Raw genomic sequence first — 72089 nt, 5'->3', positions numbered from 1 at the left:
GCAACTCAAGTGGTGCAGTTAGTGTGCCAGTCAGAGTGGCCGTGCGGTTCTGGGCGCTAGAGTCTGGAGCCGAGCGACCACTACGGTCGCAGGTTCGAATCCTGCCTTGGGCGTGGATGTGTGTGATGTTCTTAGGTTAGTCAGGTTTAATTAGTTCTAAGTTCCAGGCGACTGATGACCTCAGAAGTTAAGACGCATAGTGCTCGGAGCCATTTGAACCATTTTTTGGTGCAGTTAGTGTCAGGTGTCCTTACGGCAGAGGTGACAGCGCACGAGCGAACAACCTTTGGCTTGGGTTCGATCCCATTACGGTTCCGCAGCCCATTTTGTACCAGTGTGTTGTTAGCCCTGAGGAAACGAGAATGGAGTACACGTTCAGCGCCAATGTCTCTGGCGAGCCGCTTGAATCTGCGCGTGCGATAATCCGACTGATTACTTTACTGCTAATGAACGCCGAAAAGACGCAACGAAAAATGTTCAAATGTGTATGAAATCTTATGGGACTTTACGCCTGAGCTCATCAGTCCCTAAGCTTACACACAACTTGACCTAAATTATCCTAAAGACAAACACACACACCCATTCCCGAGGGAGGACTCGAACCTCCCCCGGGACCAGGCGCACAGTCCATGACTGCAGCGCCTGAGACCGCTCGGCTAATACTGCGCGGTAAAAGACGCAACGTTTCTAATTTTGTTCCTTACCAGTCCTTTCTCAGCACAGCCAAGCCAGCAACTCCCTTACAAGTATTGCAGCCGGTTTGTGACCAATTTGTATATAAAACTCTCTTCGTTCCTGGTGATCGTATTTTAATGATGTCCGTGAGCCCCACCTGGGGAAGTCCAACGAGTCAGCCGCTGTGGCCGAGTGGTTCTAGGCGTTTCAGTCAGCACCCACGCTGCTGCTACGGTCGCAGGTTCGAATCCTGCCTCGGGCATGGATGTGTGTTATGTCCTTAGGCTAGTTAGGTTTAAATAGTTACAAGTCTAGGGGACTGATGACCTCAGATTTTAAGCCCCATAGTGCTTACAATTAGAGCCATTTGAACCATTTGAAGTCCGAAGGCCACGTGACAAGTCTTTTCAGTTGACACCACACTCGACAGCTTGGGTAGCGATAGTTATGAGGACAACACAACAGCCATCCTCCGAGCGGAGAAAGTCCCCTACCCGGCCGGGAATCGAACCTTGAGCCGTTGCCTGACAGTCAGACGCTCTGACCTCTCAGCTAAGGAAGAGGCGTACTCTGTTCGCTCCTGTAACATCCTGACATTATTTTACTGGTTCTGTCATAGACACTCTTTGCTATTTATCTGAACACCAACTTGCACAAGTCCACCTTATCGATACCAACATTCAGTGACAGATAAAGTTTTACTGTTACTGCACTACCTCGCGCTTCTACATGGATCACGAGTATAAGCATTTATATACATATATTCATTCCACGCAACAAAATATACATATAGAATTATAAATGATAATAATAATAATAAACTGAAAATAATAGTACATATTATTTTACCGATCAGAATAGAGTCACAAAATGTTAAGACTGGATTTCTGTAACCTGAAGCAGCAATACAGAAACTGTAATCGAACTTCAAAACTTCTCATATTTATCTGTGTGTAACTAGCAATGTATGTATAGGAACTGTGTGTCACTCAACTGCGGGTAAAACTACAGTGTCTGTGTAATCTACTAAATTAAACTCCCTGGTACTGTTTGCGCATATTTAAAGAGATTTCATTTTAAGTTTAATTTACTTTAATTATGTAATTTCCTTCTGTGTAACTGCATTTCAGTTTGTAATTGGCTCTGAGCACTATGGGACTCAACTGCTGAGGTCATTAGTCCCCTAGAACTTAGAACTAGTTAAACCTAACTAACCTAAGGACATCACAAACATCCATGCCCGAGGCAGGATTCGAACCTGCGACCGTAGCGGTCTTGCGGTTCCAGACTGCAGCGCCTTTACCCGCACGGCCACTTCGGCCGGCTCAGTTTGTAATTAATTTGCTGAACTGCACTGATCTAGCAATGACTTGCATTATTGGTAGTTACCGTGAATATTTTATTCTTACTGTTTCAAAAGTTGTCAGAGATGTATGTCTGCGGTACAGCAGATTGCAGATAACTGCCGGTGTAGTAGGAACATGGAGGAATAAGAAGGGAAGTTTTCATAAGGTCACAAACTTGAAGGGGACGTCCGCCTTTTTGTGAAATTAGTTGCCCCAAACATTAGGTTCTGGTGCAAGTCTTTTGATAACGGCAGCTTGCGTCATTTACAGGTGTACTAATCATTACCATTACAGTCCACATTGAAGTGACAAAAGTCAAGTGATAGCGAAATGCACATATACAAATGGCGAACATATCATGTACACTAGTTATAAAACGGCGATGCATTAGTAGAGGTGTCAATTGCACTCGGGTGATTCATTTGAAAAGGTTTGCAATTTGGTTACGGCTACTCGACGGGACTTAACAGATTCTGAACATGGAATGGTAGTTGGTGATAGACTCATGGAAAATTCCTTTCCGGAAATGGTTGGAGAATTCCACATTCCGATATCCACAGTGTCATGTTTTTGTAGAGAATGCCAAAGTTCAAGAATTACCTCTTACCATAGACAATGCAGTTGATGACGGTCTTCACTCAACCATCGAGAACAGCGCTGTTTGCGTACGTTTTAGTCAGAGCTCACAGCAAAGTAAAACTTCGCGAAATAACCACAGAAATGAATGTGTACCCGTTAGGACAGTGAGGGGAAATTAGTTATTAACGGGCTGCTGTAGCAGTCGGCCTAAGCGAATGCCCTTGCTACCAGCACAACATAGCCTGCTGCGCCTCACCTCGGTGACCATATCGGTTGGAACCGAGGCGGCTGGGGAACTGTGGCCTTGACAGATGAGTCCCGATTACTGTTGGTGGGAGATGATAGTAACATTCGAATGTGACTCAGACCCCACGACGAGGGCTGCCAAGTTAGCGGAATTTCTGCTAAATTTGACGGATTTTACGCACTGTCAGTGGGTGAAATCTTGCACTTAGCGGTCAACGGATTTTTTAACAGATTTGTGGATTGATGTCTGCAACAATAGTTTTCTGTTTAATTCAGTTTTTTCTATTTTACAGTTTGAAACTATATTTAGCGTAAAATCGCTGCAGCTAACTCTCCATAATCAGATCTCCATATAGTGTTCCCCCTGCCTCAAGACAATAGGACATTCCTTTCCAGTCATATTTCTTTGCTTTTAGCATTGCAGTTACAAGTTACCGTGGACCGAAGTCGGTACAGTGCATAGTGTTCACCTGGTAATGTTTATGGTGCAGTTAATCGCGTTATAATCAGTGATTTTCTTTCCTTTTTTATTAGTTTTCTCATCAAAATGTCCAAGCAAAAGGACAAAATACACGCAAAAGCGTACAAAAGAGTGGGTTAGCAACAAACTATTGAAAGACTGGCTACTTGAGATCCCCGCCGAGCCTTCTAGTGTGGGATGTCGATTTTGCCAGTACAATTTAAATTCACGTCTGTCGGATTTATTGAATCGTTCAAAAAGCAGAAGGCTTGTAAAAGCTGCGGCACCCTCTTCGTCACATGGGCAGTTGAAACTAGATACACATGTAGTTAGTCAGTCCAATGAAGCCCCTGATGCAGAAGCTGCATTATGTTTATTTGTGGCTAACCATTCCGCAATAAGATCTGCGCATTACCTCGGCAGCCTTTCAAAAAGATGTTTTATATGTGCTGACCATGTCTATGCGCTTGCATAGAAGCAAGTGTCGTGGTCTGATTAAACACATTCTTTACCCACATTTCAAGGCCCGTCTGAAAAAGGACACAGGAGACAGGTATTTCAGCGTACTTTTGAATGAATCTACAGACAGCAGTGCCAGTAAATTATTAGATGCGTGTGTGATATACTTTGCTGAAGCCAAGGACCCATTGTTTCCAAATTCTTGGAAATTTGAAACTGAACCAGTGAACATCAGTTTTTGTTACTGTACTGTCTAACAAGCCCATTTACTTAGCCAGGGATACTATTGGTTCATCTCACTCTCAAGAATTCTCTTGGAGAAATTAAGGATACTTTTTGCAACACTTTTACGTTTTGGGGCACGCGCGTTGCAGTTCAGAAGGAAGGGAATAAGAAAATGCTCACATCTTTTCCGAATGGTATTCTCAACGTTCAGATGAAATTTTGTTGGAAGTATTCAAATCCTGCAGTAAGACTTCGACTTAATGACCTAAGAATATTCTTGGCGACTCATATTTGCGAACATCTGCTGTTAAAAGATTGCCTCTATACCCTGGTACAGCTCCCAAAGACTGGTATTTAGATCGTAAATGTCGTTAATTCTCCCTGTGGTAGGCTGAGAAGGGAGTTTGCTTAATTTTATCAGCAGGGATTACTTTTATTCATTTTTATATAAGCCTGCTGTGGGGAAGGATCTTATGCACACTTTTTCTCTCTCGGCAGCGTAACCTTCCCTGAACATTCTGCCCGCTTTAGAACTGATATTTAGGCCCATCAAAGTTCAGAATACAATCTTATTGATTGAATTTGAAGTTGCAACGGATAACGCAATTGTAATTTTGGGGATGGTCAGAGAAAACTACTTCCTGCACGAATCTAGTCTTGTGCCAAAAATTTTAGTAAAGGGGAACGTGATTGATATGATTCTCTTTTCTTAGCTGTGGTTTAAATGAGCAAGCCGAAAACGGAAATTACTTCGAAAAACAAAGTTAATTTTATTTTAACCAACATTAGACAAATTTACAAAGTTACATCTTACCAATTTTTTGGATACACTTCACTAATTCTGCTTTGAATTTTCATTTAACTATGGACAAAGATTATTTAACTACGTTTGAATTACAAGCCGTGTTGCCTTTTTATTTGCATCGTCCTGTGGGGGGAAGGAAAATCTTGTAGAGCACGTGGTCACTACACTACTATGCTGATACATACAAATGCACAAAGTTTTCACCGAAATGCAAATATCGTAACTATTTCTCTATGCAGATTTTCTATGTACAGTGGCTGGCATCGAGCAGGTCTCGTGTCTGGTATCTCCAGCGCGAAGTGCTTGAATACGAAATGATTCATCTTAGAAAAGCTACACTCGTCACTAAATTTTCAATAAGTTGTTAAACATTGACACACGCTAGCATAAATGTTCAGCAATCGCAAAAACTGGCTACAACTCCCTCTGTTAGCTTTCTCGGCGGTTGCAGTTTGAAACTATGCACCACGTGGCGGGTCGTAACGGAAATCTTGACCGGAGAAGATTATTATTATATCGGATAAATTGAACGAAAATCAATTAATGGTTCTTAATTAATCAATCGCGAAAAAGTCTCTGATAAATAAATTGTTAACATTAAACATATTTAAACATTCAAATACCTTTGTCCTGATTCCGACGCAGCGTACTGAAGGAACGTCTGGTGGTGGTGGGGGAGGCCCGTGATCAACCTCTGGTAAGAAAACGGTTTTTTTAGAATTTCGCACCCCTGGTCGAGTCATCCTGTTCCTGCTCTTTGCCTTCCACTGACTGTGTTAAAGTTGGTAGAAGATTCTGAGACCCACTACATCTCTGGTTTGTCTGCTACCACACTCAAAACATTCACACCTGACCACGTACTTTAAGGAGAGGTGGGGAAATGTAAATAGGGAGGACGTGCATGTTGTAATGAGAAAAAAAAAAACTTTGATCCATAATTCTTTCTACATGCATGTAATTTGGGGCTGAGATTATTTCACTGTTCATTAATTATGTAAAGTAATTGAATTTACGCTGATAAAGTCTATCAGATGATAGCAACATAACACTGATTTTAACTCTGTAACGAAACCTATTGTGACGTTACAAGTTGTCCTTGCGAGCGCAATGATTAGTAAAACAATGTCGTTTAGGAGCCGTGGTTGGTCTGCAGAATTTGACTGAAATTCCTTATTTACCAGCCGATATTATTCCAAATAAGGTTTCAGAAAAGTAAGAAAAATTTTGTTTACGTCATCACGGTACATATTATGGACGACTGGGGCAGTATAGCACTTCTCATGAAGCGCAGATATCTCAAAGTGGGTTTTCAGCTCAAGCTACTGAGACAAAGCACGAGAAATCACCTCTAAAATATTCGTATATTGCACTTCTGAACCATTTTCAATGGATTAGCTCTGTCATTTATTGCACTGAATAACTTTCTATAAGCAATTTGACGAGACGAAGACATGGAAAACCAAGAATACGTTTCTGACAGTAAAAATTCTTAATTCTGGGCAAAGTTTCAGTTGCGGCAGAAGATACCGCCAGCTGCACGGAATGACAGGCACAAGGAATTAAGACAAGATGTGGAACTTCACTTTTCTGAGGGATCGCGGTGCTAATACAGATGTCAATCAATACCAGTTACTGATCGCTTGCGCCTATTTCGATCGCACGTTAGGTTTTATTCTTCCTACACGTCGGTCAGGACGGTTGAAGACGGTGTAGTGAAACGCCGAAACTGGTGGCAAACATCAAATATAATTGGAGATGTAGACAGTTGGAAGTGTTTTTGATTTGATATTTCGTACCAAACAGCTGAAGTCACTCAGCCATTCTGTATAAATACGGACTTACAGATAGCGAAGTATGCTCTGAGGAATTTCGGGAAGAGTTGATGGCTGAGGCGAGAGAAGATTAGGAAACTAACTAAACATGGCAAAACATGTTGTCAACAGTTTCGAGAAAAGGACATAGACCTGCGATAAGTTTCCTACCAGTACAACCCGATGATGCTTTATGGGTGAATGCCAAATCGAGGAAAGATTGGGCCACCTACAAAACGTAGCAAAATATGTTCTCGGCATTTCCGGGAAGAAGATATACACCCAAAATCAGTTTCCTGTTAGTTTAGCTCGCAAAACCGGTTTATGTATAGGTTGTGACGAGAAAAGATTGGAAAACGAAAAACCATAGGAAAATGTGTTCTCACAATTTTCGCGAAGAGCATATGGACCGAAAATCAGTTTCGTCAGACAGTACTAAGGGAATGCTGGATTACGGAAGCAACCATTTCTCATCACCTACTTTTCAACTTTCTCGAGAAGAAATGCGTCGTATTACAGGATCACGCATCCATTTAAGACGTTAAAAACGCCTGAAAGAGCCTTCCTGTCGTGTTATTCAAGATAGCGTAACATTTTTTACTTAAAGCTAATGTTGCGTGCATAAGACCGAAATTAAAAACAAGAAGCAATTGTAAACAGTAATCCGCTAATGTTTTGTGGCATCTAAGACAGCGGCAACTTGCAGGCCAAGTCTACAGCGCCATCTCCCCTCTATGAGTAGGAAGCTGGGCGACGTTTCTGTGGTGTCTATAGGGAGCATGATGTTATGATTTTCTTAAAGTTTGTTCATACTGTTAACTTTCGCCTACGCTAAATGTTTATTGTTTAGGTACTTGCGAAGTATACGTAAAGGGTGTTTCTATGCTTTCTAAGAAGTATTTATTTTCACAATCTTTCCTGATCAGGTAAAGTTTCCATAAAATCCTTCTGGGTGTGAACCGTGTTGCAGAGTAAAATAATGAATTACCATTTTGGCTAGTGTTCCACGCAAGGGCATGATGAAGGTCGTTTACAAAGTGACTGAAATATTCTTCATAGTTCTAATTTGTGACTTGGTCTACATAGGAGAAGGTTATGGTAATTCTGTTCTGTTTAACCTCTCACAATTCACATGAGCTCCTATAAACCACATATTCTAAAGAACGGGCCCACAAAACTCCGATGAAGGTATACAGGGTGGTCGACACAGCATGAAAATCTTGTAAGGGTGTTTCAGGGGAGGTTGAGCTGAGAAATAATTGTTAAGAAAAAAATTCGATAGTTACGGCGTTCCCAAGTTTCTGACATTGAACTCAGGTCGTCGCATGCTCAAATTCACGCAGCCTGCCAGAGGCGATGTCGCCAAACTTGTTATTTATTTGGTTTCCTCTAACCAAGCAAGCATAACTTTTGCTCACCCATCTTAAATATATCACTTCCAAAAGAATATCATTTTAAATGTTGTAAAGTATTCCAACAAGATGTAAACCAAGGACTCGAAGATGTCTGTGTGTTACAGATTTGGGCCCATGCAAGTGCTAGAATTTGGGTGGGAAACGGTCTAACTCCATTACATCATTGCTCAATGACTGGGAAACGACGCAAGATCCAAGGTTTTTTTTTTTTTTTTTTTTTTTTTTTTTTTTTTTTTTTTTTTTAACAACCGCTTCTCTGTTCAACCCATCATACAAGTTTTCAGACTATTTCTGACCACACTGTGTGAGCATCGACATGTAGGGAGGGGGTTAGTGTGGCTTTTGAATAAAAACTTTTTGATAGCCCAACATCATAAGGGTTTAAGTTTCCTTTCTCTCTCGACTTTTCGACCTTTAACTTGTTGGGATTGGTCTATCAGTTCGGATAGTGATCCCACAACGGCGAGCTTCTGCTTTCTTTAGTCAAATCGTGAAGTGAATGGGTGTCTGGACAGTTCGTCAGCAAAAAATTTGTTGCAGTTTAGTCTTAGAGGCTGACCACGCACATTTTGATTCAAAGAAATAAATGTTCAACAGCTCTTAAAGCTAGAATAACTAATTAAATGAACACAACATTAGGTTTGCATTATAACCTAATACCGGCACTATAATTTGTTATTAATAGCTAAAGCTGATGTACAGTTATAATTAAATTCAACAAAATTCCACTTCTCCTGGGATGTTGAAAGTATTTTCACTAATATTCATGGAAACACGTAAGTCCAAATGTGTGACACTGCATGAGCGAAATAACACAGATCACTCTGCAGAAGCATTCGTTGCGAAGATGTTTTAGTTTCGAAAACAGACAGAAAAGCAGCACAGGCGCCTTCTCGATCCACGAATCAGAAACACGCTTCTTAGCCGCTAAGCACGATCTCTTCAGTTAGTGCCCTTCTGCTGTGACAATGAATGACCGTTCAACACCCTATCACGCTCGACTGCATCACAATTTAAGCAACGTAGAGTGACAAGTTATCTGCAGCTTTTTTCAATGATCTCAGAATGGAGTCTTAAACCTCATTTTTGGCGCCACGTTCTCGAGGAGCCGAGTGATATGAAGGATGTCCCATAAATACACCAACATTGCTTAGTATTTGTGCGGCAAGGCAGTTTTAAAGATGGAACCCATATCCGGAAACATAGGTCCTTGGAGAGCATCGACGACAGAACGAACGGTTGTGACAGTTTGTTCCGACTCGTTTTGCTGTCGTATACGGAGGGCATGCAACTACTTAGTCATCTGCGTACTGTGGCTGGACGACCTTGGCGTTACGACATTCCTGCTCATGCGCCACATTCATCCACAAAGTCCTTGTGCGCATCCTACTGCGGATGTTGTGTGGTCCGCCTGTGCAGAACGCTGTTGACAGCGGTGTGACATTTACCAGTACACAACCACGGAAACAACCGACAGGGTGCTTGCATACAGCAATGCGGATTGCGACGGGAGAGCTGGTGCATGCTGAATGTTTTCTAGACGGACGTAACCTACATTGTTCCACGTTCATTGAGAGACGACTCACAGGAGCCGGAAAGTTGCTCTTAGGTATTTTCTGCTTGAGATGTATCCATTTTATGCGCTTGCTATTTCGAACACTATGCGCAGTCTACTGTTTCATAGGTGCCGAAACGTGATGCGGGTCGCCCACGCTCGGCACGAACGCTACAGTTGGAGGAGGACGTGCTGACAATGTTCGCAGAGGACCTAGCAATCAACACTCGGCAGGTGGCACAACCACTGCACACGGTTAAAAGTGCCGTATGGCGCGTCGTCCATGAACACCGGTTCCAGTCACACCATCTGCAGGAAGTCCAGGCATTACGGGAGGAGGACTACCTTCGACGGGTACAGTTTGAGTAGCGATATTTACAACAGCTCATACTACAGGAGAATTCCCGATCTTGATGCTACTCACTGATGAATGCTCTCTCACTAGATACAGCATACTGAACCTGCGCAACGTTCATGTTAGGCTGGACGGAAATCCGCGAATGTATGTGATTCAAAATCACCAACACAGGGGCAGTATTAACATCTGGGGCGGGACAATTTGTGACTGTACCATGGGCCATATCTGCTCCTAAACAGACTAACACGACCAACCTACCTCACATTTATTAGAGATGTTTTGCCAAACCTATTGGGTGTAGAGCCATTAAATATTCGGATGCGCATGTGGCTACAAAACGACGGTGCTCTAGCACACTTCCATGTTGCCATCTGGAATCACTTTGAAGTCGCATATGCCAATCGATGGATTTGTAGGGGTACTCCAGTTCCATGGGCAGTACGGTCGCCAGTTCTGACAGATACCTTTCGATTGTTTTCGGTGGGGTATGAAGAGTATGGTGCACCTCGCAACTGTAACGTCAGTGGAGATCATTACTGCATGAGTCCACGGACCGATTTAAATACTTCAAAGACAACTGCACGTATTGGCTCACGTGCATGAGGCTCAGCACAACCGAAGGAAGCTGGCTTTGGCTTAGGAGGAATGCTTTTGGAAGCCCGTTTGCAATGTAGACAGCACGTTACTCCTTCACGCTGCTGGCCAAAAAACTTGCAACACGTGTAAGAGCGAATAATACGTCAAATTTACGCACTTTACACCCACAATACCGTAGGAAGAACAAATGATTAAGTTTATAGGCTCTTTGGGGTATACAGATCACGCCTTTTAGGCTGCAGAAATACCAACCTGATGACAATAGTAGCACTCATCTGGCTGAGTACTGAGTCCAAATGAAACTGGATTGTCAACACGGATATATTATATCATGTTGATTTACGACAGTTTCCGGCAGTTTGTTGGCAACCCATCACTGTGATTATATTCAGTGTATTTGAGAATTGGAGAACGTGCTAGCTTGGACAACAGTTGTACATTCTCTGCCTCGGGGTTCGTCGGGAAAGCACGGGAAATAGGTATTCTGTTATCTTGTTTTGAAATATGTAGAGCACCGTCACCACTCTTGATACGTGAGAAATAAAATGCCTGTCATCCAAATTTCTGTCTGTGCGAACCTACGTGATCCAATGGTGATCGTGTTGTGTATCCTGTGGCAACACGTGTCATCAAGCTACGTGGTAGGATCGTACAACAATAATGAATGCTGTGTTGCGACATTCGTTCTCTCCGGAGCGTCCACAATGGGATTAGTCCATTGTCTTGCTGTACGTGGAACTGGTACTTGTCCATAAAGACGATATGGAGCCACTCCCTTGTGTAGCGTTGCGGTTGGGCACACTGCTGTTGGAGCCAGCTCCTATTCTGCCGACTCAGGCGAATCCTCAACAATGGTGGCCATGGAGCACTTCCTGACGTCGCACTGTCCGTGTGAATTCAAGTCAGTGTTGAGGTTTTCCGGGCTGCATTTCATGTTCATATGGTGTTCAGCAACAATAATCGATGCTGTCTTGCGACAGCTGTTACATTTAATGCTCTTCTGTCTTCTGTGTATGTGGTGTTAAAGTTTCCTCTTGTCTGTCCTATACAAGTACAAATAATAACATCTCATCTGGTATTTAACAGCTGACATGCCAGGACTACAAATAGTTCTATATATGACGACAAGCAGATGCACAGAACTCAGAAGATCATTAAAGAGTAGCAGCTGTCATTTTACATTTTCTGACCTCCTAACGGACATGAAACACAGCCCAGTAAACATCAACACTGACTTAAAAATTTTTAAATGCAGCAAAAGCCCCCCCCCCTTCCCCAGAAACTAATAATTGAAGAAAACTATCAATATAAAAAGCCGTAATTGAAGGAAACAAGCAATAAATGAATACACACTTCTCTGTAGCATAATGTTCTCTGCCCCCAAGAACTATCAGACAACACCAACCCACAAACATATTAACCCATGAACACACCAGCCCCTCCAACCTTCCCATAAACACACACACACACACACACACACACACACACACACACACAGAGTCTTTAAACAGAATTAGTTAAATGAAAGGCATAACCATAACGTGTCCGCAGCTCGTGGTCTTGCGGTAGCGTTCAAGCTTCCCGCGCACGGCGTCCCGGGTTCAATTCCCGGCGGGGTCAGGGATTTTACCTGCCTGGAGATGACTGGGTGTTGATCTGTCGTTTTCATCATTCGTCCCCATTACGGTCGGAGGAAGGCAATGGCAAACGACCTCCGCAAGGACCTTGCCTTGTACGGCGCTTCTCGTAGTATGTTACATCATCATCATCAATCATAACATTCCCAGTCGTAAACTTTTGAGGCAAATAAGAGTTCTATTGTATATATAGCTGCTCTACATCAAGTTTATATGCCTGCAGATGACAAACTTTGAAAGAAAATATTTGCAATAAGTAATATAAAAGTCAGGAAATCCACATGTTGTAACAAGGTATATACACAAAACATTGTCTGTTTTTCCAATATATAGGTACTGTCTTAAAAACTCAAATTTATATGGGTACAAGAGGTACAGAAAATTTTACTGCTTTGTGTGAAGATAGTAAAAAACCCACAGATGATGCTGAAACTTAAGCGAAATATATCTGAGAAATAAAAAGCAAAGAAAATTTGCGTTTTGCTCTGGGCTGACCCTCCCAAAAAATAAATATATTACTTAATGTTGGGTATAATTAGTCTTTGTTAAGTAAAGTCATCGTCAGGGTCTATTGAACTGGGTGCCCTAGTTTGCAGATAAGTGCCAAATCAGAAAAATGTATGGATAACACGTAGCAGACATATCTCCAATCATAGAGGAATTAAGCCACAGTATAAAAATCTATACAGTCGTTCCACGTGCAATGAACATGGTCTGAAGATATACTGTGCAATCTACTGGTTGACTGGTGGTCCAAGACGAAAAGCTTACGTAGTAAATCTATGTTGCATATTCCATGATTATGCAAAGATCACAAGCATGTAATATTGATACACATTCTTCTGTCTTTGAAAGAATAGTGTTTTTCTGTGAATAAACCTGTATATAATCTTAAGAAGAACGTTGTTATCTGTGAAAACAAGGCGTAAATAACACGTAATGAAATAAGGCATCATTCCGAAAAAAAGTACCCTACATCATGTAGTGGCTCAAATGTGAAACACCCATCCACTAGTGCACTGATGCACGGGGAATCTCCTCATTTCATATCTTACCATTCATAGTTTTTAACATCCTTCAATAGCACCACGTCTACAATGTTCCTACTCTCTTCGTTTATGCTTTTTCATGATTCACTTCCAGACAATGATGTGTCTGAGACGTATATTTTCAGAAATTTCTTCCTCACATTAAGTCGATGTTTGATTCGAGTACACTTATTATGGGCAGAAATGCTCTCTTTATCGGCGTTACTACTCTTCTTATGTTCCCCTTGCTGCATTCATGATTTATGTTATTTTGCTTCCGAGATATCAGAATTCCTAAGGTTTCTCCATTTCCTAGTCGAAATTCAAGACCTTAAACTAATCGCTTACATAATTCCTTCCACTCTTCATTTCTTTGTTCTTATTCATTTCACCGTCAGTCCATAATTTGCACCTTTCACCTTCCCATTCACCCAGTCCTCCATTTCTTCATCACACTTACTGAGAATATAAATGTCATCATGATATCTCGTCACTGAAGTCGTTTCATTCTGAATTTCAGTCCTACTCGTGAACTTTTATTTTATTACTGTAATTTCTTAGATTAATATTTTTCCACCTTGGGTCTTATACACGTTGCGAAGTGCCCGTCTTTTCGGTTACATCTATTTTTCTGAGAATTTCAAACACATCGCTTCATTTTATTCTCATCAAACGCTTTTTCTAGGTCGAAAAATCCTACGAAGTGTAGTGATTTTTCTTAAGTTTTATTTCCTCTAAAAAGCGTAGAGTCATTGCTGTCTCTCTTTTGCCTTGCGCTTTCTACGGCCCAACTGATCATCATCTAATTAATTTCAATCATCAAGACAGATGCTGTAAGAGAAGCACAGATTCTCATAAAATGGCCGTTAATTCTTTCAGTAAAAATACGTATGACTACAGCACCACACTGTAAATTGTAAAATGTGTATTCCTCAGTAAGATACGATTTGAAACTCGAAAGGTGTCTGCGGGAAGATTGCGTAAAATTTAAGTAGGATTATCCTTTCATCGACGGATCGTTCACCACCCACAATTGTCAATGGAAAATCTGTTACGGAGTTCAAAATTATGTCCAACGCTGTACTTACGTGGGGAATTTTGTGAAACATCTGACTGCCTCAGTGATTCATTTCTGATGTATATACTGTTGACACACTTTGTACATTTTCCTGATACGCCTAAGAACCTAGACGAGACAAAACACCATCCACTGGAACAAACTTCACGGGCGGATCACATGCTGCTGACGAATCTGCATTTTGCTCTTCTTCTTATTGAGACTCTGGATATCCACTCCGGGTCATAGGCTCTTCCAGATATTTCCATGTAAATCTCTGATGCGCGGTGACATTTCTCTCTGCCGTCCTCGGACACCACTGCATCAAGTGTTTTAGTCCATTTGAAGTTGTTCCCGTTCACGTGTCCTGCGAATCACCAGTTCAGTCTCGCTCTCCGCTCGATGACGTCATTTCCTTATCCCTTCTTTCTTTCTCTTGTCTACCAGGTTCGGTCCAAGTATTCAGTATCTATATTTAATTTACACGACTACTCTGCAGTTCAAACTTTAGTACCTAGTAGAAGACACACCAAACAATTTTCACTATATTTCTCGCAAGGGAGAAACAAACACTTAAATCTTCCCGTCTCTGGTTGCTCTTCTTTTATTTTAATGCTCATGTCTCCCTACGCAGGTGGGCGTCAAAAAATATTTTCACATTTGGAAGAAAAATAAGAAGATCAAAATTTTCTGAAAAGATGTCTGTTACGGTCGCAGGTTCGAATCCTGCCTCGGGCATGGATGTGTGTGATGCCCTTAGGTTACTTAGGTTTAATTAGTTCTAAGTTCTAGGCGACTGACGACCTCAGAAGTTAAGTCGCATAGTGGAGGAGGATAGGAGGATATTAGTGTTTAACGTCCCGTCGACAACGAGGTCATTAGAGACGGAGCGCAAGCTCGGGTGAGGGAAGGATGGGGAAGGAAATCGGCCGTGCCCTTTCAAAGGAACCATCCCGGCATTTGCCTGAAGCGATTTCGGGAAATCACGGAAAACCTAAATCAGGATGGCCGGAGACGGGATTGAACCGTCGTCCTCCCGAATGCGAGTCCAGTGTGCTAACCACTGCGCCACCTCGCTGGGTAAGTCGCATAGTGCTCAGAGCCATTTGAACCATTTGTTTGAAAAGATGCCACCGCAACGAGAAACCCCTTCAAGCTAAAGATTGCGTATCCTATCCATCACATTCTCTTGTATTGCGATAATAAAAAACGAGCTCCCCTTCTTTGAATTTCTTCGATGTCCTTCGTCCATTCCATCTGGTAAGGACCTCATACTACACAGTAATACTGTGGCAGAGCACGGACAAGCTTAATGTAGGCAGTCTTTAAGAGACCTGCTGCATCTTCTAAGTATTCTACCAATAGAACGCAGTCTTTGGTTCGCCCTGCCCACTGCACTATCTATGTGATCGTTCCAATTTAAGATGTCCGTAATTGTCATTCCTAGGTGTTTATCTGAAGTGTTAGCCTTTAGATTTTTGTGACTCATCCGGTAATGTAACGAATTCCTTTTAGTACTTACGTGAATGACCTCGCACTTTTCATTATTTAGAGTTAGTTGCCACACTACAGATATCTTGTCTAAATCATTTTATAATTGGTTTTGATGTTCTGTTGTCATTACTAGACGGTAAATGACAGCGTCATATGCAAGCAATCCAAGACAGTGCCTAGGATCGTCTGCATTTATATAGATTAGAAAAAGCAGAGTGCTCCTCTATTGTCATCCGGAGTCGATTTGCGCTGCTTATTGTCAGTACCCTACTTTCAGGCCGGTATTTCGTTGCCAGTGTACAAACCTTCCTCTTTAAGTCTATAGGGGCTGTCGGAGAATGTAGCCAAAGGTTCCGAATGTCATCCAGGTGAGGCCAATTCGCTGCGGGATCTGTGCTGTTTTGTGATCTCTCTTAGTTGGATTTTATGTTCCAGAGAATTGTATTTAGTTACTACTCCTTGGATTTTTAAGTTAAATTTTAAGGTCTACAGTTTGGGAAGCACCTTCGAGTTCTCGCATCATTGTTGACAGTTTATTTGTGTGCATGCTAAATATGAAAAAGTGTTAACTGTCCTCTTTAGCACCCCCACAAAGCAAGGATGGTTAAGACGTTTTCCATTTCTGTTGATACCTAACTCAGGATGAACGCATCCACCAGAGCCTAAATGGCAGAGCCAGGTGCTTGTCCGGTGCATCTTCCCACGTGAACCTTTCAAGCGATCCAGTCTTCCTTTATTTTCACATGTTAAGTGACGTTCTCGTCAATGTTAATGATTATGTTGGTATATTTGTGATCAATGGGCTTCTATTCATCGGCCTCAACAGCTCCCAGGTTTCGATCGTGTCGAACGCCTGTGAAGCGGGATATTAGTCGTGCGATACACTCGTGCACTTATCGATTTGTGTGCGTCCTGCTTGAACATATTCAACGGTCGTGTAGAAACAATTGATGATTCCCACCTTTTCGACTGATTCAAGTGGTTAATAACGAATTTAGTTCGGAGCTTGTTTAAAATTGATAAAAGCATTTTAAGCCTGCACTTCTCGATAATCCCACATGAAGAGGAAAACGACTTCCGTATTTTCCCATGACTATTGAATCTTCCCTTCCTCGAGATATTTGTGTAATAGAATTAGAGGTGCTTCTTACATTTTTCGTCCTCCAGTTTTAAGCATCGCTTTCGTAACCTAATCTTCTCCAGGCACGTTGCAGTTATTGAATTGTTTCACAGCTCTTTCCAATTCATTCGTTTCGATAGGTTCTAGCTCTTCCGACCTCACATTCGTCACATATCTTCATCAGTAATTATGCGGGCTCTGGATTGTTACTGATTGACTGAAGAGCTTCCGATAAAACTGCTCTGCGGTTTTCATAATATCTTTCTCTTTCAGTAACAACGTCTCCTAAGCTATTCCAAATTTTGTGGATGACTCTTCTGCCGTTTTATTGTTTGGAACGAAGAACATCCGTGTTCACAATGTTTTTTGAAAATCTCATCGATCACGATCAGTCTTGTATTTTATTTTCTCTGACCTCTTATGAGTGCCTTCTTGACGTTTTTGTATCAGGGTAAATGGAAATGAGCGTTTGGCGTCATTCGCCGGTAGGCCCCGTACGGGGCAGGTCCGGCTGCCTTGGTGCAGGTCTTATCACATTCGATGCCTCAGTGGGCGGCAAGCGCACCAGATGGGGGTGAAATGTTTATGAAGACAACACAACACCCAGTTCCTGAGCGGAGAAAATCCCCGACCCAGCCAGGAATCGAACCTGGGCCCCTTAGGACGGCAGTCCGTCACGATGGCCATTCAGCTATCGGGGCGAACGGTATTAGGGTGAGTTTCTCCTTTCTTCTGCAGTCGTGTTCCGACGCTGAAGTTAAACTTTTTCAGTTATTGGAGTGTATTGACTTTCCTTACTACTGTTCGAAGACTACTGATAATTTTTGTCCCAAGTTCGTTCGTTCAGTTCCACTGCTCCTAACTTTTTTACTGTTGGTATCTTGTCTACGCATTCGTTGAACGCCTTTGGTTGGTCTTTCAGCTCATTTATTGTGGATCGGGTCGTTCTCTCGAAAGTACGTTTTCTCTCGAGTCCAGTTTAATATAGATCCCAGCTATAAATAGCTATCTGTGTTGAACTGATTTATGACTGACACGTCTGAGCACGTTCGCTTGTTTGATGTAAGGATGTAATCCATGTAATTCTTCATCGTAGCGTCAGAGCTTCTCCAAGTCCACTTCATATTCAGATTTAAATAGTAAAATGTGGTCACACGGTATAAACGGTCTTTTAAGAAAATGCATGATCATTTGTCCTCTCTGGTTTCTCGTTCTGCATCCATGAGTTCCAATGAAGGCAGCATCTTCTGAGGATCTTGCTCCTACTTCAGCATTAAAATTGAAAAGTATTAAGGACCATGGTTTTTTACGAATTTTTTGCTGTTCTCAGATATGCGTAGAACTTTTCCGGCTCTCCATTAGTTGAGCGCGACATACATGTGTAGACGTAAGTGATTCGCTTTGCTGTAGATCACTTTGAAGTGGTCTCGGTTATAAGGTGTCCTGTTGTGAATTAGCAGACCTACATTGGCAATATACACTCCTGGAAATGGAAAAAAGAACACATTGACACCGGTGTGTCAGACCCACCATACTTGCTCCGGACACTGCGAGAGGGCTGTACAAGCAATGATCACACGCACGGCACAGCGGACACACCAGGAACCGCGGTGTTGGCCGTCGAATGGCGCTAGCTGCGCAGCATTTGTGCACCGCCGCCGTCAGTGTCAGCCAGTTTGCCGTGGCATACGGAGCTCCATCGCAGTCTTTAACACTGGTAGCATGCCGCGACAGCGTGGACGTGAACCGTATGTGCAGTTGACGGACTTTGAGCGAGGGCGTATAGTGGGCATGCGGGAGGCCGGGTGGACGTACCGCCGAATTGCTCAACACGTCGGGCGTGAGGTCTCCACAGTACATCGATGTTGTCGCCAGTGGTCGGCGGAAGGTGCACGTGCCCGTCGACCTGGGACCGGAGCGCAGCGACGCACGGATGCACGCCAAGACCGTAGGATCCTACGCAGTGCCGTAGGGGACCGCACCGCCACTTCCCAGCAAATTAGGGACACTGTTGCTCCTGGGGTATCGGCGAGGACCATTCGCAACCGTCTCCATGAAGCTGGGCTACGGTCCCGCACACCGTTAGGCCGTCTTCCGCTCACGCCCCAACGTCGTGCAGCCCGCCTCCAGTGGTGTCGCGACAGGCGTGAATGGAGGGACGAATGGAGACGTGTCGTCTTCAGCGATGAGAGTCGCTTCTGCCTTGGTGCCAATGATGGTCGTATGCGTGTTTGGCGCCGTGCAGGTGAGCGCCACAATCAGGACTGCATACGACCGAGGCACACAGGGCCAACACCAGGCATCATGGTGTCGGGAGCGATCTCCTACACTGGCCGTACACCACTGGTGATCGTCGAGGGGACACTGAATAGTGCACGGTACATCCAAACCGTCATCGAACCCATCGTTCTACCACTCCTAGACCGGCAAGGGAACTTGCTGTTCCAACAGGACAATGCACGTCCGCATGTATCCCGTGCCACCCAACGTGCTCTAGAAGGTGTAAGTCAACTACCCTGACCAGCACGATCTCCGGATCTGTCCCCCATTGAGCATGTTTGGGACTGGATGAAGCGTCGTCTCACGCGGTCTGCACGTCCAGCACGAACGCTGGTCCAACTGAGGCGCCAGGTGGAAATGGCATGGCAAGCCGTTCCACAGGACTACATCCAGCATCTCTACGATCGTCTCCATGGGAGAATAGCAGCCTGCATTGCTGCGAAAGGTGGATATACACTGTACTAGTGCCGACATTGTGCATGTTCTGTTTCCTGTGTCTATGTGCCTGTGGTTCTGTCAGTGTGATCATGTGATGTATCTGACCCCAGGAATGTGTCAATAAAGTTTCCCCTTCCTGGGACAATGAATTCACGGTGTTCTTATTTCAATTTCCAGGAGTGTAGTATTTACTGTACATCCGTGCTATTCTGAAAAAGGAGCCCAGGCGTAGTGAGTAGCTGCTTTGACTTCTAGACTTTTATCACTTACAGTGAGTACGTCCCACATGATGTTTAACAATTAATCTTCCAGGCAGGCGAGATGTCCTTCAACCCTCATGGTATTAGTATAATATGTTGCAGCTCTTTCCTTTTTATTTATTTTGTTAATCAGTGTGCTCAGTCGCATTTTTGCCCATCACAATATCCATGGGTCAGACTCTATTTGCCCCGTGCATGCTTGCATTAAAGTTCAACATTTTCATTCCGGGAGAGCTTGGGCCATATACTCTCCCGGAGGTCCAATACTGTTTGAGAAGAGGAGGATATATGTGTAGGATCTAATAGAGGTTTGGATGGATAAGGGCTTTAGCGTATGTTCGATCTGGATATGGAGATGAGAAACGATGATACGGAGCAGGGAGGCCACTCCCCGAGGTGATCCTGAGAGGGATCGTCAGAGGGAACTACCTGCTTTCCGATAAATACCTTACTTTAATTAGAAGAGTGTAGCCACCTGAAGATGGACATGATAGGTCAAAGGTTGTTTTTGTACCGTAGGAAAGTTATCCCGTGATTTTTTAATAGATGTTCTACTATCCTGCCGCTTCGTCTTGCCTGGGTTTTCCATATATTCCTTTCCTCGCCGATTTTCCGGACAACTCTCTCATTCCTTACCATATTAGTCCAAATAATTTCGAATATCCTTCTGTAGCAGCACATCTCATATGCTTCGATTCTCTTCTTTTCCGGTTTCCCATAGTCCCTGCGGAAATGCCATACAATGCTGTGTTCCAAACGTACATTCTCAAGAATTTCTTCCTCAAGTTCAGGTCTACGATCGACACTAGAAGTCTTCTCTCGGCCAGGAAAGCGCTAATGGCGTCACAATAAAGCTTTATGGAGTTATTTTTGGTTGGATACCATCTCTACCAACAATTCTTAAGAGGATATTTTTCCATCCGAGTTACGCAGCATGTGACTTACCTTGATTCTGCCTTGTCGACTGGTTACGGGTGTGTACATCAAGTAAGTACAAGTGTCAAAGAGCGTAAATGCCTCAGAATATTCATCCAGAAATTTGAAACTTTTGTGTCAAGAATTGAAGGAAAAGATTATTCCATACGCAATTTAAAGTTACTTCAAATCCAGAGTGGATAATCGTTATCTGCAGCATCGGTTTTCTGAAACCGTTTCTTGCTATCTGATTATACTTCGCTGTCCCATTTAAAACTTTCTTACGACGTACGGGAATCGTCATCTGCCGATGTAACTGTCAGGGTACGCTCTACTGTAAAACGAACGATCAGAAATGTTAAACTGAACTATGTTTCTGTACATATCTCCCTTTTGTCACTCAAATTAAATGTTCCGAGAACTATTCTCTCATCTAAATTTAATAAGCAATTAATAAAACCACGAAAACGACATTGATATAAAAGTGATATTTTCCATTATTGCTCCTGTGGCGGAACATTCAATATTCATAGTTTCTGCTTTTCCATGTTTGCAATTTTGTAACAGCGCGTTGGGAACATGTGTTATTAACATTGTCATTCAAAGCACGAGTGAAAATTGTCTTGGCAGAGACTATCACATTAATAAGTTCCCATCTTGACAGCAAATAAGGAAAGTCTGTGTAAAATAATCGAGATTTTTTCTCGAACTAGCACATGTATTTCTAGGCCGAATATTTCATACTGAAACGCCCCCAATTCTTTAATTTTTATTTTTTTATTTTATTTATTTGTTTTTGTGATTCATTAGATCCACTACATTCGTTTACCTAACCCTACCGTTAGCTAAATAAAACTGATCACCCATAAGTGGCAAGTTTTGTATGCTGTGAGTGTAGGGAATGAGGATTGGGGATGTCTGGTGAAAACTGTTTAGTTTCTCAGGGGGATTGCAGTTAGATGGCTAATTCGATGCCCAGGGACGCTCCTGAATGGAACTGTATAATATACCACAAAGACTAGATAATCGACGTAACACAGGATAATACTTGTAGCCTTCAGGCAGAGTTAAGGCACGCTAAATCCGAATTGTGACTATTAAGAGGTAGGGAGGGGGGAGGGGGAGAGCGAGAGAGAGGTGGAGCACAAATGGATAAATGAAAAATCGTTAAAAATAGATTCCGTTTACCATCAGAATGTGAAAAGGAAGAGCTACCTTCACACAAGGAATGTAGGATGCAACAGAGTAGTGCTAAGAACCTTGCAAATTTCAGGCGAAAATACAATAGGATAGGAAATATTCTGGTATTGGGTGTCATATCTTCACATAGGAATAGGCCAGCAGCTATAGGAAACATAACGTTGAAAAGTTCCAGGATACTCAATACTTCGACAGATAAAAGAAAACATAGGACTAATGAAATGTATAAAAATTGAAGCAAAAATATGATCAGGCACTGATGTTTGGGGAAGATGGAAAAAGCAAACGAAAAACTCAAACTACAGTTACGTTAGATTCTATGGGACTTATTCGGCTCCACGACCTCAACAGAATAAGAATCAGACATAAAAAAGCGCACTGACCATAAGCCATGACACAGTTGTACACATTTACAATTCTGCAGTTACATGCCGTTATAAATAGTCATATAGAACTAAACTAAACTAAACAATTTCCGGACAGGCCTTCGAAGGCCCATGAGTACTGACCAGCCGCCGTGTCATCATCTGCCCACAGACGTCACTGGATCGGCTATGGAGGGGCATGTTGCCAGCACTCCGCTCTCTCGGCAGTATGTCGGGTTACGAGACCGAAATAGTATTGTAGACTGAACGTAATTAGAAAGGCACATATTCCAGTCTAACGTAATCATGTAAAAGCATTAGTCCAACTGGGGCTACTGTTTATAGATCCATACAGCTAACCTTAGTTTACGTCATACTGGATATCTAACGACCCCTATTTATTGCCTGTATGTCAAAGATTGGGTTAAGATAAAATAAATTATACATGAAAACACAGAGTACTTAAATAGTAATTATAATAAAGTACAGTTTTGTCTGGAGGCACATAAATTCAAAAAGTCATTATGACAAGTGGTCTATTACATCTGTTTGAATTACTCATATGTAAAGGATCGGTTTAAAATTAAAAAAAATGTATACATAAAAATATAGTGAATTCAAATAAGAATCAGAATGATTTTTTCTTTATTGGATTCCGATTCCCCCACAGAGACGGGGGGGGGGGGGGGGGGGAGGGGGGGGGCGGGCTGGCAGCAGCACAATACTCCGCTCCACAGCCTACAGAAAAGTTAAAAAACAGACTCAGGATGTATGAGAACAATAAAAGCAGGCGATAAAACGGTGACTGTTAAAAACTGAAACATGGAGAAAAAGATGCGAAGAAAATAAGAAAACTAACTGTCGGTGATGCTGATTAAACCACATAGTAAACAGACAGGCACAATTAAAAAACATGGCGACAATCTGGCTTCTGTTCGCATGAGATAAAAAACACAACTAGCGAGAGGATGGTGGCTGTTCGCAACACTTACAGGGGACGCACAACACTGAACACCCACCGAAAACAGCACTATAGAGGCGACACGACAGCAGATGGGGGGAAGGAGGACCCGGACCGATGAGGGGGTAAAGGGGGGGAGCAGGCCGATGGAGGGAGGGGAAATGTGAATGAATGCCATTTTATCTTGAGGCATATAAACGTAAAAAGAAAAAATTGGAAGTATAAGGTCGAACTAAATCACTTATCGTGATGTACTTCTGAATTTTAAACTTTGTTTTCACAAATCACTGAACCAACGTTAACAAACTGCTGTAAAAATTATGGTTTACCATACTGTACATAACTGTGTAGTCTAAATGTAAAGCATAATCGCCGCTTAACATGCATGGAAAAACCACATGATGAAGTTTTGAGACAGAGGTCTTTGCAGCACAGCGAATGTGAAATACAGTAAAATGTTAAGAAGATGTTTAGAAACAAATTTCAAACAACATTTTTTTTATTTTTACTTATTTATTTTTGGCTACACCGTTTGCACTCGTTTGGTATACCGTCAGAACTTTACTACACAAGAACGGACGCGCTGTCTTGCACGGATGAACAGGTTGGAGTCCCATAATGTTCACTGCAATTTTTCTTGCGATTGTGCGCGTAGGTCTTTCATAACGTTCACGAGTATTCTCTACAGCGTTGTGTTGTCGTTTTAGACGACGTGATTTGTTACTGCCTTCATAGGCATTATATTTGGTGTGCGTCTTTTCCGGCATTGTAGTAGGCTACGCCATTACAAATGGTTCAAATGGCTCTGACCACTATGGGACTTAACATCTGACGTCATCAGTCCCCTAGAACTTAGAACTACTTAAACCTAACTAACCTAAGGACATCACACACATCCATGCCCGAGGCCGGATTCGAACCTGCCATCATAGCGGTCGCGCGGTTCCAGACTGAAGCGCCTAGAACCGCTCGGCCACTCTGGCTGGCTACGCCATTACAGCCAGGGTTTCTTATTGATACCACCCATCACTCGAGGCCACGGCAAGACGACACGTCCGTCGCCCTGTGTGGCGCTGTGGTGCCTATCGAGCAGGGTGCTGCCGGTGGCGCCCAGTGGCTGTCCTTCCCTGTTGAATCAGTCACCTGCTGTATCTCACCTTCACCTGGACGCCTCTCTTCGGATATCTTCGTCCGTTTCCTCTAAACACCCGGAAGGGGCTTCTGAGGCCGTTACCACTGTCCGAACACGATGTTACCGTACATCCTGATGCTCGTCCGCACATGCAAGTCGCAGCAGCGATGGCTCTGGCTCAGATGCCACCCTTCCAGGGGAAGTCGCACCTGCTTCGGCCAATGACGTGGGTCCCACAGCAGATCTCTCTTCTCAGGCTGCGCCATCAGCCCCACCAATGCACCACCAATTTGCCACCCCAACGAGTGCTGCTGCGTCTACTCCGTCAACCCAGCCTGATGGCCCTTCTGAGAACTTCACTATTGTCGGCCCGCGCCGTCACAGAAACTCGAAATACGCTCGTCACGGTGGTGGTGATTCCACGTCTGCCACGCCCTCTCATGGGGAAGCTGCGCCTGATAATGCCATGGACGAGGGTCCATCTCCTGGTCCCGCTTCCCAGGCTCCACTGCCTGCACAACCGAAGAAGGAGAAAATCAGTCCAATTGTGGTGTGCCATCGAAAGAATTACCTAAAGCTGAACGCTGAACTACAACGCCTCATCGGAGGTCAGTTGCGGGCTGTCTTTCAGAAGGACCATGTACACTACCTCCTTGTTAGCAAAGAAGATTACCTTGCTGTCCTTGACTTCGTCAAATCGCGGGAAATACGTTACTACACTCAGCAAGTTTCTGGTGACAGGAAGACAAAAATTGTCATTAAAGACCTAACTGCTGAAGTTACAGAAGTAGATGTCAGGAGCGAACTGCTCCATCTCAACTTCACGGACCCTTTGGTCCATCAAAACAGCAAAAGGGTTCCTGAGACCTGCAGGTTAATCCCATAGCCCACACATGTCGTCTCCCTCTCTAGTAGGGCTGATATTGGAAGGATCTACGAAATCTGGTATTGCACATTGAGTCCTATGATTGCCGCGCCAGGCCCTCCATTTGACATAGTTGCCCGCACTTGTGCCACACTGCTGATTACTGTTCCATTCCATTGCGATTTGTCAAGTGTGCAGTTCCGCATGCATCAGACACATGCATCCTCCCAGCCTCGGAGAAGTACACGTCTGCCAGATGTCAGGGCACCCCCCCCCCCCATCACCTGGCCTCCTGGAAGGGCTGCACTGTGTATCAAACGGCGCTTAAGTCGTCCGCCATCCAAGGAAGAAATCGTAGTCGAATTGGCTGAATCCACCCCTGTGAGACCTCACCCATTTCCCCCTCATCCGGGGCCAAACAGAGGTTCCCCAGACAGGTGATGTTCAACCTCTTCCTGCAATTGGACCACAGAGGCCTTCTTCAGTTCCGTCTCAAACGCCTGCCTTTGCTGATGTGGCTCAGTCTCTTGCTCCTCGACTGTCTCCTGTGGAGGCCACTAACAAACACCAAACAAAAAGGCCAGCTGCAGTATCCTCACAGTCACCTGCTGAAGTGGCTCAACCTGTTAGAGTGGTATCTCCTCCGCCAGCACCAACTCCTGTGCCTGCTCGTCGCAGGGTTTAGGAATCCACCTGGGAAATACCCCCCAGCTGTGGAGGCAGATACATCCTTTCGGAACGACATGCGAGATATTATCCAGGTCGTCGTCTTTTTTCACAAAACCCCACATCAGGGCGATTATTCGTGATATGGCTCTAAAAGTCCGTCGATAGGAGGCTGGGCTCATGAAGGTCATTGCCCTTTTTGAAGGGCTCAGCCAGATCTTATTATAATGGTGGTTTGCTCACCACATAAGCACCATTCTCGTTTTCTGCATCCTTAATGCCAGTGGTATCAGACAGATGAAGACTGAGCTCAACACCTTCATACATGTCTACCATTTGGATATTCTCCTCGTTACTGAAATACACCTTCAGCCAACTGACGAGTTTCACCTACACAGCATGATCTGCTATCAGACTCACTGGCTCATTTGTCGTGGTGGAAGCACAGCTGTGTTCCCCTGTAGGGTGTTGGTGCACAACTAAGAGGCTCTTCAGCCACTGGACTGCATAAAGTCCACAGCTGTCACTGTCTCCACCCACCTTGGGGCCATCACATTTGCTGCAGCTTATTTGAGACCTAACCAACCACTCTTTGAGGCCAATCTCCAAGCTGAGGTCATTTGACAAGCTTATCACTGGGGCTGATCTCAATGCCAAACATCCAGCGTGGCATTCTCATGTCGCCAATCCCAAGGGTCTCCTCCTCCTTTAGCTGGAAGATACCTTGGTACTGTCTGTTTATGGCCCACACAATCCTACACACATACCAGCCCAGTCCAACTGCCAGCTGGATGTTTTGGATGTGGCCATTTTTAAACATGTTGCTGTACAGTTTTATTTTCAAACAATCCATGACCTAACTTCTGACCATGACCCAGTCATCCTACAACTTACTGATGTTGCATTAACCTTATTTGACTATCATACTGTCATGGTTATGGATTGGGCCAAATTTGCAAGGATCCTCAACAACAGCACCCAGCTGGACCTAGACCTGACGACCACCGCCAATCTTGTACGTGCAGTTGACTGCTTCACCACAAAAATATAGCGAGTGGTAAAAGTCTCCACCTTCTATGTTCCTAGGGCTCTAACCCAACTGGATGATTTACCTCCACTTTTGCATGAACTCAAAATCCAAAAGAACCGCTACCACCACAGGTGGAAACAATACCGTAACCCTCGGGAGAAGCATCACATGAAGCATCTCCAGCGGGAGTTCAGTCGCTGCTTAGCGGATTGGAAATTGGAACAGTGGGAGGCGAGGATGCCCACCTTTCTCCTCCAGCATAAATCAGACTTGGCTGTCGTCGGAGCCCTGCGTCGTACCACATTTGCAGATCCACCATCCTGTGAAGATGGCTGCTGGTCTCACATGTGATACCCTCCGAGTAGTGGAAAACCTGGATGATTCCAATGAGGTACAAATCCAACTACATGTCCTAGACCCCACGCCACATGAACTCCAGGATGACCAACCTATCCTGAGGTCTGTAGCTGCATTTCAAAACAGACCACCACTTGTAGCCCTCGCCTTATGTCCACAGTGGAAGTGCTCTGAAACCTCCAAAGGAAACAAGGTAATTCAGCAGCCGGCCTGGATGGGATCATCAACGAATACTGCAAAAGCCCCTAGTCCTTTTCACCAGGATAGTGAATCGTTGTCTTCAGAGTGGCCTTTTCCCTTCACAGTGGAAACAGGCAAAACTTATCGCAATCCCGAAACCTACTAAAGACCCTATGGTACCTACCAACAACATGCACATCAGCCTTTTGAACACCATGGCGAGGATCCTGGAGTGTCTCTTGCTCCACCGCATTTCCCAGCATCTGGCAGCAGCCAGGACGATCCGTCCCAAATACACTCCTGGAAATGGAAAAAAGAACACATTGACACCGGTGTGTCAGACCCACCATACTTGTTCCGGACACTGCGAGAGGCCTGTACAAGCAATGATCACACGCACGGCACAGCGGACACACCAGGAACCGCGGTGTTGGCCGTCGAATGGCGCTAGCTGCGCAGCATTTGTGCACCGCCGCCGTCAGTGTCAGCCAGTTTGCCGTGGCATACGGAGCTCCATCGCAGTCTTTAACACTGGTAGCATGCCGCGACAGCGTGGACGTGAACCGTATGTGCAGTTGACGGACTTTGAGCGAGGGCGTATAGTGGGCATGCGGGAGGCCGGGTGGACGTACCGCCGAATTGCTCAACACGTGGGGCGTGAGGTCTCCACAGTACATCGATGTTGTCGCCAGTGGTCGGCGGAAGGTGCACGTGCCCGTCGACCTGGGACCGGAGCGCAGCGACGCACGGATGCACGCCAAGACCGTAGGATCCTACGCAGTGCCGTAGGGGACCGCACCGCCACTTCCCAGCAAATTAGGGACACTGTTGCTCCTGGGGTATCGGCGAGGACCATTCGCAACCGTCTCCATGAAGCTGGGCTACGGTCCCGCACACCGTTAGGCCGTCTTCCGCTCACGCCCCAACATCGTGCAGCCCGCCTCCAGTGGTGTCGCGACAGGCGTGAATGGAGGGACGAATGGAGACGTGCCGTCTTCAGCGATGAGAGTCGCTTCTGCCTTGGTGCCAATGATGGTCGTATGCGTGTTTGGCGCCGTGCAGGTGTGCGCCACAATCAGGACTGCATACGACCGAGGCACACAGGGCCAACACCTGGCATCATGGTGTGGGGAGCGATCTCCTACACTGGCCGTACACCACTGGTGATCGTCGAGGGGACACTGAATAGTGCACGGTACATCCAAACCGTCATCGAACCCATCGTTCTACCATTCCTAGACCGGCAAGGGAACTTGCTGTTCCAACAGGACAATGCACGTCCGCATGTATCCCGTGCCACCCAACGTGCTCTAGAAGGTGTAAGTCAACTACCCTGGCCAGCAAGATCTCCGGATCTGTCCCCCATTGAGCATGTTTGGGACTGGATGAAGCGTCGTCTCACGCGGTCTGCACGTCCAGCACGAACGCTGGTCCAACTGAGGCGCCAGGTGGAAATGGCATGGCAAGCCGTTCCACAGGACTACATCCAGCATCTCTACGATCGTCTCCATGGGAGAATAGCAGCCTGCATTGCTGCGAAAGGTGGATATACACTGTACTAGTGCCGACATTGTGCATGCTCTGTTGCCTGTGTCTATGTGCCTGTGGTTCTGTCAGTTTGATCATGTGATGTATCTGACCCCAGGAATGTGTCAATAAAGTTTCCCCTTCCTGGGACAATGGATTCACGGTGTTCTTATTTCAATTTCCAGGAGTGTAGTTTGGGTTTAGCTCCCATCTGTCCACAGAACTGCAAGTTCTCCAGATCATAGAGTACATCAGTATGGGTTTTAACTTCAACATGTCGACGGCAGCGGTCTTCTTTGACGTGCAGAATGCTTATGATAAGATTTGGCAGGACAACCTCATGTGTAAGATGCTGACACAAACACCCATCCCTGACATCTACGTTAAGATTATGGATCTTCAACAGATGACCTTCCTCGTTGCTGAGCAGGGAAAGCACTCCAGTGTACGTCACATGTCAATGGGTATCTCTCCCTCAGGGCTCTGTGCTGAACCCTCTTCATTTTAATATCTATGTCAATGACATGCCAGTCCTCCGTCACTGCCATTTGGTGCAATACGCCAATGACACGGCACTTTATACAACCGGCCCCAATCCTGATCAACTCATTGCTCACCTCCAAAGGCAAGTGGACAAAACAGTTACCTGGTTTCACTCCAATAAAAGGGCCCTCAATGCCGCCAATACCATGGCTGTGTATTTCACTAAGCAGCGCCCTATACTCCGAAACAACATCTCAATTGGAGGCTGCTGGGTATCTTGGGGTCTGGTTGGATAAGAAACTTTCCTTCCACCACCACGCAGAATACGTCACCCATAAAGGGTTAAAGTTGACAAACGCCTTGTACCAGCTTTTCTCCAGCCGATAGCAAATTTAGATACCAAGTTCCAACTGTATCACTCGGTTTTCCTACCCTCACTAACGTATGGCTCCTCTGCGTGGGCCACAATTAGTAAGTCCCAGATGCTGGCGATCCATTGCCTACAGAATAAAGTTCTCAGGTGGAGTCTTCACATCCCTCAGCTCACCAGGATTGTCACTGGAGACAAATACAGCCCTTCTCAAGAAGACCATTCTCTGTAAGGCTCCCCAACTGTACAGAAAAGTTGATGTGTTCCGTGAGATAATCCTGGACTCCAAACCATAGGTACTACAATTCCACGGTGCTGGCACCTACACGCCATTCACTCACCAACCTGGAGGACTCGGATGGGGGCTATGACTGACGATAGGCCAATATGACCGCATATTTGTGCCTGCTTAATACAGTCACTAGCAGTTGCCTGTTCACATTGTAATGGTTCTTTATTTACGTGACCATTACGCCACTCCAACCCCAGTTCACGATACCAGTAATATCGTACTACTTTTCTGCGAAGTAACAGACATATTTTTGCGCCAATATTCACATTTCGTTTTATTAATGTATAGGTACTCCGATGTATCGATATATTACTGTGATATGGTTCTTGTGTGTATTCATTTCTGTGAGACTGTCACAATCTTGACCGTGTGGCGTGAATCGGCACAGAGCAGTTTTTGTATCACTTTGCAGAAGTTAAGTTGTTATTTCGCTTTGTGAAAGAACAGTCAAGTGTTGTGTTTGATTAAAGTGGAAATTAAATATATGAGGATTGATACAAAATTGTTTTCTTGATGATGTGACAATTAAGAAGAAGTATATGTGAATTTACAAGAAGTTTATAAAAATGTGAATCGTGCACACCAAGTCAAAAATTATTTCTACTATACCATTGTTCTGATCTGGGATTGTTTGATGATAAAGAATTTCCTGAAAAACGCATTTGTTAGGTCTTCAAATATTGCTAAAGTACAGATCTGGACCTTCTAGCAGTCAAAGTGGAATCACCCTGGAATCAAGAAGATGAGCCATAACAACTTCGACGAAATCTACGTGGGAGTCTATTCATGATAAGTGCCTAAATTAATGACTTTTTTACAGTGACTTCATTATTTCCTTTCTGACGATAACATCCACAGTCAATAACTTTGTTGCTGTCTCATAAAGCGAACATACGCTGTGTGAGTAATATTACTAATCTGATTTCTAACCTTACTTTGCAAGTGGTGGTACTATGAGAACATCCAGCCATTTTTCTCCTTGGCCATAGAGTTGACACATTAGTGCACCACTCCTCTGTCCGTCCAACGACAGACGGTGGCACAGAACTTACAGTTCCACCGCCACACCTTCAAAATGCTAAGCTTGGCTGTTATTCAGTTGTTGCTTTGAGTCCCCACTTACTTGTCCACCAAGACAGTTGGACCTGATCTGAACTGGTGAAGCTGTGTGTTAGTAACTGGCCACCAAAAAAAAAAAAAATCTTGGATGGCTCTAGAACTACGCTCTTCCTGTCAACTATGCGTGTCTAACTACCTCCTTCCTCTCCCACCACCTGACGTATGTTACCATCCATAACGCTGATTCCCGCATCTTCTACCCTTCCACGGTTCTGTCCTCTCCTCTTCCCTCTCCTCATCCCCCTGTACATGGCAGATATGCCCCAACCCCCTCTCTGGTACATCTCCTGCAGTATGCCGATTACACCGCCTTTCTTGCCCTTGCTCCTACCCTTCAACAGTCCCACTACCTTCTCCAAAATCACCTTGACATTTTGGCCGCATGTGTAACCAGTGGCTCCTGCAAATGAATCCATCTAAGATCCAGGCAGTCACCATAGGTCGTACTATTTGCTCCTTCCTGCTCCTTGATTTCTCCCTAGCCATCAGTGCACGTCCTGTCTAACTCTCCTCCGTTCTCACCTACCTCACCTCACGAGGACCGTCACCTGACCTGGAACCCTCATCTCTGCTCTATCCAATCCAAAGCCCGCAATTGCATCCAACTGCTCAAACTCCTCTCGGAACAGGCATAGGGGTTGAACCCCTCTACCATCCTCCAAACCTACAAATCATTTATCCATACCATACTCTGTTATGCCAGTCTCGCCTGGATATCCCTACCCCCCCCCCCCCCCCCCCAGATTCTGTAAGTCCCTCCAGCTCCTCAAGCACCATACACTCTGACTTGCCTTCCATACACACCCCCTGTTCCCCATGTGGATCCTCTATAACCTGATTCCTATCCCCCATCTGCTTCATTTCTTCGAGCATACCCACATCCTCTACATCTCCCGCTGACTTATTCCCCCTCATCATCTGGTTGTTCCTCTCCTCATCAACCCCCACCCTCTGCCACACCTTCTCCTCTTCTCCCTTCATCTCCTTTCCAAAGGTGGCATCCATTGACTACCCCTCCAGATGATGCCCTCTCTCCCTCCATTTATCCCTTCTATCAACTCATATCACCACCTCCTCCTCCCTTCCTCTGTCCTTTTCCCAAGTTCCCTCTTTCCCCCTACTCCTACCCGGTTTCTTTCTCCCCTCTTACCTGCCTACACTCTCTTTGACTACCTTCTCTCAGAAGAGTCCTTTTACATTTCCCTCCTCTGCCTTTCCCCACTCACCCTCGGGTCTGCCCTGCCACCACCTATGAGACCCCTCCTTCTGTCGGCTCCTCCCAACACTTCGTTTTTCCTCTCCACCACTTTTTCCCCCCTCATCTAGCCAGTTCCCCTCGATCTGCCCTTGGCTGTGGTGTGTCATCTTTGTGCCAACTTCTTAGAACAGTGTTTTAATTGATTGTTAATTATTGAGCCTCTTCCCCGAAGTGTTGCGAATAGAAATGATGCTGTCACTGGGTGTGAATTTTTATATCTCTTGGGAACAGATACCAGACTGACGCCGTGGTTTTTTTAATTGTATGTCTAATATTTTACCTGTCTGGTTCTGGTGTATTTTATTAGCATCGCCAAAACTTTGTTTTCTGTTTTAACTTCCACAATTTTCTGGCATTTTACAATTTAAGTCACCGTTTCTATCGCCTGCTTATATTGTTTATCGTCTTCTTATTTTTTAACATTTCTGTAGGCTGAAGAGCGGCGTATTAGCTGCTGCCAGCCTGCCCTCTTTGGGGGAATTGAAACAATATAAGGGAAAAAAAGAAAATATTTTGGATGACAATAATGGGTCGGAATCCCAAGTATTCTGCACATTTCCTAGCGATTGGGTATGTAGAGCTTTTATTACGTTCACGAATATTCTCTACAGCGTTGTGTTGTCGTTTCATAGAACATGGTTTGTTACTGCCTTCTTAGGCGTTATTTTTGGTGTTGTAGATACCACCGTGGCTACGTCGTTACTGCCAGCGTTTCTTAGGGATGACGCCCAGCCAACAAAGCTGCCGCTATTCATCTCGTTCACCGCCCCACATGGCAATGTAGTGCCTATCGAGCAGCATGCTGCCCCCGGCGCTAATATTACCACTTTCCAGCGGGCTAAGCACCGCGCTTGGTGTGCCAACTGACAAAAGTCTCCAGCCACCTCTGGCACTGACATTGATCTAAGTCTGCCTCTCTCGCACACCAGAATGTGGGAACACTCGTCGTCGTCGTCGTCGTCGTCGTCGTCGTCTGACATTTCACCTGATCTCCTGGTGGTTGACCTTTCACCAACCGGCTGCCCTTACCTGTCGAATCAGACACCTGCTGTAACTCATCTTCACTTGCACACACCTCTTTAGGTTGCTCTGTACAGCACCTCTCACCAACTGGATGGACCCTCTGCAGCCCTCACCTCTGTCTGATCATGCCATCACCAGACATCCTACCACTCTCCGCTCATACTCCTCGCAGCAGCGATAGCGCTGGCTCGGATGCCCCATTTCCAGGGGAAGCTGCAACTGCTGCAGCCATGGACGTGGGTCCCACTGGTTATCTCTTCTCTCAGGCTGTGCTGTCAGCCCCATTAAAGTACCACCAACTTGCAGCCCCACTGAGTGCAGCTGCGTCTACTCGTTCTACCCAGCTTGTTGGACCTTCTGATGATTTCACTACTGTCTGCCCACGCCGTCACAGAAGATCCAAATGCGCTCATCACAGTAGCGGTAGTTCCAAATTTGATATTCTCTCTCAAGGGGAAGCTGCACACGATGATGCCATGGATGTGAGTCCCGCTCCTGGTCCCACTTCTCAGGCTCCACCGTCTGGGCCACCAAAGAAGGATAAAATACCTCCAATTGTGGTATACCATCCAAAGAATTACCTATGGCTGATCACTTAACTGCAACGCCACATAGGTAGCCCACTGTGGGACGTCTTCCAGAAGGGCCATGTCCAGAACCTCTTAGCAAAGGAGGATACCTTGCTGTCCTTAACTTTGTCAAGTCACAGGAGCTGCCTTACTACACTCATCAAGTTTCTGGTGACAGGAAGACGAAAATTATCTTTAAAGACTTGACACCTGAAGCTACGGGTGTTTCAACTTAGTGGATTCTTTGCTCCATCAATGCTGCTACAGGAACCCTGAGACCGTTTGTCTCCCTCTCTAGAAGGGATTATATTGAAAGGATCCACCAAACCTGGTATCTTCTAAGCACAAAAGTGCCGTGTCAGGCCCTCCATTTTACCATAGGTGCCAGCACCTATGGCAGCCACACTGCTAATTACTGCCCCATGCCGTTAAGGTGTGTCAAGTCTGCTGGACCGCATGTATCAGAGACTTGCACCCTCCCAGACTCAGAGATGTCCACATGTGCAAGATTTCAGGGCACTTCTTGTGACCCCCACCACTATGCCTCCTCGGAGGGTTGCCATGTGTATGAAAAGGTGTTAAAGTCTTCCCACCCTCCCAGGAAGAAACCTTGGTCGAATCAGCCACCTCCACCTGAAACCTCGCACATTTCCCCCTCGTCTTAGGCGAACCTGATGTTCCTCCAACGGTGGATGTTCAGTCTCCACCTGCTATTGCAGCAAAGGAGCCCCCTTCGGTTCCATCCTATACGCCTGCCTATGCTGATGTGACTCCGTCTTCTGCTCCTTGTGTCTCCTGTGGTGGCTGCTGACGGACACCAAACGAAAAGAACAGCTGCAGCATCCTCACAACCTATTGGGGTAGTACCTATTCCGCAAGCACCATCTCCCATGCTTGCTCATCACAGCACCCCACAAAGAAAGTACCCCCAGCTGTGGAAGCCAGCACATCCTTTCGGGGCAACATGCAAGAAATTCTACAGGATGTCTGCTTTTTCTCAAAACCCTACATCATGGTAGTTATTCGTGACACGGCTCAAAAAATCCGTTGATCCGAGGACGGGCTCACAAAGGTCATCACCCCGGTTGAAGAGCTCAGTCTGTTCTTAATAAAATGGCCCTTTTTTTCCACCACACAACCACCATCCCCTTATGGATCTCGTGGTCTGCATCCTTAATGCCTTTAGTATCAGAAGGATGAATACTGAAATAAATGCCTTCATTCATGAATACCATCTGAATATACAACTTGTTATTGAGACACACCTTAATCCAGCCAACGCATTTTGCCTACGCAACATGGTCTGCTATCAGGCAGACTGGTTCAATCGCCATAGTGGACGCACAGCCATGTTCCTCTGCAGGGCGCTGGTCCACAACCATGACGCTCTTCAGCCACTGGACTGCATAGAGACCACAGCGGTCACTGTCTCTACCCGCCTTGGGACCATCACTTTTGCTGTAGCTTATTTGAACCCTCATCAACCCCTCCTTGAGACAGACCTCAGCAAGTTGACATCATTTGACAAGCTCATCAGTGGGTCTCATCTCAACGCCAAACATCCAGCGCGGCATTCTCGTGTCACAAGTCCCAAGGGTCTCCTCCGCCTTGAGCTGGAAGGTACCTAGGAAATGTCTGTCTATGGCCCTCACACTTCTACACACATACCAGTTTGCTCCAGCTCCCAACCGGACATTTTAGATGCGGCCATTTTTAAAAACGTTGCTGTACAGTTTTCCTTCGAAACAGTATTTGAGCTAACTTCTGTCCATGACACAGGACTTTTACACCTTACCAATGTTGCTCAACCGCGTGATGGGCTACCAGCGGGCGGGTGTCACCGAGCAGCCGATCTGTAACGAGCGGCAGCTCCACGACGCTGCCTATTCAGCAGCACCGAGACTGACGCAACCCTTCCAGAGAGATGAATGATCACAGCAGGCGCAATTTTTGTTTTTGGTTCCCTTGTTTTCAGTTCTTATGCTAGCCAGAGCAATGGAGCACGAAATTAAAATATCGCTTAGTGACCGCGGGTCGTCAGGGAGTGGTAGTGAACCACAAAGTCCTCGGAAACAGGAGGAAATCGGTATCCCTGTAATGTATAAAGAATTATTTGCTCTTCTCCAAAATATGAGTAGCCAAATAGGTTCATTTAAAACTGATATGGATAATAAAGTAAGTGCTTTAGACACTAATTTTGGAACTAAATTAAAATCTGAATTAAGTTCTCTGAAGAGTGATGTGGGAAATGAATTGGCTGTATTAAAAACTAATGTGGGCTAAATAAATAGTCAATTGGGGGTCAATGAAACAAGACATTGTGACCGAATTAGATAATAGTTTAGAAAATATAGAAGAGAGCTGGCATTCCAATGTTGAAGCGGTTGATCCTGAGCTGAGGGGTGAAATTGTTTTGGGAAGGCAGATGTGTGGTGATAGGGAAGCGGTGACATGCCAATCTTTGGTTGAAGTGAATACGAAAATAGTGGCTAGCAATGATGAGACAAAATCTGTGCTGATAAATAAATTAGACAGCACAGCTGATGATCTCAAAAAGGAAATGGCAACCATCACCTCAAAAGTAAATGGCAAAATTACCCAAATAGAATTGTATAATGTTTTGTGTCATGCGGGGTGTCCAGGAATGCAGGCTCCTAGTGGAAAGCCATTTTCAGGCGAAAACGGATATCATGCCATGGATTTTTTTGGCCAACTGCAAGGACTAATTTCTGCCAGGGATGTCAGATGACGCAAAACTAAAATTTGTGAAGAGAATGCTGGGAGGTTCAGCTCAGACGTGGGCTAACAAATTTAAGGATCAGTTCATTTCATTTGAAATATTTGAACAAATGTTTCCAGACAAATACTGGAGTAAAAAAATAAGCAGTGTAGGTTGCAAAACGAGTTTTTGAATGGACCCGTGTACAGGGGAGGCAGACAAATTATGATGGAATTTTGCCAGGAACAGTTGAATAAATTAGTCCATCTGGATCAGCCATTAGGTGTGTTAACAGAAATATATACTTTAAGGAGGAGACTATCTGAGGAAATACAATGGGAATTCATACGTTGCCCCATTGATACTGTGGAGAAGTTTTTAAACTTTGTTGTCAGTATGTGCTACAGACCTGTCTCAAAGGGAAACAATCCAGGGAATAACCATAGGGATCTGGGAGAGAGAAGAAATATGAATTGTGGTAACAATCGTCAAAATGGTCACAGAAATAGGAATTGGGGAAATAATCATCAGAGCCATAATGGGGACAGAAATATAAATGAACATTGGAGAGGAAATGGGGGAAGATATAATGAAGGGAGCCACAGTCAAAGGGATTTTAGGGGCAGTGATGTGAGAAATGAACCAAGGCCAATGCTGGGAATGGGACCTGGAAGAGTGGGACAGAACAACAGCACACCACAGGGACAGCATCCTTTAAACTAGGCGTTGTCTCAAATGGGGTCCATTTTGGGACAAGACAAGCTGCAAAAAATAGGGCCAAGAGACGGAAAAATAATAACTATAATAACTATAATCAGACTGGGGGTGGTTATTCTAAAAGGGGGTATGACAATAATGATAGAAGTAGGAGAGAGGAAAGAATTTGTGGTATGGAGGCCATTTTAAATTATGAAAACGTATTGGGGAGCTGGTGCATGGAGCATGGCAAAAGGAGAGCTTTTAAGAGGAAGAATGTTAGGGGTTTAAAGGCCCAAATGGAAGAAATCAATGCTGAAAATGTTTTTTGTAAAGAGTTTGGGGATGTTAATTCTGAGAAAGATAGTATCGGTTTGGTGAGCATTATTAACAGGTCAGGGACTAAAGCACTGTCTGAAGGCATAGATGGATGTTGTGATGGCCAAAGTGTGTATGAAAGGAATAGTAAGAAAATTGTTGAGTTGTGTGTAATGGAAGCGGACACAGTAGATGATAATATTAATTCTGAGAGGGCCAAGGTGCCTGAAACTAATGGTTTTGTAGATGATGGTAATGATTTTGGGGCCATAGAACCTATTGTTGATGTAGTGATAAATCAGTATGTACCAGAGAGTGTATCTGGTGAAATTTATGAGGTTAGCTGTGAGCAGCCCGAAGGGGCTAGTTCTGAGATGTCTGGTGAAAGTGTTTGTAACGTCCAGGAGGGTGGGGATGGTAATGCAAGTGATGTTTTGGTGCGGAAAGTTGTATCTGAATCCATGAAACATGATGAAACTAATTGTGCTAGTGTTTACATGCAGGGGTTAAACAGCAAACTAAAAATAATGACCAGTGGAAAACTAAGGGGAATCTGAACTAAACTTAAGCAAGGGCAAGATGGTTGCAAAAATATACTCCAGAAAATTGGACAGTAGGAAACTATAATTATGTGAACAATTTAAGGCTGTTAAACGTTGAGGATGAGGCATAAATATGTGATGGGGATCAGGAGTTTGATGTTTTAAGGGGGGATTTTATAAATGAAATGGTAGGATGTGCTGTGGAGAGTAACTGCAGGATTGTGGAAAATTAGTGTGTGACGAGGGACATGAAGTTGAAAAGGTGAAAGGTGAATATTTCAAGATTTAAAAAATGGCTGCAACAGCAACTGTTGAAATTCTTCATAAAGGATGACAGCCAAAACAGTTGCAGGATAAAAATTTATTAAAATTCTTGACCAAGGTTTCGGTATATATAAATATACCTTCATCAGAAGTAAAAAATCCTGAACAGGAAGACACTCTCATTAGGAAAACCTTAGCATTGGAAGTGAGAAACACAAAATCTTAAGTAACAGTGAAATTACCAGAGTAATACAAGCACAAAATCTTTTAGTTACTTACTAAAATTACATCATGGAATGGAGATTAATAAAGCAATTGTGCCAAAGGCGTCGTCAATAATTAAGACATCTTCTCCATTTCTACTCTCGAAGAGTTAGAGGTTTTCAAGCATCTGTCTCTAAAATATGGTTTTGTTCTTAATTAACAGGTGTAGATTAGAAACAAAATTTTTTTAGACAGTTTCAAACCACTCCTTGCCTTAATGTAATATGTGGCTGACTAGAAGTTACTTTTCTTGTTTGTAGATGCCGGTGAAATGCGCTTTTCCTGTCTTGTTGGGATTTTACGTATTTTTGATGTTTGCTGTTTGTGATTTTCGATGTGTATGTGTGGTTAATTGACTAGTATGTTTTTATTCACAATGACAGACGGTTTCGTTTTATTGTAACATTTTGGTTGTTTTCGCTAGTATGTATTTCGCCGCCTACGTTACGCGAGATTCTCGCGCATTACACTAGTGACCTCTCTCGTTAGATGTGTTCCATAGCGCAAGCTTCATGTGTTTGACACTAGGACACAGGTAAATTGGTTCCATATTTTCTATTTTACATAAATGTTTTTAAATGGTCTGATATGTTTTATTTATTAAGACAGAAAGTTTGAATTAGCACAACTTTTAATAATTTTTGATGCGCTTATGTAGCTATTCATGGGTCTTAATATGCGCGAGTGTCTGGCACGTACGATAAGTGCCCTCTCTCGACGAAACCATCTGCCCTAGTGCTTTCAAACTCTTGTCTCTATAGTTCATAAGCGAAGTACTGGTGCTAAACTGTTCGCATTGACTCTGTGCACATAGTCATGTTGTACAAATGGAGAAGATGTCTTAATTATTCACGACGCCTTTGGCATGATTGTTTTATTAATCTCCGTTCCATGAGGTAATTTTAATAAGTAACTAAAAGATTTTGTGCCTGTATTACTCTGGTAATTTCACTGTTACTTAAGATTTTGTGTTTCTCACTTCCGATGCTAAGGTTTTTCTAATAAGAGTGTCTTCCTGTTCAGGATTTTTTACTTCTGATGAAGGTATATTTATATATACCGAAACCTTGGTCAAGAATTTTAATAAATTTTTATCCTGCAACTGTTTTGGCTGTCATCCTTCATCGTGATGAAAGGTGAATAATTATGTAGTGTATGAGGATGAGCAGTATGGGGAAGTGGAAGAGGCTGAATGGCTCACTGGTTGAATGGGGAAGAGTGAATGTGATTTTGATGCAAGTGATTGAGTAGATTTTTCTAAGTAAATACAGAAGTTGGGACCAAAGGTATGGGAGAAGGAGAAGTTTAGTTTTGCCAGAAAATTAGAATGGTTGGGCTTAGAAAATAAAGAACACAAAGACGCTTTTGAAGTAATAATTGAAGGGGATAATGAAATAGAATCATTCAATGGGGGCAGGTATACAATATGGAAAAGTACTGTGCTAATGAAGTGGAGGAGGATCTTTTAGCAGAAGTAGAGCTCAAGCAGAAAATTTTTAGGAAGGCGCAACCAATAGTTAAAGTTCAGATAGGTAAGGTAAGTGGAGAAGCTTTGGTGGACACAGGTAGTACAGTCAGTGGGATAGCAGAGGATTTCTACAATTATATCAGGAATGACGAAATAGTAGAATTCCCGATCACAGGGATTGGAATAAAAATTGCTTCTGGTAATTACAGAAAGCCAGTGACAAAGGGGGCTGTGTTAGATGTAAACATTGGTGGACAGTTGTTTAGTCATCCATTCCTGATGATTCAAAATTTAAGTATAAATATGGTTCTGGGTACAGATTCTTTTAAATGAATATTTTTCAAATATTTACTGTGAGAGACGGGTATTGGAATTAAATGTTGGAGGATGTATATAGGAGACAAAATTTGTAAATGCAACAGGTGATGATTTAGTGGCAAGCTTGCACATAGCCCAGTGCATGTTGGATGAAGTAGGGATTGAGAAGAAGATAAAAACGAAGGTCTATGAGACAGAGGGTATTGGTATACACTCAGGGTGAAGACTCATGAGCCTATTAAGTTTAGACCATATCCTACTGCCATAAGAGACCAAGATGCTGTTAGGTCACAAATAAAACGCTTGGATGCTTGAGGGCTGATTGCAAAATGGAGGAGTGAGTACTGTAACCCAATAATGGTGCTCAAAAAGAGGGACAACCCAGTACGACTGGTTCTAGATGCTAGGAAATTAAATAAAATTATAATACCAGAAACTGATCACCCTGAAAATATGGACAAACTAGTCCAAGGCCACAAAAACGTAAGGATAATGACCACTATGGACCCGACAGCTGGGTTCTGGAAAGTTCCTTTGGCAGAACAAAGGAGGAAATACACTGCTTACCTGTTTGAAGATATAGCTTACTAATACAGGGTAGTCCAATTCGACCTCTGCATATCAGTTGCTTTGTTAGAGCACTGAATTATGTACTTGGGGATGAGTTGATGAGGAGGCTAAGCATCTATGTGGATGACATTCTTGTTACTACTACTACCTGGAGGGAACATTATTTGCTATTGAGAAAGGTGTTGACAATTTTGCAAACAGGGGGGATGTAACTGAAACTAAAGAAGTGTGACTTTGTGAAGGCAAAAATAAATTTATTGAAAGACGTACTGTCTTCAGAGGGAATAATACCCAATGGAGATAAGATCAGAGCAATATCTGAGTGTGCTAGACCCAGGAATCGGTAACAATTAAAGTCATTCCTCGGATTGCCAGGTTCTACCAGAAGTTTGTAAATGAATTGAGTTTGAATTCACCAAATCTGTCACAGTTACTGAAAAAGAATGTGGCATGGGAGTGGAATGATGAATGTGATAGGTATTTCGAAAAGATAAAAAGCAGTTTGTGTAATATCAAGATATTGTATAATTATGACCTGTCACTTCCATTCTATCTAGCGACAGGTAGCTCAGACTATGGCATAGGTGCTGAACTGCCACAACGACAACTAGTAGATGGGAGGCCTGAGCATCGCAGCATAGCTTTTACTAGCAGAGTGTTATCTAAGCATGAACAAGAATATGGGATCTCGGAGAAGGAACTGTAAGCAGTGATATAGGGTTTCCTGAAATTTAGGTTGTATTTAGAAGGACGTGAGACCATAGTCATGACTGACCATAAGCCTCTAAGTTATTTGCAGGATTGCAAGGTGTTGAAGCGTAGGCTGGCACAGTGGGTGCTCATTCTACAGCAATTCCAATATAAGATTGAGTACATTAAAGGAACTGACAATTTAGTCGCTGACATGCTCTCGCGTTTGCCAAATCAAGGTGAGGAAGAAGTTGAGGAAGAGGGGTGCATGGCCAAATTTGTGATGATGTATATGAAAGGAGTGGAAAGAGAAAAGCAGATGCGGGGAATATGTAAGGACATGAGGTGGGTACAGAATACTGACCCAATTTTGAAACTGGTGAAAACAAACTTTGGTACAAAGGGGAATGAAAAACTGGAGACGTATTACAAAATTTATAAAGGTGTAATGTTTAGAAGGAGAGATCTGGAGAAGGAGGAGTGGCGTTTTTGTTGGCCAGAGGAACATGTTCTATCTTTAATAAACTATACACATCTATGTTATGGCCATTGTTGGGCAGAAAAGTGTTTGGGGGTACTGCAGGACTTTGTAATCTTTAATAATATGTAACGAAGAGTCAGGAAACAATTGAGTGCTTGTGACAGGTGTCAACGTGTCAAACATAGTACCGTTGCCAGTCAAGGGGAAATGCAAAACATATCATTTCCCAGGGAGTGGGAGAATTACTGGCAATTGATATTTTTGGACCATTACCAATCAGTAGAGGGGGACAATAGCATGTGATTCTGGCTGTGGACGTGTCCTCCAAATATGTAAAACTATATGGTATGAAGAAGGCCACCAGCAAAGTAATGATTCGGAAACTGGAAGTAGATTACTTTAAGAACTTGGGGAAGCCAAAGGTGGTGTTGACTGATAATGTATCACAATTTACTTAGAAGTTATGGGAGGACTACATGAAAGAAGTAGGTGTGAAACATATTAAGACCTCCGTCTACCACCCAGCAGGTAACTCGGCTGAACGCTATATGTGTGAACATGGTCGCTTGTACTGGACGTATTGTAGCCGTAAGCATACATCATGGGCTGAACACATTGCATCATTTGAAGATGTCAAGAACAGTGTCAAAAGCAGTGCTACTGGGTTTCCACCATATGAGGTGATGTTGAACAACAGGGCACCAGACATGATAGGTGAAACGGTAGACTTTCCTCCAGAATCTCCCGTCACCGAGCAGCAACGGCAAAGGCTGGTGACAGAAAGAATGGCCAGAGCAGCTACACCAAGGAAACACAGGCAAGATAGTTGGTACAAGCCAGTTAGGTACAAGGTAAATGACTTTGTGTTGGTGAAGAAGAAGGAATGGTCAAGCGACGATGATGGGGAAATAATGAATCAATTTGAAACGTGCCATGGGCCATTTTTGGTAGCAAGTTGCCCACATCCAAATGCATATCGGCTGGAGTACCCAAAATCAAGAAAGCCAATAGGGCTTAGAAATGTAACTGAGCTGCGGTTGTATAAACCACTGGTATGAGAAACGTATAGGCATTGGCAGCCTAAGGTTATATGTACACATACTTGAAGAGATCTAAGTTACATTAGCAATAAGAATTTTTGGATAAGTAAAAAAGTAAAAATAATGTGCTATGGTGTCTGAATAATTGTTGGGCTTATATATATAATCTGCTTAATTTTTGGTACATGAGGATGGGGGGGAGGGTCCAGCACAAGGTTTAATGTTGGTTGAGAAATTTGGGGGCCTATTTGTTAACTTGAACATATTTTGCACTGGGTTCTGTATGTAGACACACCAAACTTCTTTTGGTGCGTGGGTGTCAAGTTGGTTTACTACGTGCACGCGCTAGCAAGTGGGGGTATTGTGACGGTGCAAACCGCCGTTACTAGTTGGATATTTTTAGTATGCAAGGATTGCTTTGTGGAGAGCGAGCGCGCTGCATGGCGCGCGATTTGCGGAAGCGCGTGGGGCGCCCGCGCGCGATTTACAACTTTCGGTGGGATGGTCTCTGCCGCCGGGCGGCCACGTGTCTTGCAGCTTGGGGCATTGTTTGGTAACTTGCGGTGAAGAGCGATGCTGCACTGGATTGTGGTCAGGAAATGCACCTTCTGAAAGATCGATCCTTATTTAAAGTCACGAGACTCAAAAGTTATAGTAACCTAATAAATGAAAAGCACCAGTTTACTTTTGTTCTACCATATTACTTTTATTGAAAACCGGTTTTCGGCTTACAAGGCCATCTTCAGACATTTACTGAGTATTATCACCAAGGTAGTTAAATGTTAGCAGACAACGGTGGAAGAGAAGTAACACGTCTAGACTGATGTAGAAACATACAGTAAGTAACATCTTTGCAATGAAAAAGTACAAACTTAACGGTACATGAATAACAATGGAGTGGACAGGAAAACCTTAAGCACAAAATTGGAATAGCTTGCCTACATAACAGTTTCTATTAATAAACAAAAATAATAAAATTAAATTAAATTAGTACCAGACAAGGCTTCATTAGAGGTATGAAACATAGAGAGTGATACACAACAAAGTAAAAGAAGAAATAGTTATTAACGTAAATACAGAATACATAAGGAAATTAAGCAATATCAATAAGACAAACATAAATAAATGCAGGAAAATGGAGATGTTTGAGGGAACCTACACTCTAAGAGTGTGGTGGCACTGCATTTTAACGTTAACACTATAATCAAAGCAGTGGCTGTGTAACAGTTTTCATTAAATAAATGAGCAAAGTAAAATATGAACAGTTTTTGAGACAACTAGAAGGGGTGTTAAACATGGACTGGTACTTGTATAGCTCAAACTGTGCCCTAACCTTGCTTACCCTCCTAACTGCAACCCCTGCAGTGACTCTCATCATATCTATTCCGTTAAATTCGAAGCCAAGTCACAAACAATCAAACCTGAGCACTGTCACAATCCATACCCTTGATAAGCCCATTCATCCCGACAATTCCCTCCATCTAACTCCCACTGCTGACAACATCATCAAATGCATGACAATTATACGCTAAAACATTCATTCATTCCAACATCCATACATCGCTTAGCAAGTATTGCTTGCTTTCCACTTCATCTCAACACCCAAGCCACCTACACCAATAACTAGGTCTACTTCCTCCTCACCTGCCTCGACACCATGGGCTAAGCTCTGCCTAGCACTCACTCACACACACACACACACACACACACACACACACACACACAAACACACACACACACACACACACACACACACACACAATTCTTATTCCTTATAACGATACAGCAGCACTTCAAAATCCTGTACCACAACGTCAAATCCCTACCTGCCATTAAACAATTTTTAATCCATCCCCTCTCCCAAAACAATATACATACTTTCTACCAACCATCTCACAGTATCTGAACCTCTCGCTATATCCTACACCACAAAGATAAATATCTTCCCCTGGCCGGAGGTGGAGCTGCTATTGCCCGCCACAGAAACGTCCCTATTCGATCACCACCCTTATATAATATTCTCACCAAACACATTCCCTTACCTTCTTTTTCCAAATCTTAACGATTATTTGTGCCACCATCTGCAACCAATCTCATCATCCCATGCCCCATAGACTACTTATCCAAGTCAACTGTACCTTTTCCAACTGTATAATTGCTGCTGACTTCATCATCCACATCAGATTCCCTACACATCTCCAGTAGTGGCATCAGTTTTCCAACTCAATGCAAGGTGACATTTTTTCCATCCTGAAAGCGACATCACCCCAGATATCGTCTTGGCATCTCCCAACCTCCGTGGTCGCCTTACTACAGAAGTCCTCAATCGAACTGGAAGTGACCACCTACCTGTATTCGTCACCGTCTCCTACACATAGTCTCATCCCCCTGCGCCTGTAACAGTCACCATTCAAGAGTTTTCCAAGTGTACTCCTACACCAACTGTAACGCCTACCAGGTGTCGATAGCAAACCACATTAGAAACCATCTTCTGACCATCCATCAGCCTGAAGATATACCTCATACTGCATCCTTCCTGCAGCAGACATTGTCAGAGACATTGTATACAGCCACAATCCTAGCAGTACCATATACCTCACCACCCTACCCTCTCCTACAAGCACTAGTCCTCCTTCAATAATCCTGTTGCATGTACTGCTCCTTCCTGCGAACTTGTGACCAGGATGCGACATACCTCCAATAAATACAGAAAAATATCAGAAATTTACTGAATGCAAGATAACCCTGCAATTGGATCCAGCCATTCACCAGACTTAACACTACACTCCCAACAAATTCTTGCACGTACTGGAAAGCACTTCATCGACTTACTGGCAATAACCCCACACCTAGCTACCTGCTCCTCCACTATAACCTTCTCTTACCTGACAACCAGAACCTGAGTTCTTCTCCATTCCTGATGACCCTCATGATAATTTATCCCTGTTCCCTGACATCCACAAATGTACTAATGCTGCTGTCGCACCCCTGGCTACCAGCTACCAGTACTTGTACAACATACCAAAAACAGAATTAAATGCACCATGTCACAGTGCTTGACATAAAACAAGTACTTCACAGAACTCGCAACAATACCTCTGGTCACGACAACATAACTTATCAACACCTCATAGAATGCTACCTATCCTTCTTGTGAACCTTTATACCACAGGTCATTATCTTGAGCTGTGGGAAACCTCTTCTACTTTTCCTGAAACCGTAGAAACCCCTACTGAACCCTTCTCCACCGCCACATATCCCTCACCTCAATGCTCAGGAAGGGCTTCAGATTCAACCTCTCCAGATACATCCATCAGCACCTTAACCAATACCGTGCTCTTGTCATTAACCAGTGCAGTTTCCGTGCCATCTCCTATTCCACCAACTGAGTTCCCACAAATCTACTACTCTCGTCTCCCTCGAATGAGAGAAAGTCTACAACCCTGTGTGACATTCTGGTTTCGTTTTGAAAATCCAGACGTTTGTATTAAGATTCAGTTTACAATGTCTCCATTATTGCAACGTTCCTATCTAATTGTCCATCATTGCTGGCCGGTGTAGCCGAGCGGTTCTAGGTGCTCCAGTCCGGAACCCAGCAAATGCTACAGTCGCAGGTTCGAACCCTGCCACGTGCATGGATGTGCGTGATATCCTTAGGTTAGTGAGGTTTAAGTACACTACTGGTCATTAAAATTGCTACACCAAGAAGAAATGCAGATGATAAACAGGTATTCAATGGACAAATGTATTATACTAGAACTGACATGTGATTACATTTTCACACAATTTGGCTGCATAGATCCTGAGAAATCAGTACCCAGAACAACCACCACTGGCCGTAATAACGGCCTTGATAAGCCTGGGAATTGAGTCAAACAGAGCTTGGATGGGGTGTACAGGTACAACTGCCCATGCAGCTTCAACACGATACCACAGTTCATCAAGAGTAGTGTCTGGCGTATTGTGACGAGCCAGCTGCTCGGCCACCATTGACCAGACGTTTTCAATTGGTGAGAGATCTGGAGAATGTGCTGGCCAGGGCAGCAGTCGAACATTTTCTTTGTCCAGAAACGCCCGTACAGGACCTGAAACATGCAGTCGTGCATTATCCTGCTGAAATGTAGGGTTTCGCAGGGATCGAATGAAGGGTAGAGCCACGGGTCGTAACACATCTGAAATGTAACGTCCACTGTACAAAGTGCCGTCAGTGAGAACAAGGGGTGACCGAGACGTGTAACCAATGGCACCCCATACCATCACACCGGGTGATACGCCAGTAAGGCGATGACGAATACACGCTTCCAATGTGCGTTCTCCGCGATGTCGCGAAACACGGATGCGACCACCATGATGCCGTAAACAGAACCTGGATTCAGTCGAAAAAATGACGTTTGGCCATTCGTGCACCCAGGTTCGTTGTTGAGGACACCATCGCAGGCGCTCCTGTCTGTGATGCAGGTTCAAGGATAACCGCAGCCATGGTTTCCGAGCTTATAGTCCGTGCTGCTGCAAACGTCGTCGAACTGTTCGTGGAAATGGTTGTTGTCTTGCAAACGTCCCCATCTGTTGACCCAGGGACCGAGACGCGGGTGCACGATCGGTTACAGTTATGCGGATAAGATGCCTGTCATTTCGACTGCTAGTGATACGAGGCCGTTGGGATCCAAAACGGCGTTCCGCACTATCCTTGTGAACCCACCGATTCCATATTCTGATAACAGTCATTGGATGTCGACCAGCGCGAGCAGCAATGTCGGGATACGATAAACCGCAATCACGATAGGCTACCGTCCGACCTCCATCAAAGTCGGAAACGTGATGGCACGCATTTCTCCCCCTTACACGAGGCATCACAACAACGTTTCACCAGGCAACGCCGGTCAACTGCTGTTTGTGTATGAGAAATCGCTTTGAAACTTTCCTCGTGTCAGCACGTTGTAGGTGTCGCCACCGGCGCCAAACTTGTGTGAATGCTCTGAAAAGCTAATGATTTGCATATCACAGCATCTTCTCCCTGCCTGTTAAATTCGCGTCTGAATCGCGTCATCTTCGTGGTGTAGCAATTTTAATGGCCAGTGGTGTAGTTGTAAGTTCTAGAGGATTGATGACCTCAGATGTTAAGTCCCATAGTGCTCAGAGCCATTTGAACCATCAACCAATGGCTCCCCAAGAAGATCCCTCCAAAACCTAGGCAATAATTATAGGATGAAAGAAACACCCCTTCCACCTCCATGACTTCTACCTATCAACTACAGCCATGCTATCCATTTAACTTAGACTAAACCTCTGCTCGTAACCAAGTGGACCACTCACCTACTAATCACCTAACAGATAGCTTACAATAGACTAATACTACTAACAAGCTGAAAATGGGGATTACACCCCTCCAGTATTCTCCACACCTACAAGACCCTTTCTCTGTTAAGCAAATGTTGCACGGGTGTATGCCTCACCGAATTTCTATTAGTCTTTCCAAATCCTCACTCCATCTTGCTTTCCACAGCCATTTATCCTCCCCCTCATGGATGCCCCATCATATCAGCAAGTTCACATCCCACATCGAACACCTCCTCATTTCCTACAGTATCCGCAAATTAGAATTTAATAATCACCTTCCCACCTCTCTAATCACCAACCTACATGCTGCTGCGCTTTCACAAACACATCTCTACAACTATGCATGTTCCATATCGTAGCCCAAAGCAACTTCAACCCTCTCCCAGACCATGATATCTTCCCCAATATTTATCCCACCAACTTTAAAAACGTCCCCTCCCATTTCTCTCCAGATCTCCACTATCCTCTTCACTCTCTATACACCCATATCCCTTTTCTCTTGTAACCATCACATCACCCCACATACCTCCCTACTCGTCTCCGTCTTCTTCACTACCCACCTGATCTCCTACCTACCATCTCCACAGTTTCCTACCTGAGAGAACCCTGTCTTCCCATCCTACAACTTTAAAGTCTATGGACTTCATTCTCTCCTCCCACACTGCTTCGCACACAGTGCAGGTCCTTCAGATTTGAAGTAAAAGTCTAAGTGCTTTTCCACAAAAGGAAGTCACCATGTTGCAATATGTGTGTGTTTTTTTAATTGTTTACTTTTCCTTCCATTAGATGCCCGACTTTTATCTCTTTAAGTTGAATGAAAAACAGTTCTTATATTTTGTCTGAATTTTGCTACATTTATAAGAACGGTCTTTTGGTTGAAGAGTGACGTATTGTGTTACAGACAGTCTCCTCGCCCCCTCTCGTAGGGGGCGAGGATGTTGAAACAAAAATAAAGGAAAAAATGTTTGGATGAAGTAGATAGTTTTCAGAAAGCACCCAGAAACTGGTGCATCTCATTGCCGCTTTTAAATGCAGCAAGAAAGCACAAAAAGATTTTTAAGGGCTAAAAATAAACATTTCCTCCAGTAAATCCAAAAATTTACCTCTGTCACCCCAGAGAAGCAGTTTTAAACGTGATGTAAGATCCGGAACTCTGCATCCACTGCCAGTCAGGTGGGTAGACAAATCAGATTTATCGGTCATGTCCCTCTTCTCCATCGCCACATGGCCTCGACTCATATCCTAGTTTGGTCCACATAACAGGCGTTAGAGTGAAAACAGCAAGGCCTATAAACACCTATACGTGAAAAATGTTAGTTTTTTGTATATTTTGCAATAGAAATGACCAAGGTTGTTCACAGTTAAAAAAGATACAGTAAATTTATATTTCTGAGGCCACTCTCTTGATAACAGTACCATAGTAAGATTACGCAACACATTTTACTGTGTTGTTCACAGCTGGTGCTCCAGTTTTATTGCAGATATAGGTTACATAATTAGGTGGATAGCAATTAGATTTTGCAGTGTAGATAGTAATGTCTGAATCTGATTTTTGTTGTATTTCTGATAGTGGTAATTTAAAAAGGCATTTAAAGGCAAAATTTAAAATGCCCTCTTGTATTGGGTTGGGTGGTACTGATTAAGAATCTAAAACACCATCTGTACACTTCTCTTTCTGGACAATAGCAGTTGCTTGCTTCCCACTTTAATTCCTAATTCTTAAATCTAGGAAATTTATTAAATTATTTCCTATTTCACTTGAGAACTTTATTTTCTTATTTAAATTATTAAACTCTGTAACAACTATGATAGTGTACCTTCTGTACCTTTTATTAGGAAATGCCTATCATCTACATTTTCTGGTGTCATCAGTCTTCCTACTGGTTTGATGAGCCCCACCACGAATTCCTCTCCTGTTCCTACCTATTTACCTTAAAACAACACTTGCAGCTTACATTTTAATTATTTGCTGAATGTACTTCAGTCTTTGCTTTCCTCTACAGATTCTGTCCTCTACTGATCCTTCTAGTACCATGGAAGTTATTTGGAGATGTCTTAACAGATGTCTTACTGCCCTGTATCTTCATGTCAGTGATTTCCATGTATTCCTTCCTGCGCCGACTTTGCAGTGAACGTCTTCGTTGCTTACCTTATCACTGCACCTAATTTTCAACGTCTTCTGTAACACCACATCGCTAATGCTTGGATTCTTTTCTTTTCTAATTTTCCCACAGTCCATGTTTCACTACCATACCATGCTGTGAGTAGTAGGGAGTGTGGGTTTGTAGCACACTTTTGACATCAAATTGATATACAAATTAATTAACTTCATCAATTAATCACCTCCGCCATCGTATGATGTCAGCTGCACATGTGCCCATGCCCCTCCTTCCCCTCCCCTCTCCCCAATCCCTTTCCCACAACCTACCCAACTGGTGAGAATTTCGAATTTTGGCAGGAAGCTAAAATTGGTGGTATCCTTTCTGAGACTCGAACCCTAGTCCTGCTGGGTGGAAAGCCCAAGTTTACTCCCCTAACACAATTAAACCGCCAGAGGCCCCTGGAATTGATGGGTAATTAAAATTGGCTCAATCCCTGATACTCCTGGGTGGAAAGCCAAAGTTAATCCCCCTTCCCCAACACAATTAAACCATCCGAGGCGCTTGGAATTGACGGGAAATTGAAAATGGCGGGTCCCTTTCCGGGACTCGAACCCTGATGCTACTCGATGGAAAGCCCAAGTGCACCCACTAACATACGAAACCTGGCCAGATGCGGGAGAAGAACAGTAGGAGACAAAAATATGGCTGCCTCAAGTGCAACTTGTTCGTCTAAAATACAGCGACAGAGCCCCCACACGCCGCACCCCAGGACAGAGAGTGGTTGAGTCCGGCGACCACCACAGTAGACACGCCACCCCACCCCATCGCCCACAGCAGTCCGCTGTTCGTTGACGGAGAACAATTGTATCTGATGTCAACGCATCTATAATGAAGCATGTATTAAAAAAAAAAGCAAAACACATTTGCGATCATAATAAACGTCCTCTTTCCACGAAAATAGGTAAACCCCATTTTCTTTTAGTTTTATGAGCAAAATCGGTATAGTTTGTACGTTCGACTGCAGTCGCATCTCATTATATTGTGACGTCCAGTGAAGTGTACCGCCACCGATCACAAATGATCAGCAGAGACATGTCCACCCTGCATAAAATCAGGAAAATAACCTTCGACTATTTCGATGCGAGAACTACCGACCACCGCAGAATGTTCTCGTTATTTCAAAGCCATCATCAGAGTAACGAAAAAGCGAGAATTTAAACTCCACAGGAAAAAAAATATGTTAAGCAATTTTTTCCAGCTTGTTGAACAAATTACATGACCTGAGAGCGTCTCTCGCATTCAGTGTCTGTAAATAAACTGTCATGCACGTGCGCATTACAAATATTACAGAAAATCTTTCACGCTGTTGGCGCACATGTCGAAAAAAAACACATTCATTTTACGTTTGACAATAACAAGTTACAATTCAAGAATACGTAGCTGTTTTGTGCACTATGACAGGGCCCCTCTTACCAGTGCTATGCTATACCATACTAGCGTTTAAGAAACAAATCATGAGAGCTTGTCTCGCACTGTGTAGGTAGGATATTGAATTTAAGTTAAAAGATATCACCAGAACGAAAGAAAAGAACCGCTTATCAAGAATAATTCGGCGGTGCTCCAACCATCTCTTCCAACCGCCAGGAAGCACCTCATTGATATCAGTTTGATAGGCTAATTTATTAAATTGATCATGAGAGTCATTTTGCATGGCGAAGAATTTTTTTTCAGCAGTCGGACTACACTCACCAGCTAGGACAACTGGGAATCCATGGAGGGAACACGATGTTCCTTTCGAGGAACACTAATGAGAAGTGACATTTGAAGCTACCACAGAGGGATTCTATAGCCAACAACATATATTTCGCATCAGAACTGTGTTATTAAATACGATCATTACTCCTATGTTACCGTCACCCTGCATAAAAAGCAGTCTCGAGTCTACAGGCACACAAACGAGTCGTAGAGAGTGTTATGCTTTTAGGGAGAAATGCTGTCTGCGATTTGGAATCAAGTCTATCCATTCTACCACATACATAAGTTGTATCTTGTAGAGACGTCTTTTAATGGTTACAGCAACTGGTGAATCATATTCGTACCACTCTGGTATCTTGAAACGAGTCACCTTTTTTTTTTTATTTTTTTTTTTAAGCTATCTGGTAAGGCTCCCATACACCAAGAACTCCAGCGCTGTTTTCATACAGTCCCTCTGCATCTTATAGCTGCTCCTAAGTCTCTGCCCCGCCCACCCTCCACCCTATTCCATGTGATAGTCCCAATTTCTGCAATACGAGGCAGTCGATGAGATAGTAGGAGCAGTTACGGTGGTGTTTCTTATTGGGAAAATTAGGAATACAAATTCTGGTACCGCCCGCCGCGGAATTTGAATCCCCGCCAGACATCATGGACGTCGAAGATCTTTAGAGGTCCCAGTACCATCGCGGTGTGAGCTGTGGTGGCGCGCGCCTCCTGGCCCGCATTTAGAGTGAGGGCGCCACAGTGGAACATGTGGTTGCAGCGGCCAATATGGGCGTCCTCGATCGAGTACTTAAGCGCCTACCTGTCGCTCAGCCTGGCGACTAAGAAACGCCGGGACTGGCGACAGACATGCACCTGTTTAAATGCTACTCAACCTATCAACTCGTCCTAGTTCTGGTCAGCCCCCCGTCGCCTTACCGGAACTCAACCCTCCCCCTACTATCTTCTTCTCCATGATGATCACCCCTTCCCTGGCTCCCTTAGTAAGGCCAATCAATTTGCCTCCTACCTCTCCGATGTGTTTTCCATCCCCGATGATCCCCAGTTCGATTACTCCCTCTTCCCGGATGTCCGCGATCGAACTGACACCTCTGTCCCTCCCCTCGCACCTGGTTCCCAGTACTTGGACAACATTGCACACACGGAACTCAATGCCCCTATCACTACACAGGATCTCATTACTACCCTCCGCACAAAACGCAACACCGCTCCTGGTCACGATCGTGTCACCTACCGTCACCTTTGTGAAGCTCCTGTCTCTTTCCTCTCCACTCTGGCCAGGCTCTACAATGTAGTCCTGTCCACCGGTTACTACCCCGATCTGTGGAAAACCTCCCATATCCTGATGTTCCTTAAACCTGCCAAACCGCCGTCCGCTGTCTCCTCCTACCGTCCTATCAGCCTTACCTCGGTCTTCAGCAAGGTCCTGGAATCTATCCTCACCCGACGCATCCACCAGCATCTCTGCCAGCACCGCCTCCTTCCCGTTACCCAGTGTGGCTTTCGGCCATCCTTCTCTTCCGACGACCTTCTCCTTCACCTCACTCATCTCCTTTCCGAACAGCTTAATTCCCTTCGCTCCGCAATCTTCCTCTCCCTGTACCTCGAACGTGCTTATGACTGCGTATGGCATTCCGGTCTTCTCTTCAAACTCCAAGCCTTCGCCCTTCCCATTAACTACATCTGTCTGATCGGTTCCTTTCTCTCCCACCGTCCTTCCTACGTCGCCATCCATAACACGGATTCCTACACCTTTTTCCCCTCCGCCGGTGTGCCCCAAGGATCCGTCCTATCCCCCCTTCTGTACCTTTTGTACACGGCGGACATGCCGCCGCCGTCACCCCACGTCCACCTCCTTCAGTTTGCCGATGACACCGCCTTCCTTGCCCTTGCCCCCACCCTGCAGCACTCCCAACACCTCCTCCAATCCCATCTTGACCGGTTCACCGCTTGGTGCAACCAGTGGTTGCTCAAGGTCAATCCCACCAAAACCCAGGCGATCATTGAAGGCAAAACCACCTCTTCCTTCCGCCTCCTTGATTTCTATCTCACCATCTATGGCCGTCCTATCGCCCTCACTCCCACCCCTAAGTACCTTGGCGTCACCCTCGACCGTCGCCTCTCCTGGACACCCCATCTTCGGACTATCCAAGCCAAGGCACACTCCTGACTCCATCTCCTCAAGCTCCTTTCCGGCCGTACGTGGGGTCTGGACCCCTCCACCATCCTCCACACCTATAAATCCCTCATCCGCCCTATCCTTTGCTACACCCATCCAGCCTGGATCTCCGCCCCCCCCCCCTACCTTTTATAAATCCCTACAAATCCTTGAACGCCGTGCTCTCTGCCTCACCTATCGCATCCGTCTCCCCTTCCCCACGCGGATCCTGTATGATCTCATCCCCTTCCCCCACCTCCTCCTTTTCCTTGAAAGGATACGGATCCTGTACACCTCCCGCAAACTAGATCCTCCTCATCCGCTTGTCTCACCCGTCCTCTCCCACCCCCGCCCGCTGCTGCACCTGTATTCCCACATCCCACCCGGTCTCCATCTCTCAACCCTCCTTAACCTCTCCCAAGGTGGCTTCCGCCAGCTCCCCCTCCCTGATGAAGTCCTCCTCCCCTCCATCTAACCCTCCTACCAACTTTGATCCTCCCTCCATCTTCCTGTGTCTCTTCCTTTGGGCACACTCCGTCCCTCTTCCCCTTCTCCCCACTCCTCCCCCGGGGCGTCCCCTCCCCATTCCGTCTACTCCTCCTCCAATGTCCTCAGCCATTGGCATCTTTGTTCTCTCCCCCCCCCCCTCACCATTCTTCTCCTCTTGGCAGGTCCCCGGACTCACACACGGTACGTGGACTTTCGTGTGCCGGAGATCATCGCCGACAGTGTCTTGAGTGTGTGACGTTTTGTATTTTTAGTGTCTGCCGTCACGCTTCTACGTTCACTTGTGCCGTCGGATTCATCAGTGTTATGTGCGCCGTGTCAACGTGTTTTCAGTGTCGTTACCGTCGAGTGTGAACGGCTCTGTGTTTTTTGTGTATCTGTGACCACTATTTTAATTCTCCATTATTGTACTGATATTGTCAACACTATGGCTGAAGAGCGGCGTAGTATGCCGCTGACAGCCTACCTGATTGTTCAGGTGTTAAACTAACAATAAAGAAAAAAAAAAAAGCTCAGCCTGCCGGTCTAACCTCGCGTGCGTCTCTGGACATATCGCCTCGCATTAGACAGTGTATTGACTTTCGTGTTGCTTTACAAGTGGACGTGGTTGTCTTGTTTGGTTCGTGACTCTGTTGTCTGTTCTTGTTTTGTGTTGTAAGGTCATTCGTTGGTCGTGTCCGTCCTCTCCCGGTGTGTTGTGTTCGCGGGCCCCTCCGCAGGTCCCGGCGCGTTTCCGTCACTAGAACCTCGCGACTGTTGCGGTCGCCATTACAACACACATCGCACATGGCTTGGAGGAAGGACGAAGTTTTTGCGACACATCTCCAAACTACATACGAGGTCGGGTCTAAAAAGTATCAGACATTTGACCAGAAAAAATACTTCGAATATCTGACAGGGTTGGTACCATAATCCCATTCAAAGTAGGCCCCTTGTGCTTGCACACACGTAGCCCACCGATCCTTCCGCTCCCACAAACTCCTCTGGAAGTCTTCTTTTGCAATGGTGTTCAGCTCCGTCGTCGTGTTCCGCATTCTCTCTTCTCTCCTCTCAAAATGGGATCCTTTCAGTGGCGTCTTCAATTTTGGAAGCAACCAGAAGTCGCAAGGAGCCATGTCTGGAGAGAAGGGAGGTTGGCTGTAATTCCATGTTTGGCCAAGAAAGTTTAGATCAGGTGGGATGAATGTGCGGGGTCGTCGTCGTGATGCAGTTGCCAGTGTTTTGCCGTCCACATGCCTGGTCTTTTCACTTAACTGTATCACAGAGTCGCTGGAGAACATCTTGATAATACTCCTTTGTCACCGTATGACATTCCGGTGCATATTCGTGATCCACAATTCCATGGACATCATTTACATTTTGCTACGCACCTTCCACACTTTCTTCGGCCGTGGAGACTCGGGATGCTTCCATTGCAACGACTGTCGTTTTGTTTCTGGGTCATACCCATTACCCATATCCAGTTATGATAGTATTCAAACACCCAAAATGTCTGTTGATGATGTCCAGAAAGTCCTTTGCAACGTCAAAACGGAGGTCTCTTTGTTACGGAGTAAACAACTTGGGCACGAATTTCGCAGCCACCCGGTGCACGATCAAATCGTCTCGCAAAATCGCATTTGCAGAACTTTACTCATTCCAACCTCTTGGGCAATATCCTGCATGGTCAAACGACAATATGCCTTCAAATTTTGCACCCTCTCAACAATACCTGCACTCCAAGCAGTTTGGGGCCTGCCAGAACGCTGGTCACTCTCTGCTGATTTGCGACTATTTTTGAATCGGTTGAACCATCTTTTCCGGCCGGCCGAAGTGGCCGTGCGGTTAAAGGCGCTGCAGTCTGGAACCGCAAGACCGCTACGGTCGCAGGTTCGAATCCTGCCTCGGGCATGGATGTTTGTGATGTCCTTAGGTTAGGTAGGTTTAACTAGTTCTAAGTTCTAGGGGACTAATGACCTCAGCAGTTGAGTCCCATAGTGCTCAGAGCCGTTTTTTTGAACCATCTTTTCCAAACACCTGCTGAATCTTACAAATCGTCCGATTTGAGAAACGCCAAGATTATGACCAAATTTGATGCAGTATCTTTGCTCAACACGTTCAGTCATCTTGAGAAAATCGATAATCCGACAAACACGTTGTGTAGCACCTCAGAAGCAGATCTGTGTCTCTCAGGGTTCATTCATGTCTATGAACCAAACATATGTGGCGATCCTGTTAAATATTGAAGCAGGTGGTTCGTCATCGAAGTCGCTTCCACAGACTGATGGAAAGTGTCATTACCTGTACTGTAGGATGACCATATCCAACAGAATCACGTGAGAGGATTCCAGTATTGCTCCTTCATAAGCAGATTAACACATTGTTCTTTATCGCTTGTAACACAAACTATTCAGTATACACTGTCATACATTTTGTTGTTTGACTTAGAGACCAATGTCAGCTGCTACTAGACCAACATTAACACGTTTTAATCCTCTGGCTCTCACAGAAAACTGAATATCGCATGGCATACACTACAGTATGGTAGAAATAAAATACAGATGCAATGTTCCTAGTTGTTAAAAATGAGGAAGACATCGCAATATATGGAAACTGGAACTACTCGAAGGTACACTTAACCTCATCTTCCCATCGAAAGAGCAGCATATGTCTCAGAGTTCCGTTTCGAAACGCTTTGTTCCTTCATTTTCCAGTCATGTACACGATTACTGTTCCGGCGTTGACCATCGCCGGAAGGTGCTGTTCACAACATGCGTGAGCTAGCACAAATAAAAAGAGGTACTGGTATCTTATGGATAAACGAAAATAAAAATGAAAACATGTGTAGGATATGGTTCAAATGGCTCTGAGCACTATGGGACTTAACTTCTGAGGTCATCAGTCGCCTAGAACTTAGAACTACTTAAACCTAACTAACCTAAGGACATCACACACATCCATGCCCGAGGCAGGATTCGAACCTGCTGCCGTAGCGGTCGCGCGGTTCCAGACTATAGCGCCTAGAACCGCTCGGCCACTCCGGCCGGCGTGTAGGGTATCGCAGCATATGGAAACAGGACGAGTCTATAGCAATGAAGAACGCTGTGAAACAACTGTACTAAGGTGATGACCTCTCCATTTAATCCCATGTTCCACAGCGACAAGCAGCAAATATCCAGTGTTCTGTCAAGGTTTCCTCCATGGTGTTAATCAATCATTATACGGTAATCAACAGCATACCTAATGGATGGTCGGTGTTGGAAAGATGTCATTGATATGGAGCGATGTACTATAATACATACCGCAGTTGAAAGCGAGATCAGTTTTAGCAATTTTATCCAGAAGTTAGAGAAAGAAATATCCACCACACTCCGCAACGTGTGTAGAGCTGAGTTAATGGTATAGCAGCGTTTTTTCTCCACTCGTTGGAAGCGGGAACGTGTTATCGTATGTCCACTACCCACGTACGATGTGTAAGGTCATCGTTAAATAAAGCCTGCTTCTGCAAAACGACGACAGTATGAACGATACGGTGGTGTTTCTTACTGGGAAAATTAGGAAGACACAACATCGAAGCAGATCCGCGTCCCTCAGGATCCATTCGTGTCTACCACCCAAACATATTATCATCATTCTTCTGTACCATCCAGCAGAGAAAAATTACGAACTGTAAAAGCTATGTTAATTTCATCAGATAGCTTTTTACCACATCCCTCTCTCCCAATATCTCGGAAACGAATAGCGTCTACATGCTGTCATCGAACATATGCAGCGATCCTATTAAATATAAAGGTATTTATCCATTGGATCAGGTAGCCAGTGATCGACGTCGCTTGCACAGACTGGTGTGAAGTTTCATCCACTCTACTGCACGAGAACCTTCTTCCACATGTTATCAGTCACAGGAGAGGGACGCTGTTTCATTGTTTGATACAACGCTTTTTCGCTGTAACACGCTTTTTACACTGCCATACAGTTTTTTTCTACCTCGACTTCGATGTTTGTGTCAGATTCTAAACTGACGTTAACACATCTGGTCCATTGACTCCCCCAGGAGACTAGACGTCGCACAGTGTAAATCACATTGTGTGGTTATCAACAGTGTACCTGGTCTTTTGGGATGGAAAAGACACCTACAATGTATTGTAATAATAAGCATCATAGTTGATAGTGCTATCAATTTTAGTAATTTTGGCGCAATTTCAACATCGACCAATGACGCTGTAGCATGCTCACCAATTTCTGCATCATCGCTAAACAGCCCCTCCACTACTTTGCGAGTACCATCGCGAATGTAAGTAAATGACTGTGCAGCATGTTCATTCATTGTTAATTCTCGAACATATACACCAAAGTATACCAGACAGTGACCTACATATCTCTAGCACTTCGATCATAGCGCGTAACTTACGATCTTTCTCGATGTGGATGGGAGTCAAAGGGCATTCTCGAATTCTTAGGATAAAGTTAGAGATCGAAAGATCTCTTCGCATTGTCTTTGACCGAGTTCCCGGCAGCTGACCAGAAGTAGACCACTACACTCCTCGCTTTGTGTGGGAAGAGCGCGAACTGAGGCTGTAACTGCTGTCCGGCATCCAAGAACACAAGATTTCTCCAGACGTGCGTATGTCGAGAAGGTTTGCACCCCTTATCGGTGTCCAGTAGCTATGAAACTGTTGTGATAATATAGCAGATAGTTAAGAACGAGAAACAGGTGGTTTTCTGCATCGTGGATTTCCAGACGGACGGGGTATGCTGCGTTTTACGTAAATCAACTGCGCTAGCAATTCTAAAGTATTGTTCTAGTGTCTGGGGTCATTAATAAGAAGGCATTGGTCAGAGAGAACATAAACAAATGCACTCCTAAGGCTGCAATGTTCTGTTCTTCAAATACACTATGATGTTAGATGGTTGCGGTTTCCAACCTATTAGTCATATGGAATGCAGCACTGTTACTATTCCAATGTAAGAAATATATTTCCAGCGCATGACATACATTCTACTTGCAGGTTTCTGTGCGATAAACTGTGGTGGTAAACAGTAAAATGAAAAACTACGTCCTTAAAAATGGTTCAAATGGCTAAGAGCACTATGGGACTCAACTGCTGTGGTCATAAGTCCCCTAGAACTTAGAACTACTTAAACTTAACTAACCTAAGGACAGCACACAACACCCAGCCATCACGAGGCAGAGAACATCCCTGACCCCGCCGGGAATCGAACCCGGGAACCCGGGCGTGGGAAGCGAGAACGCTACCGCACGACCACGAGGTGCGGGCACGTCCTTAAAACATCGATTCCTTGTGATACATCTACAATAAAGCTTACCTGAGGTGTGTTGCCCCCACTACTCACATCCGATCAAGTTAAGAAATTATACTATGCTCGCATCAGTCCTATACAATACAATCGTAGCAACGGGGAATGCCTCTTACAGAGAAAGGGATAAACACTTAGCAGCCGTGTTTGACATGTGAAATTACACGTCCTTCCGCCACTAACTCAGTAAACAGGAATCTGCCATGTAGATGTATACACCTGTCGTTAACTTAGAATCACTGTAGTTATAAAACAAAAGACTCGATTTTATATCCAAGACGCGGCAGGGCAATGGAGTGCACCGGTCGTCCAGAGGAATGTGTCGAAACAGGATAGAAGTCATCTGATGACCGAGAGGTTTGCTGTTAACGATCGCAAGTAGACAGAAAACGCAGTTGTATGAGAGTCTAACGCGCGTCATGCCACACAACCGATGCATCCCGACAGAGCAACGGAAAAAAATAGTCAAATGACCTGCAGCACCATCAGCACCATATCTTTCTCTCTCTCTCTAGGATGCATATTTTTTTCATCATTCTTCTGATTGGTTTGATGCGGGCCGCCACTAATTTCTCTCCTGTGCTAACCTCTTCATATCAGAGTGGCACTTTCAACCTACGTCCTCAATTATTTGCTGCTTGTATTTCCATTTCTGTCTTCCTCTGCAGTTTTGGCACTCTACAGTTCCCTCTAGTGTCACGGAAATTATTCCTATATACCTTAACACAGATGTCCTATCATCCAGTCCCTTCTTTATCAGTGTTTTCCACAAATTCCTTTCCTCTCCGGTTCAGCGTAGAACCTCCTCATTCCTTACCTTAGCAGCCCACCTAATTTTCAACATTCGTATGTCGCACCACATCTAAATGCTTCGATTCTCTTTTGTTCCCGTTTTCACTAGCAAACAATGCTGTGCTTCAGACGTACATTATCAGAAATTTCTTCCTCAAATTAATGCCGATATTTGGTATTAGTAGACTTCTCTTTTCCGCTAAGGCCTTTTTTGCCAAAGCTAGTCTGCTTCTGATGTCCTCCTTGCTCCGTCCGTCATTGGTTATTTTACTGCCGAGTTAGCAGAATTCCTTAACTTCATGTACTTCATGACCATCAATCCTCATGTTAAATTCTTCGCTATTCTCATTTCTACTAATTGTCATTCTCTTCGATTTACTCTAAATCCATACTTTTTACTCTTTAGACTGTTCACTCCATCCAGCAGATCATATAATTCTTCCTCATTTTCACTGAGCATGGTAATGCTATTCACTAATCGTATCATTCACATAGTTTCATCATGAATTTTAATCCCACGCTGGATGTTTCTTTTACTTCCATCATTGGTTCTTCGCTGTATAGGCTTAACAGTCTCAATCCATACTCTGTCTCACTAGACTGTTCATTCCAGTCAGCAGGTCATGTAATTCGTCTTCACTTCCACTCAGAATAGCAATGTCATTAGCGAATCGTATCATTAATATCGTTTCACCTTGAATTTTAATTACACTCCTAAACCTTTCTTTTATTTCCATCATTGCTTCCTCGATGTGAAGACTGAGCAGTAGGGCCGAAAGTCTATATCCTTGTCTTACATCCTTCCTAATACGAGCACTTCCTTCTTAGTTGTCCACTCTTATTATTCCGTCTTGTCTGTTGTATTTATTGTATATGATCCTTTTTTCAGAATTTAGAACATTTTGCACCATTTTACATTGCCGAACGTTTATCACAGGTCGACAAATCCCATAAAAGTGTCTTGATTTTTCTTTAGTGTTGCTTCAGTTATTAACTGCAATGTCAGAATTACCTCTTTCGTGCCTTTACGTTTCCTAAGCCAAACTGATCGTCATCTACTACTTCCTCAATTTTCTTTTGCATTCTTCTGTATATTATTCTTGTAAGCAGCTTCGATGCATGAGCTGTTAAGCTGATTGTGCGATAATTCCCGCAATTGTCACCTCGTGCCGTCTTCGGAATTGTGTGGATGATGCTTTTCCGAAAGTCAGATGGTATGTCGCCAGACTCATAAGTTCTACACACCAACGTGAATAGTCGTTTTGTTGCCACTTTCCCAATGATTTTAGAAATTCTGATGGAATTTTATCCACCCCTTCTGCCTTATTTGACCTTACGTCCTCCAAAGCTGCTTTAAATTCTGATTCCAATACTGGATTCCCTATTTCCTCTAAATCAAGTACTGTAGTCAGACAAATATTTCCCCCTCTTAGAGGCTTTCAATGTAATTTTTTCACGTGTCCGCTCTCCCCTCTGCATTTAACAGCCGAATTACCGTTGCACTCTTAATACTACCAACCTTGATTTTAATGTCAGTGAAGGTGGACTTGACTTTCCTGTATGCTGAGTCCGTCCTTCTGACAATTATTTCTTTTTCGATGTCTTCACATTTTTCCTGCAGCAAATTCATCTTAGCTTTCCCGCACTCCCTATTTTTTCATTCCTCAGCGACTTGTATTCCTCTATTCCTGAGTTTTCCGGAACAATTTTGTACTCCTCCATCAATCACCTGAAGTAATTCTTCTGTTATCCATAGTTCCTTCGCAGTTATATTCTTTGTACCTATATTTTCCTTCCTAGCTTCTGTGATGCCCTTTTTAGAGATGTCCATTCCTCTTCAACTGTACTGCCTACTGCGCTATTCCTTATTGCTGTATCTATAGCGTTAGAGAACTTCAAACGTATCTCGTCGTTCCTTAGTATTTTCGTATCCACTTCTTTGCGTATTGATTCTTCCTGACTAAAGTCTTAAACTTCAGCCTGCTCTTCATCACTACTATATTGTGATCTGAGGCTATATTTTCTCCTAAGTACGCCTTACAATCCAATATCTGATTTCGAAATCTCTGTCTGAGCATGATATAATCTAACAGAAATCTTCCCGTATCACCTGGCCTTTTCCTAGCAGACCTTCTCCTCTTGTGATTCTTGAACAGGATGTTCGCTATTACTAGCTGAAACTTGTTATAGAACTGAGTTAGTCTTTCTCCTCTCTCATTCTTTGTCTTAGGCCCGTATTCTCCTGTGACTTTTCCTTCTACTCTTTCCTCTACAACTGCATTCCACTGCTGCACGATTAGATTTTCATCCCCCTTTACATACTGTATGACCCTTTCAATATCCTCATACACTTTGTCAATCTGTTCATCTTCACGTTGCTACGTCGGCGTGTACACCTGAACTATCGTTATCACTGTTGTTTTTCTGTCGATTTTGATTTGAACGACCCTGTCACTAAACTGTTCACAGAAACACACTTCAGCCGTACCTTCCTATTCATAACGAATTCTACTCTGTTATACAGTTTTCTGCTGCTGCTGATATTACCCTATACTCATCTGACCAGAAATCCTTGTCTTCTTTCCACTTCACTTCACTCTCCCTACTGCATCTACATTGGGCATTTGCATTTCCCTTTTCAGATTTTCTAGTTTCCCTACCACGTTCAGTGTTCTCACATTCCATGCCCCGACACGTAGATCGTTATCCTTCCAGTGAGTATTCAATGTTTTTCTCATTGTAACCTCCCTCTTGGCAGTCCCCTCCTGGAGATCTGAATGGGGGACTATTCCGGAATCTTTTGCCAATGGAGTGACAATCATGACACTTCTTCAGTTACAGGCCACATGTCTGCGGATACACGTTGGTTCCATTGCCTTCGGAATCCTCATACCGTTGATCAATGCTGATTATTCCGCCTTTTGGGACAGTTTCCCACCCCTAGGACAAGAGAGTGCCCTGAGCCTCTTTCCGCTCCTCTGCCCTCTCTGACAAGGCTGTTGGAAGAGTGAGGGTGTCTTCTTATGCGGGAAGTCTTCGGGCGCCAATGCTGATTATTAATCAAAATTTAAACAGCGTCGGGATTCGAACCCAGGACCAAATAAATTTTGATTGCAAAACAAACGCCCCCGCCTTTTTTTTAATATCATTTTGTTCCCTGTTGTTCGTTGCATGAGCTTGGGGCGGACGTCGTAAGACATCCGTTTAAGTTCGTTTTTGATCGATTAACTCAGTTTTTTTTATCATTACAGAGGACGGTTAACCCTCTGACCGTCCCCTAGACCACGAGTCAGTCTACAAGTTAATCCTTCCTCGTTACAGCTCCATCTCACCCTATCACTCCATCCACACTCTGTCATCCTTTAACGCGTATGCAGGTAATTTTAGAGGCAGATAGTTCTCTTTTTTCCGGGAAAGCATCAAACAGCATTGAACTTCCGTGTGTTCCTATTACCTCAATAGGCATACACTAGAATGTTGTCTCGACGAAAAAAACATTATGTCCCCAATTCCCTGTGCTTCCATCTCACTGTTTTCCCACACTCCTCTTGCCTTTGTATACTCGGGCCCATATACAAGAATTATTCTGCACCAATCAGGAGACGTGCAAGTTATCCCTCAATATCCCCGAATTTCTGTGTATTTCCTCTCAATTTATACGTATGTTTCGCAATCCTATCGATTTTTTGTCACTTCTACATACGATTAGGACATAGACGTAAGTGCCCTAAAATAGCTTGTAAATGTGGTACAGCTGCCAACATCTAGAGCAAAGGCTCTATTTTTCTGATCTGGAGGCGTAGAATAGCATTGCACTCGATTGCATCCAGTCGTCTCCACCCACATATTCCACATTTGCAGTGCGTTTGTTCTGTTTTCTGTATATCTGTATGATGTGTCACGGATGGCATCCAGACATACAGAAAAAAGAGCACTCACTGAATGGTGGGCTGCTGTGGGCGTATCTGTTGTGGTGGTCGCTGGACACAGCCACTCCATATCTGGTGGTCTGTGCGTGGGGGCTCTTTCGCTACGTAATATACGAACAAGTTCACTTGAGGCGGCCATTATTTTAGCTCAAGAAAAAAGGGAATACGCGAGTATATGGGCTTGGTTGTAGAAACGAGAGAGGAGAAAAACTGACTGATTTCTGCAACATATTTGAGCTAGTAATAGGGAATACTCTGTTCAAGAAGCACAACAGGTGGAGGTATGAGGAGGTTTCAGTGAGAGTAACAAGCCGTAAAAGTATTAAAGCCGCTTTATAAAAAGGGAGAAAGGGAGAATGTAGACAATTTTAGACCTATTATTATGCCATCAGTGTTTGCTGAAGTTACTGAAAGGCTGCATATGTAAGGATAATTGATCATTTTATATCACATAATTTGCTATCAAATGCATAGTTCGTCCTTAGAAGTATTTTAACAACTGAAAATGCTATATTCTCTTTTCTATGTGAGGTACTGGATGGGTTAAACAAAAGGCTTCGAGCGCTATGCAAATTTTTTGATTTAACTAAGGCTTTTGATTGTGTTGATCACAAAATATTGCTCCAGAAGTTGGACCATTATGGAATACGCGGAGTAGCTCACAACAGGTGCTCCTCTTACTTTGACAACATACAGGAAAAGATCACTATTCACAGTGCTGAGAATGGCTGTGATGTAGGGTCTAAGTGGGGTATGGTTAAATGGGGGATGCCACAGGGATCATTGTTGGAGTCACTCCTGTTCCTTGTGTATATAAATGATATGCCTGCAAGTGTTTCGGGTAAGTTTAAAATATTTCTGTTTGTTGATAACACTAGCTTGGTAGTAAAGGATGTTGTGTGTAACATTGGCTCGGTTTCAAATAGTGCAGTTAATGCCATAAGTTCATGGCATGTGGAAAATAAACTAACGCTAAATCATACTAAATCTCAGCTTTTACAGTTTCTAACACACAATTCAACAAAACCTGACGTTTTAATTTCACAGAATGGGCATATTATTAGTAAACCTGAACAGTTAAAATTTCTAGGTCCTCAGATAGATAGTAAACGGTCATGGAAAAATCCACTTTCAGAATCTTGTTCAAAGACTTAATGCTGCCATTTTTACTATTCAAACGGTATCCGAAGCAAGTGATCATTCTACTCGAAAATTAGTCTACTTTACTTATTTTCATTCGCTTATGTACTAATGTATCACATTTTGTGGTAACTCTTCCAAGCCGGCCGGGGTGGCCGAGCGGTTCTAGGCGCTACAGTCTGGAATCACGCGACCGCTACCGTCGCAGGTTCGAATCCTGCATCGGACACGGATGTGTGTGATGTCCTTAGGTTAGTTAGGTTTAAGTAGTTCTAAGTTCTAGGGGACTAATGACCTCTGATGTTAAGTCCCTTAGTGCTCAGAGCCATTTCAACCAACTCTTCCATTTCTAAAAGGATATTTTTAGCTCGGTAACACGCGGTTCGGGGAATAAGTGGTGTAAGTTCGCGAACATCCTGTCGACCCCGGTTCACTAGTCTGGGTGTTTTGACATTGGCCTCTCAATATATAAATGGTTTACTGTCATTTATTGTTAACTATATCAGCTTATTCCGAAGAATAAGCAGCTCTGACTAAGTTAATACTCGGCAAAATTTCAACCTCCATTGGGATCGGATTTCCTTAACTCTTGTGCAGAAAGGTATGCAGTGTACTGCTGCATCCCTTTTCAATAAGCTACCACAACAATTAAAAATCTTAGCAGTAATCCAAGCGCTTTCAAATTGAAACTGTAGAGTTTCCTCAGGGGTCACTCCTATTCTGTTGAGGAGTTGCTTGAGAGATTAACTGATTATTATGTTTTATTGTTGATTAGATTTTATTAAACTTATGTTATGACTTTTTGGGTTCATAAACGTTTTATTTTTATCTATTATTAATTTTATGTTATAATTTCATGTATTGACACGTTCGACGACCTTGGATATTTGTTCATCAATTTAGTCCTATGGAACTTGACGTGAAAATAAAAACAAATAAACTACATCATGGTCAGGCAGGGATCCCGAAATTAGATACTGAAATCTATGGAGTACCCAGGAGCAGCTATGGACTCAGATCAACATTTTGTAGTGATGAGGAGTAGGCTCAAGTGTAAGAGACTAGTCAGGAAAAATCAATGTGCAAACAAGAGGGATACGAATGAACTAAGGAATGAGGAGATACGGTTGAGGTTCTCTGAAATTATAGATACTGCGATAAGGAAGATTGTAGGTAGTTCAGTTGGACATCTCTAAAAAGAGTAATCACGGAATTTGGAAAGATACAAAGTCACAAAGAAGGGAACTACAAAGGAAACACGGGCAACAGGACAAACATGAAAGGAGGAAGAACTAAACATTTTTGGGATATTCATGAATAGGAAATACATGTCTCTTAGGAATGAAATAAGTGAGAAGCGCAGGGAAGTGAAGGCAGGCTGCAGGAGAAATGTGTTGTTGCTGTTGTTGTTGTTGTTGTTGTGGTCTTCAGTCCTGAGACTGGTTTGATGCAGCTCTCCATGCTACTCTATCCTGTGCAAGCTTCTTCATCTCCCACTACCTACTGTAACCTACATCAACACCTGCTTTCTTTGGGATTGGAATTATTATATTCTTCTTGAAGTCTAAGGGTATTTCCCCTGTCTCATACATCTTACTCACCAGATGGTAGAGTTTTGTCAGGACTGTCTCTATTAAGGCAGTCAGTAGTTCTAATGGTATGTTGTCTACTCCCGGGGCCTTGTTTCGACTTAGGTCTTTCAGTGCTCTGTCAAACTCTTCACGCAGTATCGTGTCTCCCATTTCATCTTCATCTACATCTCTTCCATTTCCATAATATTGTCCTCAGGTACATCGCCCTTGTATAGACCCTCTATATACACCTTCCACCTTTATGCTTTCCCTTCTTTGCTTAGAACTGGGTTTCCATCTGAGCTCTTGATATTCATACAAGTGGTTCTCTTTTCTCCAAAGGTCTCTTTAATATTCTTGTAGGCAGTATCTATCTTACCCCTAGTGAGATAAGCCTCTACATCCTTACATTTGTCCTCTAGCCATCCCTGCTTAGCCACTTTGCACTTCCTGTCGATCTCATTTTTGAGACGTTTGTATTCCTTTTTGCCTGCTCCATTTACTGCATTTTTATATTTTCTCCTTTCATCATTAAATTCAATATTTCTTCTGTTACCCAAGGATTTCTACTAGCCCTCGTCTTTTTACCTACTTGATCCTCGGCTGCCTTCACTACTTCATCCCTCAAAGCTACCCATTCTTCTTCTACTGTATTTCTTTCCCCCATTCCTGCCATTTGTTCCCTTACGCTCTCCCTGAAATTCTGTACAACCTCTGGTTTAGTCAGTTTATCCAGATCGCATCTCCTTAAACTCCCACCTTTTTGCAGTTTCTTCCGTTTTAATCTACAGATCATAACCAATAGATTGTGGTCAGAGTCCACATCTGCCCCTGGAAATGTCTTTCAATTTAATACCTGGTTACTAAATCTCTGTCTTGCCGTTATATAATCTATTTGAAATCTCTCAGTATCTTCAGGCTTCTTCCATGTATACAGCCTTCTTTTATGATTCTTGAACCAAGTGTTAGCTATGATTAAGTTGTGCTCTATGCAAAATTCTACCAGGCGGCTTCCTCTTTCATTTCTTACCCCCCATCCATATTCACCTACTACGTTTCCTGCTCTCCCCTTTCCTACTACCGAATTCCAGTCACCCATGACTATTAAATTTTCGTCTCCCTTCACTATTTGAATAATTTCTTTTATCTCCTAATACATTTAATCAATTTCTCCGTCATCTGCAGAGCTAATTGCCGTATAAACTTCTATTACTGTAGTAGGCGTGGGCTTCGTGTCTATCTTGGCCACAATAATGCGTTCACTATGCTGTTTGTAGTAGCTTACCCGTACTCCTAATTCTTTATTCATTATTAAACCTACCCCTGCATTACCCCTATTTGATTTTGTATTTATAACCCTGTATTCACCTGACCAAAAGTCTTGTTCCTCCTGCCACCGAACTTCACTAATTCCCACTATATCTAACTTTAACCTATCCCTTTCCCTTTTTAAATTTTCTAACCTACCTGCCCGATTAAGGGATCTGACATTCCACGCTCCGATCCGTAGAATGCCAGTTTTCTTTCTCCTGATAACGACGTCCTCTTGAGTAGTCCCCGCCCGGAGATCCGAATGGGGGACTATTTTACCTCCGGAATATTTTACCTAAGAGGACGCCATCATCATTTAACCATACAGTAAAGCTGGATGACCTCGGGGAAAATTACGGCTGTAGTTTCCCCTTGCTTTCAACCGTTCGCAGTACCAGCACAGCATGGCCGTTTTGGTTAGTGTTACAAGGCCAGATCAGTCAATCATCCAGACTGTTGCCCCTGCAACTACTGAAAAGGCTGCTGCCCCTCTTCAGGAACCACACGTTTGTCTGGCCTCTCAACAGATACCCCTCCATTGTGGTTGCACCTACGGTATGGCTATCTGTATCGCTGAGGCACGCAAGCCTCCCCACCAACGGCAAGGTCCATGGTTCATGGGGGGGGGGGGGGGGGGAGGGAAGAAATCGAAAAAAAATTACTATCGGAAGGACTGACACAGAATGTAGAAAATTGAAAGTAACCCTAGGTCAAATGAAAAGCAAAGTGGTAAAATTAAGAGAGCAATCAGAATTCCACTGTTAAACGCATAAGAAGAACGGATTGGGGGAAAGACTACACTGAAAGCCTCTATGAGAGGGACGACTTATCAGATGTTATGATAGGAGAAGAAACATTAGCCGATGTAGATGAGACAGGGGATCCAGTATGAGAATGTAAAAGAGATTTAGAAGACTTGCGTTCGAAAAAAGCATTAGGGATAGATATTATTCCATCATCTGCAGACAGGAAATAATAATCAATTTAAGTGACAAGTCGTGATTTTCACGGAACCTGTTTCCTAGATGATTAATAAAAATGTCTGTCAATAAACCAAAAAATGAGCTCCATTTACTTAATCCATCTTTTTGGAAGTATGTTTCCTAACCCAGTACAAAATAATTATATTTCTATCTAAGGCAGAACAAGGCAATAAATTCGTCAATTTCGTCCATGCACAATCTATTCTGTGCAGATTAATTGCTTATAATTATTTCTGCCGTAGCGTCAACCAGTATATTTATGTGTATGTTAACTACACCCACTGAAACAAATTGCATTTCCTTTCTGGGAACCTTAAGCAACGCGCTAAGCTAGGTTGGATGCAGGTTCATTTCTCTGAACTGCTGTATCTCTCTTGGCGTAAATATTTTATCAGAAGTTTTTAGTTTTTCTTTAAGTATTCTCTGTGCGTCCGAAGCTGCATCCTTGTCGATTCTTTCGATATTGCTTCCTTTCATTTTTTTTTTTCGTTTATATATTCAACTACCGAGTTCCCTTTGTCCAACTTCGTAATCGTGCCAGAAGATACACCTGTGTAATCGATCACGTGGATTTCAAGATCAGACTGCACACCTAATCACATTACTACACTCTGTCGTAAACAAGCTAATTTTGACTTGGCCCAAGTTTACAATGATCCTAAAGCAAGGTCAAAATTCAACATATTTCTTATTAATTTTGTGTTCTTATTTCAAAGTACTTTGTCAAAGAACATTTTTAAATACACTACTGGCCTTTAAAATTGCTACACCTAGAAGAACTGCAGATGATAAATGGGGATTCATTGGACAAATATATTATACTAGAACTGACATGTGATTCCATTTTCACGCAATTTGGGTGCATAGATCCTGAAAAATTAGTACCCAGAACAACCACCTCAGCCGTAATAACAGCATTGATACGCCTGGGCATTTAGTCAAACAGAGCTAGGATGGCGTGTACAGGTACATCTGCCCATGCAGCTTCAACACGGTACCACAGTTCATCAAGAAGAGTGTCTGGCGTATTGTGATGAACCAGTTGCTTGGCCGCCATTGACCAGTCGTTTTCAATTGGTGAGAGATCTGGAGAATGTGCTGGCCGGGGCAGAAGTCGAACATTTTTTGAATCCAAAATGGCCCGTACCGTCCTGCAACATGCGGTCGTGGATTATCCTGCTCCTGCTCCCTGCCGCCATTGGATAAGCAGCTGAGCAGCAAGTCGTATACTCCTAGCTCACTCGTTTGTTACATAGTTTAATTCTTAATTTCTTTGCGTGTTTTTGGTACTTGCATTGTTTAATTCATAAATTTCGGGCGTATTATAGTATTTGAGAGTGTAGCATCGCGTTTTAGTACCTGAATAGTGTAATTTCGCTTAGTCTCCTTCCGCCGCCGAGCAGTGTCAGCAGTGCGCAAGTAGCAGCATTACTGCATTTACTAGGCAATCTTGTATTTTAATAACCGTTTAAATTTTGTCGATTTGTTTGCGCTCTCTGTAGATTAGTTCAGACGTTCATTGCAAAACAGTTTTTAGCATGGATAGGGACTGCAACTGCTGTGTTCAGATGCCGGCTGAGTTGGCATCCCTTCTCTCCCAGCTTCAGGCAGTGTTGGCTTCGGTCACACAGCTTGAGGATGTTGCCAATGGGCATCACTGTGGGGGTCCGGATGGG

The sequence above is a fragment of the Schistocerca americana genome, chromosome 7, assembly GCF_021461395.2.
Source record: "Schistocerca americana isolate TAMUIC-IGC-003095 chromosome 7, iqSchAmer2.1, whole genome shotgun sequence".
NCBI classification, from domain to species: Eukaryota; Metazoa; Arthropoda; class Insecta; order Orthoptera; family Acrididae; genus Schistocerca; species Schistocerca americana.
The sequence above is the reverse complement of the archived record's forward strand: the minus strand, read 5'-3'. Positions refer to the sequence as shown.